The following is a 72,089-nucleotide window of genomic DNA, read 5'->3' as shown; positions in this document are numbered from 1 at the left end:
GCACTAATGTGCATTTCGTGCAACTGTTTCAGCGTCATGATCGGCCACACCTGCTGTTAGGGGCGTTAATGTGGGGCTGTGGAGGGCACTGATGGTGGAGGGCATGGGTCACATCTCACTGGTGCCAGTTGGGTCTATCAGTAGATGGGGTTTCACCAGGCATGGCCTGCATCTCAATAGGTATTGGAAGGGGAGGCTGGCTAAGCTTATAGGTGACAGTGTAGTGGGTGGTGGTGGTGGTAGTGGTGTCACTCATGTAAAATTTGCTGTAGTAGTTGGTGTTAGAGCTGCACCTTTTTTGGACTGAAGTCAGCTGATAGGTATACATGCTTAAAGGAAGTGCCTCTAACTAAGGGCTCACCTCCAGAGGATGTAATGTTTCCAATTAGAGAAGGAATTAGCATATTCCATCAAAATATAAGAGGTATTACAGATAAAGTTACTGAACTGCTAATAGACGTTAACTCTGAAATTATTGATATATCAGAGCACCACTTAAATAATTTGATAATTCAGAGGCTTCCTTTACCAAGCTACAGATTAGCTGGCTGTTTCTCAAGGAGTTCCTTGCGGGGTGGGGATGGGGGGTGGATCTGTACGTAAAAAACAGTATTTCATTTGAGTCCATAGACGTATCACTACACTGCACTGAACAGATATTTGAAAGTTGTGCAGCATGACTGTCAAGTGGGGGGTGCCCCAGGGATCAGTGTTGGGGCTGCTCCTCTTCCATATTTAGATAATGATAGGCCCTCTAGTATTATGGATATCTCTAAAATATTTCTGTCTGCTGATGACACTAGCTTGGTAGTAAAGGATGTTATGTGCAACATTGACTCGGTTTCAAGTAGTGCAGTAGATGACCTCAGTTCATGGCTTGTAGAAAATAAACTAACGTTAAATCACAGTAAGACTCAGTTTTACAGTTTCTAACACACAATTCAACAAAACCTGACATTTTAATCTCACAGAACGGGCATATGATTAGTGAAACTGAACATTTCAAATTTCTAGGTGTTCAGATAGATAGTAAGCTGTCGTGGATAGCCCACGTTCAGGATCTTGTTCAAAGACTTAATACTGCCATTTTCACTATTCGAACGGTATCAAAAGTGAGTGATACTTCGACACGTAAATTAGTCTACTTTGCTTATTTTCATTTACTTATGTCGTATGGTATTGTGTTTTGGGGTAACTCTCCCAATTCTAGAAGGATAGTTTTGGCTCAGAAACGGGCGGTTCGGCCAATAAGTGGTGTGAGTTCACGAACCTCTTGTCGACCTCTGTTCACGAGTCTGGGTATTTTGACATTGGCCTCTCAATATGTATATTATTTATTGTCGTTTCTTGTTGCCAATATTAGTTTATTTCCAAGAATAAGCAGCTTTCACTCGGTTAATACTCGGCAGAAATCAAACCTCTATTTGCATCGGACTTCCTTAACTCTTGTGCAAAAAGGTGTGCAGTATACTGCTGCATCCATTTTCAATAAGCTGCCACTCGAATTCAAAAATCTTGGCAGTAGTCCACGCGCATTCAAATCGAAACTGAAGAGTTTCCTCATGGGTCACTCCCTCTATTCTGTCGAGGAGTTCCTTGAAAAATTAAGCTGATTCTTATTGTATTGCTGATAGCGTTTACTTAAACTTATGGAATGACTTTTTTTCAGGTTCATGAACATTTATATTTATTCGTTGTTAGTTTTATGTTGTAAGTTCATGTACTGACACGTTCCATGACCTTGGAGATTTGCTCCTCAATTGGGTCCTACGGAACGTGACGTGTAAATAAATAAATAAATAAAATACTGCACTGTAACGGAAAACATACGGTATGGTACGGCACAGTTGTTGCTGCTGCAACCGTATTGGCCTGAGAGAAACGGTGAGCATCCAACATCGCCACTATCGGTGTGTAACTGTTACATACTTTGTTATTCTGCGCCATTAGCCCTATCCTGTATAGTCCATACCGTTCAGGTCTGAAGGTTAGCCTCTGTTGTGACGTCATTTACCGTTTGGTAGCCGAGGTTACTATTCTATACGCTACTGGGGCCTGTTAACAGTCGGTCCGTCTGCTGACTGTTCGTCTGCTGTATCGAGAATTGGTCAGGTGTCGGTAAGACCGTGCGTTTGGTTCGGTGTGCTTTGATTGCCGAGGTAATTTGTCATTCCATAAATATTAAGTGATTTTTAGATGTAGATTTAATGATTAGGTTTTATTTAAGAATCACCAGGACGCATCTGAGCGGAAATCTTCATGAATGTTATTATGCATGCATGAAATACCAAGAAAACGTTAACAGCTTCTCTTGTATGATTTGAAACATATCATGCATTCCTTTACAGCATTAATAAATACACTACTGGCCATTAAAATTGCTACACCAAGAAGAAATGCATATGATAAACGGGTATCCATTGGACAAATATATTATACTAGAACTGACAGGTGATTACATTTTCACGCAATTTGGGTGCATAGATTCTGAGAAATCAGTACCCAGAACACCACCTCTGCCCGTAATAACGGCCTTGATACGCCTGGGCATTGAGTCAAACAGAGCTTGGATGGCGTGTGCAGATACAGCTGCCCATGTAGCTTCAACACGATACCTCCATCAAGAGTAGTGACTGGCGTATTGTGAAGAGCCTGTTGCTCGGCCACCATTGACCAGACGTTTTCATTTAGTGAGAGATCTGGAGAATGTGCTGGCCAGGGCAGCAGTCGAACATTTTCTGTATCCAGAAAGGCCTGTATAGGACCTGCAACATGCGGTCGTGCATTATCCTGCTGAAATGTAGGGTATCACAGGGATCGAATGAAGGATAGAGCCACGGGTCGTAACACATCTGAAATGTAATGTCCACTGTTCAAAGATCCGTAACCAATAGCACCCCATACCATCGCGCCGGGTGATACACCACCAGTATGGCGATGACGAATACACGCTTCCAATGTCCGTTCACCGCGATGTCGCCAAACACGGATGCGACCAATATAATGCTGTAAACAGAACCTGGATTCATCAGAAAAAATGACGTTTTGCCATTCGTGCACCCAGTTTCGTCGTTGAGTGCAACATCGCAGGCGCTCCTGTCTGTGATGCAGCGTCAAGGGTAATCGGAGCCATGGTCTCCGAGCTGATAGTCCATGCTGCTGCAAACGTCGTCGGCCGGCCGAAGTGGCCGTGCGGTTAAAGGCGCTGCAGTCTGGAACCGCAAGACCGCTACGGTCGCAGGTTCGAATCCTGCCTCGGGCATGGATATTTGTGATGTCCTTAGGTTAGTTAGGTTTAACTAGTTCTAAGTTCTAGGGGACTAATGACCCCAGCAGTTGAGTCCCATAGTGCTCAGAGCCATTTGAACCATTTTTGCAAACGTCGTCGAACTGTTCGTGCAGATGGTTGTTGTCTTGCAAAGGTCCCCATCTGTTGACTCAGGGATCGAGACGTGGCTGCACGATCCGTTACAGCCATTCGGATAAGATGCCTGCCATCTCGACTGCTAGTGATACGAGACCGTTGGGATCCAGCACGGCGTTCCGAATTACCGTCCTGAACCCACCGATTCCATATTCTGCTAACAGTTATTGGATCTCGACCAACGCGAGCAGCAATGTCGCGATGCGATAAACTGCAATCGTGATAGGCTACAATCCGACCTTTATCAACGTCGGAAACGTGATGCTACGCATTTCTCCTCCTTACATGAGGCATCACAACAACGTTTAACCAGGCAACGCCGGTCAACTGCTGTTTGTGTATGAGAAATCGGTTGGAAACTTTCCTCATGTTAGCGAGTTGTAGGTGTCGCCACCGGCGCCAATCTTGTGTGAATGCTCTGAAAAGTTAATCATATGCATACCACAGCATCTTCGTCCTGTCGGTTAAATTTCGCGTCTGTAACATGTCATCTTCGTAATGTAGCAATTTTAATGGCCAGTAGTGTAACTTGTTACAGTGCTTGATATACGACTTGGTTCAGAGGACTAATGTGTATTTATTTAGTAGCAGTAACAATATTTTGTGCGGAAGGGTTAGCCGCGGTGGTCGAGTGGTTCTAGGCGTTTCAGTTCGGCTCCTCGCGGCTGCTACGGTCGCGGGTTCGAATCCTCCTTCGGGAATAGATATGTGTGATGTCCTTAGGTTAGTTAGGTTTAGGTAGTTCTAAGTGTAGGGGACTACTGACCTCAGATATTCAGTCCCATAGTGCTTAGAGCCATTTGAACCATTTTTGTGCGGAAGGCGTTGTTACGAAATTTTACGTAACGTATCTGATACAGCTATGCAAAAGTATGGTCAGAAACCTATAGCATCATGTGCACATATGGCTTAAATCATAAATATAAAAGGTTAAAACACTGCTATAACTGTCTAAAAAGTTTAGAAATAGCAGGAAACAGGTTTAGTATGGCCTACTCAGGTACTAGTTACTTACACCACCATTTAGTAGATTTTAGAATCAAGTGAACGAAAGCGCTAGGCGTCACATGCTGTTTACAAATGACGGCTCTCAGATGTGGCCTAATGGCTACAATTTTTGACATAGGGTATTATTCTGAGGAAGGCCATACCTACTGGTCGAAAAAGTCTATAATAAAGTGTCTTACTGCATCTTGGTTGTAGGTTTTGATTCACATATAGCACCTATAAACAACAGACACACAAATGAAATACGCAAAGCTGTGTGCTTCTCATGACACCCAGACAAATTGGCTACACAGTTACGGAAGCGGGCTACTCATAAACATAGTTTTCTTTAAATACGATCAGTTGGCAGAAGCTACTTCATCGTACTCAATAACTGATTTGGTCCTGTTTCACCTAACATACGTTCTTCCTCTGAGGCGTGCAGTAAAGTACCTAGATGGTCACGAGATCCAAATCTTGGTCGTTGCCTCACCACTCGATCGCCTGTACCATTGTTTTCAGTATCTGGTCATAAACCCGTGAAATCCCAGGCCGTCTAGATCTTTTCTGACTTCATCCTATGACCTCAGATTGTGCTTACCAAGGGATCCCATTTCTTGTGGTTCTTCTACCACTCTTTTTACCATCCATGCTTCCGTTATCGGAACATGCCCCGGCCATTCAGTATCGTGTTTCTTATATCTGTTGTGCACTATTTTTGTGTTTTTCCTTCCTATAAAAGTTACATGCTCAAACACTGGGCCACAAATACGAGTTTCCTAATACGTTCTTAACTGTAATGATCATCCTTCTTTATTATCCATCTGAAAGGTGCCAACCACTTTTCTCTGTAATTCGTTACAATTACATGAACTACAAGTGTACTGAATAGTCTTGTGATATCTTCGTTTCCCTGACGATCGAGTCTGGGTACATCTTTAGTTCTTCCTAGAAATCTCATTTCAGTTATTTGTATGTCTTATTTCTTATCTTCTTCTTTGGGGTTTTCCTTGTTTCATTAAACGCATTATGTTGGACGTTAGCAGAAATTAATAACTGTATCAGTAATTCGGTATTTACCTTTTTTCAAAATTTCTGATGATTGTTCAACATGCTTGAAATATCTTTCAATTATTTTACTTACATCTTACTTTGGAAACTGATATTTTAATTCTGGTAGATAGAAGGAGAGAGTTGTTTCAAGGTGTCTTTCGGAAGTATGAGTGAATGTCATTATTTTTAGTTTTGCAGCAGAAATCTTGCAGATATATTCTTTTGCAATATCAGAGAATATGTTTTGCAACGATTAGAGCTCATCCGTGTTTTCATCTAGAAAGGATAAGTCGTCTATAAACAGGGGAGCGTTAACTAATCAATTGCTATTCTTCTTCATCGTCTGCTTCTCCATCTTTCCACATGTATCAGGCATTTGCGTGTTAGACCAACTTGATAGAATTTGTTGATCTTTCTGCGTTTCCCTAGGTCTTCTTAACGACCTTCTGCCCACTGAGTAAAAATTCATCATTAATTTTGGTATTCTGTCTCTACCATTCCCGTATTCGTTAATCTGTTCGTTTAAGCTTTGCAACCCGGGTTTTTCTCTGATCTCAGCAATACTCCTTCTGCCAGAAAAGTGGGTATCCAGTTACTCTTCTTAGAACGCAACTTCGATGCTTTTACTTTTCGCTTTCCTTTTGTTAGGTTCCAAACTCACTTACATATGTAATGATAGATACTGACATCGTTTGTAGCAATTAAGTAGAGATTCATTTCTTAATTTAGTTCTGGGGCTCTATAGGATTGTTCCGTTAGCGTAATTCGATTTCTCTGCTTTCCTGTGTATGTCCATTTCTACCATGAATGTGACATGATTTCCTAAGGAAATGAACGAGTTAACTCCGTATATTTCCTGATCATTTATTATCGTTTTGATGCGAACTCCTGGTCTATAAAAGCCACAAATTTTGTTTTCGCTTGATACTAGTGATTACACACTGGTAGGAGGCTCAGACGGTTCTGCGACCGTTTAGGTTGCAGATTCCTCGACTTGCGCCATGCGGTGGTGGGTTTCCGGTTTCCGCTAAATAGGTAAGGGTCCACTACATGCAGAAAGCAGATACAAGGATATCGGTGCCATTTGGAAGGCAGTGGGCGGTTTTTTTAGGCTAGGCGGTCTCGGAAACATGCAGAAAGGGCATCAAGTTCAATGTGTGCAGGACGAACACAGGAAGAGGGTAGACATAGGAACTAACAGTGTTGTAAATTGTCATAGCTGTGTTGGAAATGAACCAGAGATCCAAGTCCTAATAGAAATAACTGAATCGCAAATCGTTATATGTACGGAAAGCTGGCTAAAGCTGGAAGTAATTTCAGCTGAAATTTTTCAAATCACTTAACTGTGTTCAGAAAGGGTAGATTAACTACAGTTAGTGCTGGAGTGTTTACGTTGTACTGAAATTGAAGTAGACAGTTCTTGTGAGTTAGTATAAGTAGAGGTTGTACTTGACAACCGGAATAAGTTAATAATTGGTCCCTTTTACCGATCCCCGACTCATATGATACAGTTTCTGAACAGTTCAAAGAAAACTTGAGTCTAATTTCAAATAGGTACCCTACTCATACAATTGTAGCTGGAAATGACTTCAGTCTAACCTCGATATGTTGGCAAAAATATATGTTTAATGTCGATGGTAGGCATAAAACGTCGTCCGACACCGTACTGAATGCCTTCGCAGAAAACGTCGTCCGACACCGTACTGAATGCCTTCGCAGAAAATTATTTTGAGCAACTAGTTCAGGAAGCCACTCGAGGCGTAAATGGCTGCGAAAACATACTTGACTCTTAGCAACACATAACACAGACCAGATGAGGAGCAAAATTACAGATAAAAGGATTAATTACCAGAAGGTTGTTGTACCTAGACCGAATGACACAACATAGAAACTCTTCAAAAGTAAACCCAAAATACATCTCTTTAAAAAGCAAATAAAAATTCACTCGGTACCTTACTAGGAGACAATCTACACTCCTTCGAATATGAATATGTAAACGTAGACCAGAAATGTGGTTTACATTCAAAGAGGTAGTATCCATTGCAAAGATATATAACAAAAAAAAAATTAATAAGACATGGTACTGATCCACCGTGATACACAATATAGGTCAGAACGCTATTGGAGAAGCAACGAAAAAGGCATCGAAATTTACCTAAAAGAACTCAAAATCCTCAAGATTGGGGAAGTTCAAAAGAAGCTCGAAATTAAACACGATCGTCAATGAAACATGCTTTTAGGAGTTTCCACAATGAAACTCTGTCTCGAAATATGGCAAAAAACCCAAAGAGATTTTGGTCATATGTAAAGTGTACCAGTGACAAGACGCAACCAATACCTTCACTGGTCGATAACAATAGTTATGTTATTGATGACAGCACCACTGAAGCAGAGTTACTAAACATGGTTTTCCGAAATTCCTTAACAAAGGAAGGCGAAGTTAATGTTCCAGAAATCGAATCCAAAACAGCTGCCAAAGTGAGTTACTTAAAAGTGATATCCTTGGTGTAGCGAAGCAGCTTAAAACACTTGAGAAAGGTAAGGCTTCTAATCCAGATTGTATACCAGTCAGGTTCCTTTCAGAGTATGCTCATACGATTGCTCCAAACTTGGGAATCATATACAACTGCTTACTTGTCGAAATATCCGCACATAAAGACTGGAAAATTGTACAAGTCACACCATTACCCAAGAAGGAAAACACAGTAATCAACTGAATTACCGACCCATACCACTAACATCGATTTGCAGTAGTATTTTGGAACCTATGTTATGCTCGAACATTATGAATCACCTCGAAGAAGACGATTTGTTGACGAATAACCAACAAGGCTTTAGAAAATGTCGTTCTTCTGAAACACAACTAGCTCTTAATTCTCACGAGGTAATGAAAGCTATCGACAGGGAACGTCTAATTGACTCTATATTTTTAGATTTACGGAAGGCTTGTGTGATAGGTTTGTGATTTACTGTCACAAAGATAGCATTTCGTAATAACTGACAGAAAATGATGGAGTAAAACAGAAGTAATATACGACATTTTCCATGTAAGTGTTATAGGCCGTCTGTTGTTCCCGATCTACATAAACGATTTAGGAGACAATCTGAGCAGTCCTCTTCGATTGTTTGCAGATTATGATGCCACTTTCCGTCGTATAATGACATCAGACGGTCAAAACTAACTACAAAATGATTTGCACAAGGTATATGTATGGTGCAGAATGTGAATAATTGATTCTAAATCATGAAAAGTGTGACTTCATCCACATGAGCACTAAAAAGAATCCGCTTAATTTCAGTTACACGCCAAATCACAGAATAAAGACGTTGTAAATTCAACTAAATATTTATGGATTACAATTATGAATAACGTAAATCGGAACGGGGAAAGGGGGAGGGGCAAGAAAAACAATGAACACATAGAAAATACAATAGGTTTTCTAAAGAAACTGCTTACACTACCCTTGTCTACTCTCTTCTTAAGTATTGCTTTGCGGTGTGGGATACGCATCAGACGGAGGACATCGATAAAGTGCAAAAAAGGACATCTCGTTTTGTATTATCGCGAAATAAGGGAGAAAGTCTCACGGATATGATAGACGAATTGGGATGGCAGTAATTAAAACAAAGGCATTTGTCGCTGCGTCAGGACGTTGTGATGAAATTTCAATCACCAACCTCCTCCTCAGTATGTGAAAATATTTTGTCGGTGTTTCCCTAGATGTGGAGAAATGATCACCATAATAAAAAAAGCCAAATCAGAGCTTGCACGGAAAGATTTGGGAGTTCGTTTTCCCCTCGCACTGTTTAAGAGCATGACAGTAGAGAAGTAGCTTAAAAGGGGTTCGGTGAACCCTCATTCAGGCAGCTAAATGCTAATTTCAGAGTTATCATGTAGGTGGAATTGTAGATAGAGGTGACAAAAATCATGGGATAGCGATGTGCACATATAGAGATGGCGGTAGTATCGCTTACACAAGGCATAAAACGGCTGACCATTGGCGGTGCTGTCATTTGCACTTCGGTGAGTCATATGAAAATGGTTCCGACGTGATTATGGCCGCAAGACGAGAATTACCAGACTGAACGCGGAATGGTGAGCTAGACGCATGGGACATTCCATTTCAGATCGTTAGGGAATTCAATATTCCGAGATCCACAGTGTCGAGAGTGTGCCGAGAATACCACATTTCAGACATTACCTCACACCAAGGACAAGTCAGTGGCTGACCGCCACTACTTAGCGACAGGGAGCAGCGATGTATGCGTAAAGTTGTCAGTGCTAACAGACAAGCAACACTGCATGAAATAATCACAGAAATCAATATGGTATGTAGGACGAACGCGTTCATTAGGCGACTGCGACGAAACTTGGCGTTAATGGACTACGGCAGCAGAGGACCGACATGAGTGCCGCTGGTAACAGTACGACATCGTCTACAACACCGCTCCTGGGATCGTGATCATATCGGTTGTAGCCTAAACGACTGGAAAACCGTGACCTGGTCAGATGGGTTCCCATTCCATTTGGTAAGCGATGATGGTAGCGTTCGTGTGTTGCGCGGGCCCCATGAAGCCATGGATCCGACTATGATACTGAAGTCCCTATGGTATTCGGAGTTACGATGTTAAGTTCCGCCGGACACGCATACATGGAATATTCGTAATTCGGAATAACAAAGGTACTGCAATATCGTATTCATCTGCCGACACCGGGGAAGTGATTTTCAATTGTCTGCCCTGTACAGGAATATACGTAATGGATGTACCGAGCGAGGTGGCGCAGTGGCTAGCACACTGGACTCGCATTCGGGAGGACGACGGTTCAATCCCGCGTCCGTTCATCCTGATTTAGGTTTTCCTTTGTTTCCCTAAATCACTCCAGGCAAATACCGGGATGGTTCCTTTGAAAGGGCACGGCCGACTTCCTTCCCCGTCCATCCCTAATCCGATGAGACCGATGACCTCGCTGTCTGGTCTCCTCCCCACAAAAACAACAACAACGTAATAGATGCATGAATACAGGTTGTAGAAAAATAGTTGACGATATATGGAAGTTTAGGTCTGGCCGTGAGTCGTGCTCGGATAGCCAAATGGTAAGGCGACCACTCGCAGTAAGTGGGAAATCCGGGATCGAGTCCCGGTCGGGCACAAATTTTCATTGTCCTACCGTTATTAAGCTGATGGTTACCCATATTCACAACTGCGGATACATTTCATGTATCGTTCCAAGTTGTCAACAAGACACTGTGCAAGCTGGTGGTGGCTCCATAATGGTGTGGTCTGTGTTTCAAGGAATGGATGGGTTCTCTGGCTGTTCGGCTAGCCGGCCGCTGTGGCCCAGCGATTCTAGCCGCTTCAGTCCGGAACCGCGCTGCTGCTACAGTCTCGTGTTCGAATCTTGCATCGGGCTTGGATGTGTGTGATGTCCTTAGGTTAGTTAGGTTTAAGTAGTTCCAAGTACAAGAGACTGATGACCTCAAATGTTAAGTCCCATAGTGCTTAGAGCCATATGAACCATTTTTTTCTGTTCGGCTACTTGGAGACCATTTGTGGCCACTCGTGTACGTCATGTTCCATAGAGCGGTAGAATTTTTATGGAAGACGATGCGTCATGTCACCGGGTCATAATTGTTCGCAATTGGTTTGAAAAACATATTGGATAATTCGAGCGAATGATTTGGCCACCCGGATCGCCCGACATGAATCCCGTCGAAACTTTATGGGACGTAATCGAGAGGTCAGTTCGTGCACAAACTCCTGCACCAGCAGAACTTTCGCAGTTATGAACGGCTATAGAGGCAGCATGGCTCAGTCTTTCTGCAGGGGACTTCCAACGACTTGCGGAGTCAACGCTACGTCGAGCTGCTGCACTACGCCGGTCAAAAGGAGCTCCGACACGATATTAGGAGGTATGCCATGAATTTATCACCTCATTGTATGACTTAGCTATTGTGGATAAAATATGAGTAACTGCCTGGAGTGTTTTTTCGTTATTAGTCGTCACGCCCAAAAGTGCTTGCCTTTTCCATTCTGTCGGCCGTTGTGGCCGAGAGGTTCTAGGCGCTTCAGTCTGGAATCGCGCTGCTGCTACGGTCGCAGGTTAGAATCCTGTCTCGGGCGTGGATGTGTGTGATGTCCTCAGGTTAGTTAGGTTTAAGCAGTTTTAAGTCTAGGGGACTGATGACCTCTGATGTTAACTCCCATAGTGCTTAGAGCCATTTGAACCACTTTTTTCCATTCTGTAATTGTTGCATTAAAAAGTATCGGAGACAAACTGCTGCTTTGCCTATCTTCGTGATTTATTTGAATATAATTTTTTTCATCTTGCATTTTCGTTTTGGTCAAATTATCTGAAATTTTAATAATCAAGAAAACATGATTGAGTACCACTCATTCTTCAAATATTCCCATTTTGTGGCTCTCTTCATACAACCGAAGCGCTTGAAAGACTTTAAATGTATTGCGTTACTCTTTTCTCTTTTTAGTAGGTTTTATATACAGAACAGAGACGTAAAATGCTCGTAAATCAGATGAAGTCAACATATAATTAGTATCATCTCACACGCAATGCGACTATGTTGAAAAATAATGAACAGCTCTGGAGTAGACGATGTCATTAATGAACACGCACCTCAGCTAGTTAAACAGTGAATGAGAAAAAAGCGAATCAGAGGAAAATAGCTTACTTTGAGTACGTTTTCAGAATGTAAAATGTAATATCATCAGGCGTATTACAGCAGGAACATAAACTGATGAAAAATTGGTCAGAGAAAAGTTTATGGATACAGAATCTGAGGTGACGCTTCGACACTAGAGACGAGACGGTAGCCATACAGTGTGCACGAGAGGGAGAAATCCATTGGTACTGGCCAAGGTTAACTGAGGAGACGACACCTGAGTACGAAGAAGTGCTGTTGGTAGAAAGGTAAACGGTGATGTGAAGATGTTCGAATTAAGCCGCTAGTGAAACTGAAGGACCATAGTGTAGACAGATTTTTAACCGAATGGATTAGAAGTGACTTAGTGAACTGTTACAACGTAGTAGTGTCGTTCGTTTAACATGACTTACTGAAGAATCATATCTTGCTGGTATCACGCAATAAGCGCTCTACACAAGTAGCTGGTCTCTGTTTCACAAGACAGAGTGCAGTTAAGTATTTATGCGGAGAGACAGTCGAATACCAGGAAGTATCTTCACTGAGGCTTGCCAAATTCTTTCAATCAAATGTTTTAACCCAATGACAAATGCTTGTTTTGCATGGGGACAGCGTTATTTGTTTATAAGAAAATACTGAAGATAGGCGCTTTGAAGTAGTATGGCCATAGAGAAGTCTACATTCCTGAACGTTACGCAAATTATGTGCGCACGTGAATGGCACATACAAGACTTTTTTTTTTGAGTGACACTGAGTTTTGTACAATTTAAACATTCGATACAGAACATATTATAGTACAGGATCTTCAACAAAACTATGTTAGTAACATTGAGTTAAAATATAGCCTGTAGTGTGTGTTAGTGATCTACGAGTAAACCTCTGATTCTTTAAAGAATCAAACTACCACCTGTAAACAACTTCAAACGTGTAATTACACTACGAATGAGTTAACGTGTTAGACTACTGGCCATTAAAATTGCTACACCAAGAAGAAATGCAGATGATAAACGGGTACTCATTCTACAAATATATTATACTAGAAATCAGTACCCAGAACAACCACCTCTGGCCGTAATAACGTCCTTGATACGCCTGGGCATTGAGTCAAACAGAGCTTGGATGGCGTGTACAGGTACAGCTGCCTATGCAGCTTCAACACGATACCACAGTTCATCACGAGTAGTGACTGACGTATTGTGACGAGCCAGTTGCTCGGCCACCATTGACCAGACGTTTTCAATTGGTAAGAGATCTGGAAAATGTGCTGGCCAGGGCAGCAATCGAACATTTTCTGTATCCAGAAAGACCCATACAGGACCTGCAACATGCAGTCGCGCATTATCCTGCTGAAATGTAGGGTTTCGCTGGGATCGAATGAAGGGTAGAGCCACGGGTCGTAACACATCTGAAATTTAATGTCCACTGTTCAAAGTGACGTCATTGTGAACAAGAGGTGGCCGAGACGTGTAACCAATGGCACCCCATACCATCACGCCGGGTGATACGCCAGTATGGCGATGACGAATACACGCTTCCAATGTGCGTTCACTGCGATGTCGATCAACCACGGATGCGACCATTATGATGCTGTAAATAGAACCTGGATTCATACGAAAAAATGACGTTTTGCCATTCGTGCACCCAGGTTCGTCGTTGAGTACACCATCGCAGGCGCTCCTGTCTGTGATGCAGAGTGAAGGGTAACCGCAGCCATCGTCTCCGAGCAGATAGTCCATGCTGCTGTAAACGTCGTCGAACTGTTCTTGCTGATGGTTGTTGTCTTGCAAACGTCCCCATCTGTTGACTCAGGGATCGAGACGTGACCGCACGATCCGTTACAGCCATGGGGATAAGATGCCTATCATCTCGATTCCTAGTGATACGAGGCCGTTGGGACCCAGCGTGACGTTCCGTATTGCCCACCTGAGCCCACCGATTCCATATTGTGCTAACAGTCATTGGATCTCGACCAAAGCGAGCAGCAATGTCGCGATACGATAAACTGCAATCGCGATAGGCTACAATCCGACCTTTATCAAAGTCGGAAACGTGACGGTACGCATTTCTCCTCCTTATACGAGGCATCACAACAACGTTTCACCAGGCAACGCCGGTCAACTAGTGTTTGTGTATGAGAAATCGGTTGGAAACTTTCCTCATGTCAGCACGTTGTAGGTGTTGCCACCGGCGCCAACCTTGTGTCAATGCTCTGAAAAGCTAATCACTTGCATATCACAGCATCTTCTTCCTGTCGGTTAAATTTCGCGTCTGCAGCACGTCACCTTCGTGGTGTAGCAATTTTAATGGCCAGTAGTGTAAATATTTCCCGTTAAGCATGCAAGCACGAAAGAATTTCTAAAAGGATAGATATTATGTATAAAGTTTGTTGGAAGTCACTAAGTGCTTTCATTCTGAAATTCTGGATGAATATAGTCCGCAAACTGGCGCACTGTGAGTTACGCTGCTTCATGACGTACACTGAGGTGACAAAAACACATGCAGATGGTGGTAGTATCGCGTACACAAGGTATAAAAGGGCAGTGCACTGGCGGAGCTGGCATTTGTACTAAGGAGATTCATATGAAAAGGTGGCCGCCATGATTACGGCCGCACGCCGGAATTAACAGACTTTGAACGCGGACTGGTAGGTGGGCCTATACGCATAGGACACTCGATTTCGGAAATCCTTTTACAGAATTGAATATTTCGAGATCCACAGAGTCAAGAGCGTGCCGATAATACCAGATTCCAGGCATTGCCTCTCAGCACAGACAACACAGTGGATTACAGCCTTCACTTAACGACCTAATGCAGCGACGTTTGCGCAGAGCTGTCCGTGCCAACAGACAAGCAACACTTCGCGAAATAGCCGCAGAAAGCAATGCGAGACATACGACGAACAAATCCGTTAGGACAATGCGGCAAAATTGTTCCTTAATGGACTATGGCAGCAGACGACCGGAGGGAGTGCCTTTGCTAACAGCACGACATCACCTGCGGCGACTCTCCTGCGCTCGTCACCAGACCGGTCGTAGCCCAGACGACTGGAAAACCATGGTCTCGTCAGATAAGCCCCGATTTGAGTTGGTAAGAGCTGATGGTAGGGTTAGAGTGTGGGACCGACGGACCCAGGCTGTCAATAATGCACTGTGGAAGATTGTGGTGGCCTCATAATGGTGAGGGCTGTGTTTACATGGAATGGGCTGGGTCCTCTGGTCCAAACGAACCGATCACCGATTGGAAATGGTTTTGTTCGGCTACTTAGAGACCATTTGCAGCCATTCATCCACTTCATGTTCCCAAACAACGACGGAAATTTTGCAGATGACAGTGTTCCATCTCACTGGGCCACAATTTTTCGAGTTTGGTTTGAAGACCATCCTGGGCAATTCGAGCGAATGATTTGGTCTCCCATTTCATCCGACATGAGTCCCATCGAACATTTATGGGACATAATGGAGAGATCAGTTCATGCAGAAAATCCTGCTCCGGTAACACGTCGGCAATTATGGTTCAAGTGGTTCAAATGGCTGAGTACTGTGGGACTTAACTGCCGATGTCATCAGTTCCCTAGAACTTATAACTATTTAAACCTAACTAACCTAAGGACATCACACTCATCCATGCCCGAGGCAGGATTCGAACCGCAATTATGGACGGCTATAGAGGCAGTATGGCCCAATATTGCTGCAGAGTACTTCCATCGACCTTTCGACTCCATGCCACGTCGAAAGGTTGCAGTAGACAGGGCCAAAGGAAGTCCGCCACTATATTAGGAGGTATCCCATGACTTTTGTCAACTCAGTGCATACACACTTTCTAGCAGTAATACTTGATTTACTGTATTACTCTTCTCAATGTGTAGATTATGGCAGTATTTTAAAAATTTTAATTCGGTCAGTAATCATATGAAATGCTGAAGCTTTTGTGGCTCCTGGAAGCGGTTAGATAGGCACTCTGTAACTTTGCCCGTGAACCAAGAACCATCAACCATCAACACCGTTAGCAGTTTAGCAATACAGTAATGTGACAGATTTTTGTCTTTAGTGTTTTACGCTGTTTTATAACTTATTGGCCGTTTACTTCTAAGCCCTTGAGAGCGTTAGTTTCACACCAGATTCACCCATTGCCGGAACTGTAACTTTTTCGTACTGATTGCTCTAATATACTGAACTTTCATAAAAATAATTGCCCTTCAAGTAGTCCCACCATGTAACAACAAATTTAAATCAATTATTACGATTAGATTATTTTAGTTGTGTACTAATTTCTATATTTCTCAGCTTGTCTGCTCCATTTCAAAATTTCCGATACTTTGGCAGTGCGAGTAGTCTCGTCTAAGTAAACAGTGATTCCCATTAAAGTTCCAATAGATATTTTCCGTCTCAACCATTTTAATGATACCTACGGACTGGTTTCGGTATTTTCTGACTATTACAGACGCTATGAGAAAGCATGAAATTCAGCGCTAGAGACTCTGAAGTAGAACTCAAACCAGACGAAGAGTTATAATTTAAGTTTACCTCCGTAATTTTTAGTTGTGAAGTAAGTAAAGGCACAATTTAAAGTTTATATTCTATATGGCTGATTCCTCCTGAATAGTCTCAAATGTGCTGAGACCAAAGCGGTAAAATACTGAAACATAAATTATATAGATTCAATACTTACATCTTTCAAATATATGGATGGATAGCCCATTAGCTCATATACATTCTGTAATTACGTGAAAATCATACTACAGGATACGCATAGACATAGAGAACGCAGACGTTATTTTGTATTTAATTAGGCCATTAGACCCAGATTTTATGTAAGTTATGAACAAAACATAAAAGAGAGCACAACATTAGCAAAGGATTTTTTTAGGAGCAGTAGGAAAGTAAAGTACACATAAAAACCTGCTGAGTTTTTACTGATCTAACAGGCTACTGTGACTACTGTTTCTGTCAGAAAAAAAACAACTCCGACTGTCGATCCAAATGTACAAGCGGTATAAGTAAACAGTCGTGAGCGAAGGTTTGAAAATGTGGCACTTGTTACTTGCAGAGGAGCTAGCATAAAAGTTAAAGCTACTTTCAGCTTTCTGTTAGACATCTATAAGGGCACGACGACATGGTGCTTTTTGACAGAAAGATCTTAACATTACGATAACGAACATACGCTACTTAACTAAGAAACGATACTATCGCTTCAGATGAAAGTAAATGATTAACGGCCGCTGTCATCCTATTGTGTTACTTTTTCCCTCTCAGATAAATGTTCCGGCGTAAAGTACTTCTGCACTCGAACTAAGACTTGATAAAATAATGCGGTACAGCAGAAGGATGATAAGCAGAGGAGTAAAGTAATTATAAAGAGATTTTCAGTAGATGACATGAGAATTTTCTGATCACATAGAATTTTTTATTTTATTTTTTTTTTATTTACACGTCAAGCTCCGTAGGACCAAATTAAGGAGCAAAGCTCCAAGGTCATGCAACGTGTCAGGACATGAAATTACAACGTAAAAGTAATAACAGACAAAAAAATGCTTATGAACCCAAAAAGTCAAGCCATAAGTAAATGCAATCAAAAATACAACAAGAATCAGCTTAATTTTTCAAGGAACTCCTCGACAGAATAGGAGGAGGGGCCAATGAGGAAACTCTTGGGTTTTGATTTGAAAGCGCGTGGATTGTTGCTAACATTTTTGAATTCTTATGGTACCTTATTGAAAATGGATGCAGCAGTACACTGCACACATTTATGCGCAATAGTTAAGGAAGTCCGATCTAAATGCAGGTTTGATTTCTGACGAGTATTAACTGAGTGAAAGCTGCTTATTCTTGGGAATAAGCTGATATTGTTAACAAGAAATAACAGCAAGGAATATTTATATATTAATGTATATATATATTAAGAGGCCAATATCAAAATACACAGACGCGTGAACAGTAGTCGATTAAAGGATCGCGAATTTACCCCACTTATTGCTCGACCCGCCCGTTTCTGAGCCAAAAATATGCTTTTTGAATGGGAAGAGTTACCCCAAAATATAATACCACACGACATAAGCGAATGAAAATAAGTAAAGTAGGCTAATTTTCGTATCAATCGATCACTTACTACAGAAACCGTTCGAATAGTAAAAATGGCAGAATTAAGTCCTTGAACAAGAGACTGAATGTGGGCTTTCCACACCAGTTTACTATCTATCTCAACACCTAGAAATCTGAACTATTCGATTTCACTAATCATACACCCATTCTGTGAAATTTAAACGTCGGGTTTTGTTGAATTGTGTATTAGAAACTGTAAAATGTGAGTCTTACTGTGATTTAGCATTATTTTATTTTCTACAAGCTATTAACTTATATCATGAATGGCACTATTTTAAACAGAACCAATGTTGCGCACAACATCCTTTAATACTAAGATAGTGTCATCAGCAAACAGAAACATTTTAGAATTGCCCTTAATACTAGTGGGCATATCATTTACATAAATAAGGAACAGGAGTGGCCCCAACACTGATCCCTGGGGCACCCTCCATTTTACTGAAGCCCACTCAGAGCCCACATCACAGCCATTCTCAACACTGTGAATAATGAATTTTTACTGTCTGTTTCTAAAGTAAGAGGTGAACCAATTGTGAGCTACTCCCCGTATTCCATAATGGTCCCGCTTTTGGAACAATATTTTGTGATCAACACAATCAAACGCCTTAGTTAAATGAAAAGATAAGCCTAGCGTTCGAAACCTATTTTTAATCCATCCAGTACCTCACAGAGAAAAGATGATACAGCATTTTCAGTTGTTAAACGACTTCTAAAGCCGAACTGTACATTTGATAGCAAATCGTATGATACAAAATGATCAGTTATCCTTAAATACAGAGTCTTTTCATTTACTTTAGCAAACACTGATGGCATAGAAATAGGTCTAAAATTGTCTACTTTATCCCTTTCTCCCTTTTTATAGAGCGGCTTTACTACTGAGTACTTTAATCGTTCAGGAAACTGATCATTTCTAAAGGAAAAATTACAAATATGGCTAAACACAGAGATAACTTATGCAACACGGTACTTTAATATTCTGCTAGGCACTCCATCATATCGATGAGATTGCTTAGTCTTCAGTAGAAAGTGATGATACTTCCGTCTAGAATAAGTCTGGATACACTCTGAGCTGATTAACAGGGGTATGGAGAGGGAACAACAAAAAGCGCCGAAGTTACAAGAAGAGGTGTATTTAGGGATGTTACCGAACAGGAAATCGAAAATAGTGTTAGCGGGCAAAGATGGACCTAGCAGTAGGTCAAAAGTCACCGCGACAAAGTGCAGTTGGTAAAAGGTCAACATGAAAGCCGTGGGGGAGAAAGATTTCGCTTTCGATATTAATGGAAGACTTACTGATAAACAATATGATGGATATGAGATTGTGGAAATAACGTAATCTGTTAAGGCACAGCGATCTTCGTTAGAAGCCGATTGTTTCGAGTACAATAACAAGATGGACACATATGTGCGTTTCCTTTCTTTAACTTTTGACCACTATTTCACCTTTGGATCGTTAATACGTCGTTGATTGCTATATGAAGAATTATTAATAAGATCTGAAGTGAAACGATGAGGTTTCATATCCCAGTATTATTCATTGCCAACATCACCGCCATGTAACATCCAACGTTGGGGAAAAGCCTCCGTATTTTCCATGTACTACCGCCTTCGCCGATACGCATCCGTTCAGCTCCTGAGTGTTTTCTAATGGCATTTTCTCACCTTCCATTATGTCGTCAACTAGGTCTTTTGTTACTTCGTCTAGTCCATCGACCACCAATTCCTCTTGTTACTTGTTACGCTCACCTTCATTTCATTATCATTAGAGGTGTATTTCCCAGTTTATTCTGTTTCCCAACGATTGGTTTATTTTCCAGTTTATCATAGAAATTTCGAACAAACTTGTATTCGTAGCGCTGATTAATCTTCAGTTTTTGAAGAATTTCGCATTTAAAGTACAAATCTCTCTATGAATCAAGACAGCCAATATTGACACTCACTGTAAACTTTCGGTTTTAGATAGATTGGAATCTATATTTCGACCACTATTTAGTGCCACCAGATGCGATTCAGGTGATTTTTACTCTCCTTTTCCTTTGTATATAGAGTTGGTAAATTCGACTAGCTTAAAAACAAAACTAATTCTACAGGATGGTGCGAGAAATGTCATACATTGAAAACTGTTTATAGACTAAGACGACTAAATTCACGGGAGAGCGATATACACATATATACATGGCGGTAGTAGCGTGTACTCAAGGTATAAAAGGCAGTTTAATGACAGAGCTGTGTTTGTACTCAGGTGAATCATACGAAAAGGTTTCCGTCGTAATTATGGCCGCATGACGCGAATTACTAGGCTTTGAAAGCGGAATGGTAATTCGAGCTAGTCGCATGGGACATTCCATTTCGAAAATCGTTAGGGAATTCAATTTTGCGATATCCACAGTGTCAAGAGTTGCCGGAAATACCACGTCTTAGGCATTACCTCACACTATATACAATGCTGCGGCCGACCGCCGCGCCGTCACTTAACGACCTAGAGCAGCGGCGTTTGCGTACTGATGTCAGTACTAAGAGTCAAGCAATATTACGCGAAATATCCGCAGGACTGAATGTGGGAACTATGACGAACGTATCAGTGAGGACAATTCGGCGAAGTTTGGCGTTAATGAACTACTGTAGCACCGACGCCAACAGAGCGACATCGCCTACAGCGGCTCTCCTGGGCTTGTGGCCTTATCGGTTGGACTCTAGACGACTGGAAAACCTTGGCCTGGTCAGATGAGTCTGGTTTGATTGTGGCCCTGAATCCGCGAGGTCATGGATCGAAGTAGTCAATGAGACACTGTGCAAATTAGTAATGGCTCCATAGTGGTGTTAGCCGCGTTTACGTGGAATGGCCCATCATTGACTGTAAACGATTCAAACGGTTCAAATGGCTCTAAGCACTATGGGACTTAACATCTGAGGTCATCAGTTCCCTAGACTTAGAACTACTTAAACCTAACCAACCTAAGGACATTACACACATCCATGCCCCAGGCAGGATTCGAACCTGCAACCGTAGCAGCAGCGCGGTTCCGGACTGAAGCACCTAGAACCGCACGGCCACAGCGGCCAGCCTGGAAACTGTTATGTTCGGCTACTTACAGACGATTTTCAATCATTCATGTATTTTTTGCTCCAAGACAACGATGGAATTTTTATGGATGACAATGCACTGTGCCACTGGGCCACAAATGTTCTGGATTGGTTTGAACAACATTCTGGACTATTCGACGGAAAAATTTAGCCACCCAGATATACATAACGGAGAATTTAGTTGCCGGCCGCTGTGACCGGGCGGTTGTAGGCTCTTCAGTCTGGAACCACGCTGCTGCTACGGTCGCAGGTTCGAATCCTGCCTTGGGCATGGATGCGTGTGATGTCCGTAGGTTAGTTAGGTTTCAGTAGTTCTAAGTCTAGTGGACTGATGACCTTAGATGTTAAGTCTCATAGTGCTTAGTGCCATTTGAACCATTCATTTGAGAATTCAGTTAGTGCACAAAATCATGCACCGGCACTTCAGTGTATGTCTTAATAAACTCAATCCGTCAGATTCTTTTTCTTTTGTGCATTATTCATCGGAATCTGCAAGCCAGTGACTGTGCAGCGCATGTTCAGTACATCCACCTTGTCGACATACGATCTCTTCAAGATGAACCGTGATGTTTTCGACCACTCTGCGACACAAATCTTTTTTGATTCGTTGGAAAACTGTTGTGACAGCCGCTATTAGTTGCATTGGACCACGTGATTTGTTGCGGTGGACTTTCTCCTTCGGATGTCCCCATTAGTGATAATGACACGGATTAATATCAGGGCTGTGTGGCGTCTATATTTAACCTCTGTGAAAGCGTTATGAACATCGATGACACAACACACGGTGCCCAAAAGTTTTGTGGAGGAAATCTAGAATATCGATTGGCACGAAGTCGCTTTCGCTCTAAAATACTGCCGTCAGTTTCGAATTTTGTGGGTAGTGTGCACATTGCCTGTCTGCAGAGGGACCACCTCGTGCGAAAATGAACTCGAAAACGGCACCGAGTCTCTGCTAGACTCTTCGTTTTCGCGTAAAACAACACAGTCTTCCGTTTCTGTTCCAGCGTCAACCGCCCTTTGTCCGACATTTTACTAAACTGAAGTTGCGGCTACACGTGCATCTGATACTGAAAGGCGCTGCCTTCTGGCGAACCATGGACGAACTCCGGGTACTTGTCACATCATTTCAACATTGCCAACACGCAAATAAAATATTTATTAGACAACGTCGATGTATGAAACTTTGTGCGCCACCCTGTATGAGTCTGCTGTACTACAATACTGGACATTAAAATTGCTACACCACGAAGATGACGTGTTACAGACGCGAAATTTCACCGACAGGAAGAAGATGCTGTGATATGCAATTGAGTAGCTTTTCAGAGCATACACATAACGTTGGTGCCGGTGGCGACACCTACAACGTGCTGACATGAGGAAAGTTTCCAATCGATGCCTCGTGTAAGGAGGAGAAATGTGTGCCATCACGTTTCCGACTTTAATAAAGGTCGGATTGTAGCCTATCGCGATTGCGGTTTATCGTTTCGCGACATTGCTGCTCGCGTTGGTCGAGATCCAATGACTGTTAGCAGAATATGCAATCGGTGGCTTCAGGAGGGTAATACGGAACGCCGTGCTGGATCCAAACGGTCTCGTATCACTAGCAGTCGAGATGACAGGCATCTTATCCGCATATCTGTAACGGATCGTGTAGTCACGTCTCGATCCCTGAGTCAACAGATGGGGACGTTTGCAAGACAAGAATCATCTGCACGAACAGTTCGACGATGTTTGCAGCAGCATGGACTATCAGCTCGGAGACCATGGCTGCGGTTACCCTTGATGCTGCATCACAGACAGGAGCGCCTGCGATGGTGTACTCAACGACGAACCTGGGTGCACGAATGGCAAAACGTCATTTTTTCGGATGAATCCAGGTTCTGTTTACAGCATCATGATGGTCGCATCCGTGTTTGGCGACATCGCAGTGAACGCACATTGGAAGCGTGTATTCGTCATCGGCATACTGGCGTATCACCCGGCGTGATGGTATGGGATGCCATTGGTTACAGGACTCGGTCACCTGTTGTTGGCATTGACGGCACTTTCAACAGTGGACGTTACATCTCAGATGTGTTACGACCCGTGGCTCTACCCTTCATTTGATCCCTGCGAAACCCTAATTTCAGCAGGATAATGCACGACCCCATGGTTGCAGGTCCTGTACGGGCCTTTCTGGATACAGAAAATGTTCGACTGCTGCCCTGGCCAGCACATTTTCCAGATCTCTCACCAATTGAAAACGTCTGGTCAATGGTGGTCGAGCAACTGGCTTGTCACAATACGCCAGTCAATAATCTTGATGAACTGTAGTATCGTGTTTATCATCTGCATTTCTTCTTGGTGCAGCAATTTTAATGGCCAGTAGTGTATATTTTTTTGATGTGTCATTATACAATATTTTAGACCTATTAAAAAGTATATCACAGAAAATTTCAAATTTGCTGTCGTAAGTTATACCATTCATTGAACTTTATCTGCACTAACGGCGAAGGTGGATTGCGGAATACAGATGTTGAAGTAGCTGTACAAAAAATGAAGTTGGTTCTGGCACACTTTATCAACGCTTATTTGTTTTTCGTTTTCACAGTTTAGTATCTGAGAACTTCCTTTGGGGATGGCGAGAATAGTTTTGGTGAGGGGGACTCTCCTGGTCTTAATCCTTTTGCGATTCTGCATTTCCCACCAGACTGATCGGATTAAAGGAACCTGTGGCACTGATGTATATATTGTTCAATGTGCTAATGTACGTTATCTCTCAAGGGCTGTTAATACAGATTTCGTTGGCATCGGATCAAAAGTATTCTATAGATCTATTAACCTCAGTAAAGTCGTAATTAATAATTTCATTCACGACTTCACTCTGAGAAACTGTGGTGCATCTTCAAAGAAAACCATAATCTAGAGGCTTGTACGAGCTCGCACTTTATGGTCGGTTTCCTAACTAGTAATTGTCGACGTGTTACGATCCTCACGTGTATGAGATCTTGATTAAAACTGTTCAGTAGTTTCATTATTGATGACTATTGTATAGGACGCGAATTACATATACTGAAATCAGCTGTAACTTATGAGCTGCTCCTTTCCCATCTTTATACGAAACGTGCGATATTCCTAATAGTCTTGTCAAAATGCAATAATAATCATCTGTTTTGCCTGAAATCGTGAGTTATTATTTACAAATATTTCGACTCTTCCATTTTCAGTAAGAGGACTGGTACTACTTTTATTCCTTTACTTATAGTTTCTGTGAAAAGAATGACGTTTTGCATCTCAAGCTGAAGAGACAACGGAAGAACGAAAATAGAACCCCGTAATATACCGTATTGGAATCCTTCGAATTCTGAGTGTTCATTGCTATGTTATCAGTGTAGAAATGACACAGTTTCGTTCCTGTCGTGTGGATATGTTAAAACCACTAATCTACTATGTCTTTTATCTCACATAATTTGAACTCTTGCAAGAGAATATCACACATTCAAAAGTCTTAGTGAGGTCTCAAAATTTCCCATTGATATTAATTTCTGACATTAATTATATTTTATCATCAGTGAAGGCAACTTTAGCTTATTCAACTGAGAGGCACGTTTAAAAATCACGCTGTTTGGTCCTGAATTTTGCTGCACTAAGCTTTTATATTTTCAATCGTACACGGTCTTCTCAAAAGTTTCTGGAAATATACTTAATAATGAGAGAACTCGGTAATTCCATACTGTTATTTTATTTCTGTCCTTATAAAGTGGCATAATAACAGTATATTCAAGTTTGTCCGAGAAAACGATGAAATGATTCATTCCATAACTAACTTGATGTAGTAAATATTTCAGCATATGTGTGGTTTATTTCTGGTCTCGTGGTAACCACTTGAATATTGAACATTTATTTTTAAGAGAAGTTAAACATTAGAAATTTCATTTTGCTACAGAATGTAGTCAAATTTTATCAAACTCATTATGGTACTCGATTGTTAGAGACTATTGGCAATCTAACATGGAAATGTATCTTCTACTGACAGACAAGAGATATAAATAAAATGTAGTGTGGCTTGGGCATCCGATCGGGTAGACCGTTGGCCAGGTGCGATTTGACACCACTTCGACGACTTGTGCGACGATGGGGAGGAAATGATGATGATTAGGACAACACATCACCCAGTCCCTGAGAGGAGAAAATCTCCGACCCAGCCGGGAATCGAACCTGGGCCCTTAGGACTGACATCCTGTCAAGCTGACCACTTTTTCTTTTTATCTCATTTTTGTTCGCTTTCGTTCGTTGCATCTGCTCGGGGTTGACGTCGTAAGACACCCGTTTAAGTTCGTTGTTGAACAATTAAATCAGTTTTTTTATTACAGAGGGCAGCTAATCCTCTGACCGACACACTGAGCTACCGCGCCGGCTTCCACTCAGCTACCGGGGGCGGACAAGAGATCGTAAAAGTGTCATCAGTACGGCGGATGCCTTTGATCGATTCATTATATTTACCACTAAAACAGTTTTCTCATTTTCCTCTCTCATTTTATACCATATTCCAAATAATTCTTCTCTTGAAGACCAGGTCTTTCGATCGGTCCTTCTTTCACAGTAGCAGTAGAGGAAAGTGTTGGACCCTGGGGACACTTTTTATACTTTCGCTCCTAGCCAGCTCTCAAACAAAAGTGGCCGGCCGGAGTGGCCGTGCGGTTCTAGGCGCTTCAGTCTGGAATCGCGCGACCCCTACAGTCGCAGGTTCGAATCCTGCCTCGGGCATGGATGTGTGTGATGTCCTTAGGTTAGTTAGGTTAAAATTAGTTCTAAGTTATAGGCGACTGATGACCTCAGAAGTTAAGTCGCATTGTGCTCAGAGCCATTTCAACCATTTTTTTCAAACAAAAGTGTAATATATCTTCTTGTTCCATTTATATATGACAGCATTCACTTTTTTCGTGCTGCTGTCTGTTCCTGAAATCACATAAAATTACATAAATTACTCCATGAAAGTAATGTTTTCCCAAAAGTGAAAAAAAATGCGGTCACATACATATCAATAATTTTTTTATTGAAATTTAAAAGTGTTGCAGTCGAGAAAATATTATCAATACTACATTTAATAATATTTTTCCATTTTCAAGATATTACAAGTTGTTAAGACATTAAAAACACTCAGATCATTTTCAAATATCACATTCCGTGCTAGAAGACTGTCTCCTTCTTGAGGAGGAAGATGGTGCACGACCCCCAAAGAATGACTTAAAGGCGTAAGCGCTTTATAATCAGTTTTAAAAATGTATGGAATTTAGCTCGTTATAAAATTCTGCAACTGAAGAACCAACCATATCTTCTAATTAGCCTTAATATGTTTCACAACACTAAAACCGAGTGAAGTGGCGCAGTGGTTAGCACACTGGACTCGCATTCAGAAGGACGACTATTCAATCCCGCGTCCGCCCATCCTGATTTAGGTTTTCCTAAATCGCTCCAGGCAAATGGCGGGATGGTTCCTTTGAAAGGGCGCGGCCGACTTCCTTCTCCGTCCTCCCCTAATCTGATGAGACCGATGACCTCGCTGTTTGGTCTCTTCCCCTAAACAATCCAACCCAACAGCACTGAACGTGTAGAACTAAAAACAATTACAAGTGGCGCAAAAATCGCAACCTCAGATCCCAAAACAATAAAAACGGTAGAAAATGCCAGGATTATGGCGGTCTCTGGTGTGCTTTCCTTCATCTAATTCTAAAGTCGGTCACTAGATTGAAACACCATCCGGTTGGGGGTGGGGGCATCATTTTTTCCCAGGTACAGTACACTTTTCTCAAGGTACACCAATATCTCTGTTATTTCCAGCGAGAGATAGCCTATCGTGTAATCGAACAATAATGAGTCTCCGCAACTACCAGGTGGTTATAATTAAATTCCAGCTATCGGACAATAATAAATCTCCGTAGCTACCAGTTATTTATAATTAAAGTGCGGCTGCTTATGGAGGTCCATTGTGGACAGTAGTTATCCGTAGGGCTACGAAACTTCGTAAATATGCTAATTCGTTATTGCGAATCGCTTTACGCTGGATGAGGATTAGTTCCAGTTTTGGCCGCCAAGTGCAAATCTGGCACTGTACAGAATATCGTCGACGTCTCCTGTACACATACTGAATAAACTGCGTACGCAGAGGTTAATGATTAAATCAACTTTATGCCCTCCTCACTTGTTTGGTCTTTTCTAAAAAATGGTTCAAATGGCTCGGAGCACTATGGGACTTAACATCTATGGTCGTCAGTCCCCTAGAACTTAGAATTACTTAAACCTAACTAACCTAAGGACATCATACAACACCCAGCCATCACGAGGAAGAGAATATCCCTGACCCCGCCGGGAATCGAACCCGGAAACCCGGGCGTGGGAAGCGAGAACGCTACCGCACGACCACGAGATGCGGGCTTGGTCTTTTCTGCTCACTCCCCGTTCCTAGCTAGCTGCATATGGAAACAATTCTGCACGTCTTTCTTGGATTCACAACGCCGAATTTCTCCTGACGGTCATAATTGGAATTATTTTTTTAATTTTTTTTTTCCTGTGCAAGTCGGTTTCACTGCCATATGATAATTACACTTCACATTGCAGTTGTGTGAATAGCTGCACTTTCGTTATAACCAACTAGTATTGATGCGCTATTCGTCAATACTTTTGAAGTCGTCGTTTATTTTCCTATAGTTTTCCGGCGTTGCGTTTTTTTCTGTTTACTCCGATCACCCGCTAACAGTTTCTTGCAGTTACTGAGGTAAGAATGCTACCAACACAGCTGCAGTTCCATTCATTTTATCCTTACAATGTCTGATTACATCAAGATTAGCTCGACAGTTATCTTACTACATTATTCAGAGTACTGGTATCCATTTTCTAGAAAATACACAGTAAGTGAATTTCCGCTCACCTCAAAACGGACTTAATCTGCATAGACAGTAGTTCAACTGTAACTCGTACCAATCTGCGAAAGAAAATACACATATAATCATACATCAATTACAACTTACACATGTTCCTGTTTGTTAACTATCTAATGAAAAATCAGCTGAATTATTCCATAATGGGAATACTAATGGTGCATAGATCTTAAAAAAATGTCATGTATTTTAGGAACTGTAATTTCAGCTGCAAATCTTACCATTCTCAGAGTTAACCCTTAGGAACATTTACTGCTTTATTCCATTACGTTTCGGGCTTGTATCCTGGATATAATTAATTCTTGTTACGATATTTAGGGTCTCAGTCTTATAGCCGTTCTCAAGGGTCTCAAGGGGAGTCATTTGTGACATTTTTAAATTACTTTACAACACTGTGGAATAAATGCGCTTACGTCATGGACAACATTGCTGTTAACATGAGGTGTCAGTCATAGATAAAACTTTATGCATCTAAGAGTAAAACAAAACAAGCGCAGAGTCAACAAATCCGCACTGTGTATGCGAAGTAGGTGGTTGATTATTATAGAAGGCATGTGTTTGAATGGCAACCAGTGAAGACATACAACAACATTTACTTTGAGAGCCAGACGTGAAATGAAGAGTACCCATTACTTGACGAGCTGAAAACCCTCATCTCGCTTGAGCAGGTTGTCTGATAATTATATTTCCGCAGCTTCCTTGACCACTGCGTTCCAGTGGGATGAGGCTGTGGCTAGTATCTTAGCTTCCCGTAATCCATGGAGTGGCAGATGGGAATACCATGTTCAGCCACTGCAGGTTTATTGGGATGTGGAAAAAGTTGTATCAATTGTGTTCAGTGCAACGTTCTTGAATAGTAAGTATTGTCTGAACTATGTATCTCTTACCACATTCACAAGGAATTTCATACATACCCGCCTTTCGTAAAAGCAGATCATGTTTCACAGCTCCCAGGAGAGCTTGCACCTTGGCCGGTAAAAGGAAGACCACGTGCTCTTTTTGCTTCTTCGTTATTCTGGCAAATAATAATGGAGCATAAACAAAGAATATGCTCCTTCATTATTCTTCTTATTTGTTACCAGCTCAACAAATCTTGGGATCCCCTCATTTCACGTTGGAGTTCTCAAATATTGTTCAACGTCTGCACTGTTTAACATTCCAACATATGTAATCCATAATAATCAATCACGGACTGTTGATTCGCTGAATCTGTGATTGCTTTGTTTTATCCTCAGACGCGTAAAGCTTTCCTATGGCTGACGCTTTTGTTTACCGATCGTGTTGTTTCTAACAGGCGCTCGTTTTCTCCACAGTATTGTGTAAAGTGATTTCAAATTTACTAGCTACCCACCTTGAGAATAATGTAAGATTGTCAGCCGATACATGGGAACAAGAATTAATAATATACCGGATGCACTGTTGGAAGATGGAGTATTTGATCTACTGCTTTATTAGAAGCCTTCGTACTTGACATGTGTCACTGGTATGTGTATGAATTTCATTTCCTTCAGCGCTTACATAATTTCGTTGTTATATTTGTTGTGAGGTAAACGTATCATCGTAGACACAGTGGATTTTCTCATGAATACGTAATCAGAGTCGAACTCCTTAAATCCCGCTACATTCTTCCCTCTTCTACTCGGTCCATGGCAGTGAAGGGAATCAAAGAGACCTGATTGGCTGCAGCTTCGCGTCTGCGAGACATATTGGATTCTCCGAAAAGGCAGGCGATACGTCCCCTCGCCTTTTCTTTTCCTTTTTTTCTCGAAACGCGAGAATCGTAATTACTCGTACGTTGCGAAGCAACCGAACTGCCTATCTATGCTGCAGGATCAAATTCTGTCTTGAAGATACAAAAATTTTATCTATGCGATTCCTTTTCATTTTTCAGTCGCGTTTCTATTTGTAATTTGTGTAGGTACACGATATAGTGTACTGTAATGTGTTTTGCTGACACTTCATGATACTGTTCTCTAGTGTATTATTCTCCTCTTTTCTCGAGCATTATGATGAGCAACTAGTCCTCATCACTTTTCCTTGAATCTACAACTTTCCCAGCATACGAGTGTTTCCCTTCTTGGTTTAGTAATGTGATGTTTTTGTTCTATAATTTCAGAACTTCAACTTGTAATTCTTATATTGTATTTTCTTTCTTATAGTTTATATTTTCTAAAGCCTGACGTTCTTCCCATTAAAAAAAAATGGCTCTGAGCACTATGGGACTCAACTGCTGAGGTCACTAGTCCCCTAGAACTTAGAACGAGTTAAACCTAACTAACATAAGGACATCACAAACATCCATGCCCGAGGCAGGATTCGAACCTGCGACCGTAGCGGTCTTGCGGTTCCAGACTGCAGCGCCTTTAACCGCTCGGCCACTTCGGCCGGCGTTCTTCCCATAATCTGTATTTCTGTCGCCTGTAATTTTTCTGTTTATTGTATTACACTCATACACAGTATGTCCCAGTTCCGTTAGGGCTGTGGCTATGAAAAAGTAAGTCATGCATTATATTCACAAAATCATTGTATTTATTCAAAACAGTCTCCGCCTGAATCAAAACATAGCTGAAATAGTTTTGAAAGTGTTTTGAAACAGTCACTGTAGTCCTTTTTTGGAGTTGAATTAAGTTCTGCAGCACAATTTACTTGGATGTTCCCAACCGCATGGTAACAGTGTACATTCAGTACCACCTTCAGTTTAGATGCAGCACATACAGTGGGTGATCCAGGACTACGATCCATTTGGTGGCCAAAAACTAGTGTGTAGTCTTCGCTTTGTGGGCTGTGTATCGTCGTGGATAAGCAACCAGAAACCTGTCTGTCGGTATTCGGTTCAAATTCGACGAATTTCCGCCCACAAACGCTGGAGGACTGAAATAACTTGATGGTGTCTCACTTCTCCACTGCAATTTTCCGACGAGTGTCGGACACGTTCTGTTACATTCGCAACCAGGATGTTTGCTTTGATTCAAATTTCAGGAATCATAACACTGCAATTATTCACGAGATAGCATTGCAACTTGGAATGTCCCGCAAGCAGTCCTAACGAAACTGGTACGCACTGTGTACATCTCAGTATATCAAACACTGTATCATAAGCTCCCTTCTTACTCATTAGGGTTCATTTTCAGTATAACTTTTTTATCTAAAAAGTGTGCAGCTTGACAATGTGGCTCAATTAATCAACTTCTTTACATTCGGTGCCACAGTTGCTAGTGCATATTACAAATGAAAACCACAACTCCACAGAAGGTTTCAGCTATTCACAAAAAGAAAGATTTATTGGCATATCTCGACTTGTCAGTTCTGATATCTGAGGTGATTCTCGGATGATACCAAGAAACTGCCGGAAACTTGAATTGGTTAGTCGCGACGTCCAAATAAATTTTAATTTTTGACAGTATCGACAGTATGAATCTCTTCCCTTCCCCTACCTCCTCATCAACAGCACAGCCCCGACTTCCTTTCCAATCTTTCCCCGATCCGATGGGACCGATGAGTTCGTTGTTTGGTTCCCTACCCCCCCCCCCCCCCCCCGCCCCACAACAGCCAATCAGCTCAGTCGGTGAAGCACGTGCCAACGAAAGGCAAAGGTCTCGAGTTTGAGTCTGGGTCCAGCACACAGTTTTAATCTGCCAGGAAGTTTCATATCAGCGCACGCTCCGCTGCAGAGTGAAAATTTCATTCTGGTTCAAATGGTTCAAATGGCTCTGAGCACTATGGGACTCAACTGCTGTGGTTATTAGTCCCCTAGAACTTAGAACTACTTAAACCTAACTAACCTAAGGACAGCACACAACACCCAGCCATCATGAGGCAGAGAAAATCCCTGACCCCGCCGGGAATCGAACCCGGGAACCCGGACGTGGGAAGCGAGAACGCTACCGCACGACCACGAGATGCGGGCTTTCATTCTGGAACCAAGTGTTTGTTTCATTTTGAAAAACTTCTCTCGCATGTTGCAACTGAGATAAAAAGGGTCGTCTTGTATTGCAGTATAAGTAATGTGCAGGATAATGATTCACTGAAGTCCCGTTTAATTATAAATTGAAGGAATTCTTGGCCCGTCCATCATGCTCGTATCGGTTGCACGTAGACACGTATGATATCTTCATTTCTTGCAGTACCATTCCCTTATCAAACTCATCGTAAATTTCTACCAGATTTCCCAGTGCGGCAGGCAGAGTTTCATTCATAAATATGTTTCCTTAATTTGAAAAAATTTGGTTATATCGTTGTGGCTGTGTGTCATTGTGACAATTCTTGCATAAAATGGTTTATGCACCTACTCAGGAAGCAGTCACCCTTTCACTGGCTTGCCGTTTGGGCTTAACGTTAGCTCGTAAGTCTTTATTTCTGCACTAGACACTGCCTTGGGTCCTCAGTTACGTGATTTAATAGATGATATGTTAATTGCAACACAAAAGTCAGAGCAACAAATGAATATTTTGCAGTTTATGCTAAGACATTTCCACCACTCTGGTAAAATCACATGTACCTGGTACCTGGAAGAAGCAAGTTTCCTTCAGGTCTAGTATCAAGGTTTGTCTTGTATGGATATTGCATATCTTCCACGTCTCCATTTACGACTTTAACTGAATCTTAATGAGTACTTCAGCGAATGCCAGACCACCATTTCAAACTTTTTCCCGTTTTTCCTACAATGAGTTACGATCTACATGTAAAGGACGAAAAGAATGAATGTAACGTCTCTACAGTTCCAAAACAGGTGACGCTAGAAGGAACACATCAGAATGCATTTCTGAACATGAGTGTACTTTTACGCTCTGACATGACATAGGTGGAGCCAAAGTATTTATTTAGCCTGTATAAAACACGTCTATCATGAATGCGTTTACCTGTTAATGTGACGCAACGCTATTCTGTTTCTTTCATGTTTGTTCGTTCTCAATACACGTTGGTTATTACGCCAAGATTAAGGATTCCTGTTATAAACAGAATACCACTTCAAAAATGATGGGTATCAATTTTCCGCCATATGTACTTTATTTCCTCGGTGTAATCATGTCCTCACATCTCTTCATATTCATGGTATGTCCCAATTCAGGTTTTTACATTTCTGTTTCAGGTAGGAATTGAAATGTTTTTATGAGTCATAATAGGTGAGTCCTTACCAAGAACATATAGTTTTCAGATGTAATAGAGACAAAAATTACTTCGAAAAACTTAAAATTTTGTTTAAATATGTGTTTTGTAGAAAACAGGTCAAATAGTAGCAATATGAAAACGATTTGATTGTATAAACTAAATTTCCAGTAGCTTAAGAATAATGGATTGTTTGTAAGAAATATGTGAAAACAATTAGCTCTAAAAACTGAAGACTATATCTGTCCAACATTTCATCATTTTGATGATGTTGTGTGATTGTTTGTAACGTCGTATCGAGGATCTGGTACAAAAGTTCAATAGTTTGTACCAACGTTTTATGTCAGGGTAGGAAAAAAGATTTGGATTTGACGTCCCGTCGATGACACGGTCATTAGAGACGGAGCACAAGCTTGGTTTCCGGTACGACGCAAGGAAATCAGCTGTGTCTTCTCAAAGGAATCGTTCTCGCAATCGACTCTAGCGACTTAGGGAAATAACGAAAAACTTAAATGAGGAAGAATGGTCGAGGCTTTGAATCACCACCCTCTCAAACGCCAGTTACATTTAAACTGAAAACACTTTTTCGTTATTGCAGATTGATTTAATATGTGGACAGTAGAAATGAATAAGTTTAATTTCAGATCATTGGATGAAATGATGGAAGCTGTTCGTTGCAATAAATCCAGAACCTTTGCTGTTAAGACATTACGCATAGACACACAGAAAATTTATGTTCCCGACCCATAATCTTTGCTATGAACTGAAGTTCTGCTGTGGGCCGAGTCTATATTAAACCGTCAACATCCGAGTTATTTAAGGGCCTGTAACATGCAGGGTAAAACGAATAAACATCATAGCAAGCAATGTGTTGGTGCTTTAATACCCTTCCATCCTGCACATTTTTGGAAGACGTGTCATGGAAATAACACTGCACATGTGGGAGGCACATGCCGAGGTCACCACTGCGTGCCGGAGGCATCTGTCCCCCGTGAGCTTTGAGTTATGGGACACACTGCCGGAAGGCAGTCGTAATATACTACTGCTGCTTGAGGAGCTGTCCAGGTCTTCACCGGTCCCTACACTCACCCGAAATAGCCAGCCATAGTAAAAGCGCCGATCGAAACGGTATAAATCAAGGCACTACCTCCGGGCGGCGGTCGCGACGGTCCCCTAGGTCAATACATTATCTCCGGCGCGGTTCGTAAGCTGTAGCCGCCAGCAGAGGGGTCGGTCCGGGAGGGGAAACCAGAGGCGCAGGAGAAACGGAAAAACGCAGAGTAGAGGAGTCTCGGTTGGCGCAGGTCGGCGGAGCGGAACACAGCAGGGTGGTTACTGTGTGGTCGCCCCTGTTGCAGCTGCAACCCGCGCGGCGCTGGGGCGTCTCGGCGGCTGACGGGAGCCGGGCAGCCGCCGCGCATGACGGACCGCCAGTATATGCAGAGGCTGCAGAGGCGAATCCTCGAGGACCACCTGGAGACACAGCGGCGGCGCATCCAGCAGAGAGAGGCAAGTGACCAGCAGCTAGTAGCCAGTAGGCAGCTGACAACAAGGCGTAGCGCCGCTTACCTGAATAATATTGCCTAGAGCCCTGCAAGCGCACGGCCCATCCACATTGTTTGCACGTGCTTCCGGTGTGCAAGACAGAAAGCGAAATCACTTTGTTAACGTCGGTGGAGGTTGTCGAAGTGTCTGGTGCTGCCTCGGCAGCCAGCACAAGCGAGTGAGTGCTTCTCAACGGCCACACGGATGTCATACACTTGTCCTCAGTCACACAGCCACCCATGAGTCTGCACTCACTGGCGCTTTGGCTCTGAATTGTAGTGTGCGCATGGACAATGAGTACAGATAAAAATTATTACTCGTTATTCGTGAATAAAAAACAAAATAAAGTTTCAAAAAATTATCCATTTACACTAATAAAAAATATATTCGTCATGTATGAATAAAAGCATCTTACAAATAATAGTTAAATTCAAAATTCATCAATACTCATCGCTCCATTTCTTTGTGATTTATTAAACGAAAGTCCATTTTGTCGCTTTTGAACTAGTTTTCAAAAGGATCTTTTTTCAAAACATCTCATAAGAAAGAACGAGTTTCGAAGAGTTCACAACGTTACACACTAAAGAAAATATGTTATATGTCCTCAAGGAGAATATTGGTGTGTTCAGGATAACGAGCTTCTTCTGAAAAAATTGAAAAATCATCAATTACATCGCAGTTGTGATTCCATGTTAGCTTCAACTCGGAAATCACGCCCAAAATAAATTTTCTTGTCATGTTTCTCCGACTTTTCTTATTATAGGTCTATAGTTTGTTGTAAACCTGCCTTGCTCTTGGACAGTAGTACAGGTGGATTATTTGTCTTCTGGTGGTTGGTAAGTCGCGAAAATAGTCTTTCAATAGTCTCTTGACATGTTCCCTATAAGAAAGTTGCAGACGTGCTGCAACATTATCAACTCTATTTTGTACTCAGTCCCAGTGTCTCTTCCGAAACTTTTTAATCTCAAAGTCCTATGTAACGGCACTGGTACACGTCTGATAGAAGAACTATTACATTTCGTAAGGAAAGATTGCTAGAATAAGTCCTAAATATTTTCGGATGAATTTGAACGCCCAGGAACATTCTAGAATCGTTTTAGGAGACTTTAGATTTAAAGTGTGATGATGTTAGTTGTAAGCAACCACTGAGCATTTACTTAATTCAGTCACTTTTTAGCCCTATAAACACGAAAGAACTGCATTAACTATACCAAAGGGACGTCCACAGCCAATAATGTTAGCAATTCTGAAGGTGTTGTACGTTAAGAGTTTCTGTTGGGTGCATTCTCATTTTTGGCTTCTTAAGTAGAGAACATCCGCATGTTATCAGCGGGACTGAGTGTACTGGCAAGTGCAGAGTCAGTTAAACTGTGCTGCGTCAGTAATGGAACTACAACCGTCCGCCGGTAGAGCATTTTGATATAGCATTTCTTACACTGTCAAGCAAGCAAAGTCGTGCTCGAGTCGCGGGTTGGTTTGAATACTGCATTGCCTTACCAGGCATGTTGGTATGCTCTTGACATCTTGCCGCCTGTCAACCTTTTTTACTGCTAGTTAGAGGAGGCTATGTACGTGGTGCAACGTTACATGGCATTTTTCTCATTGTTACGGATGAAAGAAGAGATAAGTAACAGAAAAGAACTGAAGGACCAACAGGGGATGGAATCCCTAACTTTCACCTTTGTGGACTGGAACTTAACAATTGTCTTTGTTCCTTCGATTTGTTTCTACCTTTCTTTTTCGCCAATGCTTCTGTGCAGGCCACGCACGACATATGTCAAATTTAATCGATGAGCAACTTTTTTTTTTTTTTACAGGGCTGCGCCGACAGCCGCTCAGTCACCGAGGTACTTTTCTGAACAAACCATTAACAAGCTTTTCATCAGACAGAAACTGGACGGAGCAAAAGCAATAAACGCTGGAGTAATAAATTCATTACAAGCAGTAAACAAAGAAAATACGGTTACATTCTACATTGCCATGCTCTTAAACATAAATCTTGTTCATTTGTTCTGTCCAAAACATGCCTCAGTGTCAATGCGATTTTAGCTACAGACTGATTGCGGGCACTGTTTCATCAGCTATTCATTCACGAAAATTTACAGTTCCACAGCGAAATCATTGACCTCCAGTAACATTCACTACTCCATTATCTCTTTAATTTTCGTTAAACATAATCCTACTTAGTCGCTGTGGTTATATTTGTGAAGCAAGCGATGGGAATAAGCCGACCGGGGTGGCTGAGCGGTTCTAGGCGCTACAGTCTGGAACCGCGCGACCACTACGATCGCAGGTTCGAATCCTGGCTCGGGCATGGATGTGTGTGATGTACTTAGGTTAGTTAGGTTTAAGTAGTTCTAAGTTCTATGGGACTGATGACCTCATAAATTAAGTCCCATAGTGCTCAGATCCATTTGAACCTTTTTTGATGGGAATAAGCGCTTGTCACAATGTTTCGCCACGCGGATGCAATGCTCTAATACAGACACCCTGGTACTTCCTTTTCTCAAGTAACATCCATTCTCCGGAGACTGATTTTGATTTTCTCTAACCCAGCACGTCTAAAATTGAACACGCTCTCCTCACCTTATATCCAACGTCTTGTATTTAATTCTAAACCTCTCCGCAGTGGCTCATGTAGTGAGTGCGTATGGCATTGTTGATGGTGACCCGTCCGTGGTATGGCGATGTTAATTTCGGCGACCCCTTTGTAGCTCTTCTGGAGGAGTAGGATATGTGTGTGCCGATACCGGGTTTCACCGTTTCCCTTATTTCGTCATCATCACACAAGCAAACATAACTGTATTGTACACGTATCCATACACACACCTACATTCTACGAACGTACATACGACACAACTCTCATATCTGCCGCAGGTGGATGAAACCACCCTATGGGATATCCCAGCCAACAATGCCATGCGACTATCATTTTTTTTTCTTTAGAAATCTGCATACCATTCTCTTTCCCCTAGCCCCCCTTCCTTCCTATTTCATTCGTGGACACGATATGAAATATACATAAATGACCTACCAGAGAATTTCTGGAGCTGCATGACGCTGTTCGCAGATAATGCTGTTGTAGCCTACGTACAGAAGTCGCAACGCTGGATAATTGTAGTGAAATTCAGGAAGGCGTGCAGAGGCTTGACCCCTGGTACGAGGATTGGCGCCGGCCATTGGGGCCGAGCGGGTCTAGGCGCTTCAGTCCGGAATCGCGCTGCTGCTACGGTCGCAGGTTCGAATCCTGCCTCGGACATGTGTGATGTTCTTAGGTTAGTTAGGTTTAAGTAGTTCTAAGTCTAGAGGGCTGATGACCTCAGATGTTAAGTCCTATAGCGCTCAGAGCCATTTGAACCATTTGTTCGAGGGCTGGCAGTTGGCCCCAATCATAAACAAATGTAAGCTATTGTGCTTAAATAGGCCGATAGACCCCTTATCGTATAATTACTCGATTGTAGAAAATCACTGCAAACATTCGAATCATTTAAATATCTGGGATTATGCCTACAGAACCATTTGAAGAGAATCGATCATATCTACATCTACTACATCTACATCTATACTCCGCGAGCCACCTTACGGTGTGTGGCGGAGTGTACTTATTTTACCACTATCTGATCCCCCCTTCACTGTTCCATTCACGAATTGTGCGTGGGAAGAACGACTGCTTGTAAGTCTCCGTATTTGCTCTAATTTCTCGGATCTTTTCGTTGTGATCATTACGCGAGATATATGTGGGCGGTAGTAATATGTTGCCCATCTCTTCCCGGAATGTGCTCTCTCGTAATTTCGATAATAAACCTCTCCGTATTGCGTAACGCCTTTCTTGAAGTGTCCGCCACTGGAGCTTGTTCAGCATCTCCGTAACGCTCTCGCGCTGACTAAATGTCCCCATGACGAATCGCGCTGCTTTTCGCTGGATCATGTCTATCTCTTCTATTAATCCAACCTGGTAAGGGTCCCATACTGATGAGCAATACTCAAGAATCGGACGAACAAGCGTTTTGTAAGCTACTTCTTTCGTCGATGAGTCACATTTTCTTAGAATTCTTCCTATGAATCTCAACCTGGGGCCTGCTTTTCCCACTATTTGTTTTATGTGATCATTCCACTTCAGATCGCTCCGGATAGTAACTCCTAAGTATTTTACGGTCGTTACCGCTTCCAATGATTTACCACCTATGGCATAATCGTACTGGAATGGATTTCTGCCCCTATGTATGCGCATTATATTACATTTATCTACGTTTAGGGAAAGCTGCCAGCTGTCGCACCATGCATTAATCCTCTGCAGGTCCTCCTGGAGTACGTACGAGTCTTCTGATGTTGCTACTTTCTTGTAGACAACCGTGTCATCTGCAAATAGCCTCACGGAGCTACCGATGTTGTCAACTAAGTCATTTATGTATATTGTAAACAATAAAGGTCCTATCACGCTTCCCTGCGGTACTCCCGAAATTACCTCTACATCTGCAGATTTTGAACCGTTAAGAATGACATGTTGTGTTCTTTCTTCTAGGAAATCCTGAATCCAATCACAAACCTGGTCCGATATTCCGTAAGCTCGTATTTTTTTCACTAAACGTAAGTGCGGAACCGTATCAAATGCCTTCCTGAAGTCCAGGAATACGGCATCAATCTGCTCGCCAGTGTCTACGGCACTGTGAATTTCTTGGGCAAATAGGGCGAGCTGAGTTTCACATGATCTCTGTTTGCGGAATCCATGTTGGTTATGATGAAGGAGATTTGTATTATCTAAGAACGTCATAATACGAGAACACAAAACATGTTCCATTATTCTACAACAGACTGACGTAAGCGAAATAGGCCTATAATTATTCGCATCTGATTTATGACCCTTCTTGAAAATGGGAACGACCTGCGCTTTCTTCCAGTCGCTAGGTACTTTACGTTCTTCCAGCGATCTACGATAAATTGCTGATAGAAAGGGGGCAAGTTCTTTAGCATAATCACTGTAGAATCTTAAGGGTATCTCGTCTGGTCCGGATGCTTTTCCGCTACTAAGTGATAGCAGTTGTTTTTCAATTCCGATATCGTTTATTTCAATATTTTCCATTTTGGCGTCCGTGCGACGGCTGAAGTCAGGGACCGTGTTACGATTTTCCGCAGTGAAACAGTTTCGGAACACTGAATTCAGTATTTCTGCCTTTCTTCGGTCGTCCTCTGTTTCGGTGCCATCGTGGTCAACGAGTGACTGAATAGGGGATTTAGATCCGCTTACCGATTTTACATATGACCAAAACTTTTTAGGATTCTTGTTTAGATTGTTTGCCAATGTTTTATGTTCGAATTCGTTGAATGCTTCTCTCATTGCTCTCTTTACGCTCTTTTTCGCTTCGTTCAGCTTTTCCTTATCAGCTATGATTCGACTACTCTTAAACCTATGATGAAGCTTTCTTTGTTTCCGTAGTACCTTTCGTACATGGTTGTTATACCACGGTGGATCTTTCCCCTCGCTTTGGACCTTAGTCGGTACGAACTTATCTAAGGCGTACTGGACGATGTTTCTGAATTTTTTCCATTTTTGTTCCACATCCTCTTCCTCAGAAATGAACGTTTGATGGTGGTCACTCAGATATTCTGCGATTTGTGCCCTATCACTCTTGTTAAGCAAATATATTTTCCTTCCTTTCTTGGCATTTCTTATTACACTTGTAGTCATTGATGCAACCACTGACTTATGATCACTGATACCCTCTTCTACATTCACGGAGTCGAAAAGTTCCGGTCTATTTGTTGCTATGAGGTCTAAAACGTTAGCTTCACGAGTTGGTTCTCTAACTATCTGCTCGAAGTAATTCTCGGACAAGGCAGTCAGGATAATGTCACAAGAGTCTCTGTCCCTGGCTCCAGTTCTGATTGTGTGACTATCCCATTCTATACCTGGTAGATTGAAGTCTCCCCCTATTACAATAGTATGATCACGAAACTTCTTCACGACGTTCTGCAGGTTCTCTCTGAGGCGCTCAACTACTACGGTTGCTGATGCAGGTGGTCTATAGAAGCATCCGACTATCATATCTGACCCACCTTTGATACTTAACTTAACCCAGATTATTTCACATTCGCATTCGCTAATAACTTCACTGGATATTATTGAATTCTTTACTGCTATAAATACTCCTCCACCATTGGCGTTTATCCTATCCTTGCGGTATATATTCCATTCTGTGTCTAGGATTTCGTTACTGTTCACTTCCAGTTTTAACCAACTTTCCGTTCCTAATACTATATGCGCACTATTTCCTTCAATAAGAGATACTAATTCAGGAACATTGCCCTGGATACTCCTGCAGTTTACCAATATTACGTTAACTTTTCCTGTTTTTGGTCTCTGAGGACGGACGTTCTTTATCAACGATGATAATGTCCTCTCTGGTAGGCCGTCAGGTATTTTATCGTTTCGCCCAAGGGGGGGTCCCTCTAACCTAAAAAACCCCCGTGTGCACGCCACACGTACTCTGCTGCCCTAGTAGCTGCTTCCGGTGTGTAGTGCACGCCTGACCTGTCTAGGGGGGCCCTACACCCAATAACGGAGGTCGATGAATTTGCAACCATTATAGTCGCAGAGTCGTCTGAGCCTCTGGTTTAGACCCTCCACACGGCTCCAAACCAGAGGACCGCGATCGACTCTGGGCACTATGCTGCAGATATTAAGCTCAGCTTGCACTCCGCGTGCGATGCTGGTTGTCTTCACCAAATCAGCCAGCCGCCGGAAGGAACCAAGGATGGCCTCAGAACCCAAGCGGCAGGCGTCATTCGTTCCGACATGTGCTACTATCTGCAGCCGGTCACACCCAGTGCGTTCAATAGCTGCCGGAAGGGCCTCCTCCACATTACGGACGAGACCCCCCGGCAAGCACACCGAGTGCACACTGGCATTCTTCCCCGACCTACCCGCTATTTTCCTAAGGGGCTCCATAACCCGCCTAACGTTGGAGCTCCCTATAACTAATAGGCCCGCCCTCTGTGACTGTCGGGACCTTGCCGGAGAATCGGCCACTGGCCCAACAGGCGAGGCATCCTGTGGTGGCTCGGAAACGATGTCATCACCACTAGGAAGCACCCCGTACCTGTTGGAAAGGGTTAAGGCAGCTGCCACGCGGCCAGATCCCACCTTCGCCTTTCGGCCAGGCACGCGCGAGCCCACCACTGTCCGCCATTCACCCTGGAGTGATGGCTGACCGGTAAGATGCTCACTGCCGGAAGACGCAGCGACATCAGGGGTTCCATGTGATTCCAAGGCCACCGAAGTAGGCATAGGTCTCACCACAGTTGCCCCAACGCCACTACGAGCCGACGCCTGCGCCTCGAGCTCGATGAGCCTAACAGACAAAGCCTCCACCTGCCCCCGAAGAGTGGCCAATTCTCCTTGCGTCCGCTCACAACAACCACAGTCCCTACACATGACTATGTTTACCCTACTCTATACGGTGACAAATTCCCAAGATAATCTTCTGATGAGCTACTCTGATAATCAAGAAACACTCACTGAAATACGAGACGCGAAAACTACGCTAGGTTTTCCCAGAAAAACTATTTAAAAGCTAAGCGCAGCAAATAAGTACAAAAACGCTTTATACAAACAGTACTCGCTGCTGCTGGTGCTCTCGCTCTGGCTGTCACAAGACAACTGCTGATTCAAGTGACTAGTGGCTAACGGCCGCGAAACAAACAAAAGACGGTTTTAGGGCGCTTTCTGTTCTAAACGATCAAGAAAACACTATGAAATCTAACACGAAAACTACGTAAAGTTTTATCAAGAACTGTTAGTTACTATGCAGAGCAGATAAACACAAATGGAATCCCTTCCTTAGCGGAAGGTCGTAAACAAAATGAAAATAAACGCTTTATACAAACAGTACTCGCTGCTGCTGGTGCTCTCGCTCTGGCTGTCACAAGACAACTGCTGATTCAAGTGACTAGTGGCTAACGGCCGCGAAACAAACAAAAGACGGTTTTAGGGCGCTTTCTGTTCTAAACGATCAAGAAAACACTAAGAAATCTAACACGAAAACTACGTAAAGTTTTATCAAGAACTGTTAGTTACTATGCAGAGCAGATAAACACAAATAGAATCCCTTCCTTAGTGGAAGGTCGTAAACAAAATGCAAAATAAACGCTTTATACAAACAGTACTCGCTGCTGCTGGTGCTATGAAGCACATCGTAGGGAAGACGTATGCCAGACTGAGACTGATTGGAAGAATCCTGTAGCAATATGTTGCACCGGAAAAGGAGATAGCATACAGAATCTTCGTTCTACCGATACTTGAATATTGATCGTCGGTGTGGGACATGTACAAGATAGGTTCGATAAAGGAAACAGAGAACATGTAAAGATAAGCAGTGCGTTTCGTCACAGGATCGTTTAATAAACGTGAAAGCGACACTGATATGCTCATACCAATTCTACTGGCAGGCGCTACAAGAGAGGCGCAGTGTGTGAAGGTGTAGTTTACAGTTAAAATACCGGGAGCATACTTTCCTAGTAAAATCAGCAAATGTGTTGTTCCCTCCTACGCATATCTTGCAATAACACCATGAAGGTAAGATTAGATATTCGAGCACACACTGGGGAGTGCCATCAATCGGTCTTCAGGCACACAACTTGCGACTGGGTCAGGCACACACCATAAAGAGTATAGGTGTAGATGTAGCAGAGAGCGAGATAACAAGCTTGATCCTCCTCGAATCTATCGTAGTGCGAGGAAAGTGGAAGGGTACATCAGATTATTATATCTGCCAATGTGAATGTTGGGGTACGGGTATTCAAAACTTCGTGTCCAAATCAGCAATGGGCCATACTGTTCGCACCTAATAAGTTATTTCCTTCCACAAAATTGACAGTAGTTACTGATACACTAAAACGAAGGGGAGAAACCAGACATCGAGAGTGAAATAGCTACACACGCCTGGTTCAAATGGCTCTGAGCACTATGGGACTTAACAGCTGAGGTCATCAGTCCCCTAAAACTTGGAACTACTTAAACCTAACTATCCTAAGGACAGCACACACATCCATGCCCGAGGCAGGATTCGAACCTGCGACCGTAGCAGTCACGTGGCTCCGGACTCCACGCCTAGAACCGCTCGGTCACCGCGGCCGGCTACACACGCCTGTTTGATTATTGGTTATCATGTCTCATTACTACATAGGCTGCAAGGCACAAGTCAGCTACTACTTCTAATTTGGTAACCATAGACTATTTAGGAAATAATAATAATCTTTAATACTTATACCTATTACAACAGACATAATTACCTAAATGGGTTTGAATTTCTCAGGATAAGTACGAGGGTCGTTTCGAATGTAATGTTTCCTATTTTTATTTATGGTAACTACAGGAGATACGTAAATCACAACATCACAGCTAAACAGAGCAGTATTTCAGCTACAGACTGTCATTTTTCCACAGTCACCACCATTCGTTATGCACTTTTGCCAACGATGAACCAGAGCCTGCATGCCGCACTTGTTAATATCGAAACCAGACGAGGCCAAAATATAAAAAAAAAATAAAAATAAAAATAAAAAATGAAAAAAATTAAAAAACTTTGCGTACGGCATTGTGGGCCTGGAATCCCCCATTCCGGGAAGCTGAGGCCAATCACTTCGTTACAGCTCTGACAACATGATCCGAGTCTCGAAAATGTTCGACACGTTGTCCATCTTTCAGAGGCCCAAAGAAATGAAAGTCTGAAGGCGCTAAATGGAGATTGTACAGTGGATGTGGTAAGGTAGTCCTGCCGAATTTTGCAATGAGTTGTGTGCTCGCAAAACTGGTGTGGGTACTGGCATTCTCATGTTGCAGGAGAAATTTCGTTTTCTTCTCTAGCCTTACCGTAGAAATTCGGAGTTTCAGCTTAGTCAGTGTCGTCTTGTAGTGTGCTGAATTGAGAGTTTCTCCAGGCTCCAGGACATCCAAAAGAACCGCACCCTGGCTATCCCATAAGACTCTGTACATCGCTTTGCCTGTAGACGGCTGTGCCTTGAATTTCTTCTTTTGCAGAGAATTCGCACGTCGCCATTTCATGGACTGTCTTTTGGATTCATATAGGTCCAGCAGGTCCCGAAAAAATTTCCTTTCGATGAGTTCATTGTTTTGTCGCAGGACCCATCTCGCACAGACTTTGCGAGAGCCAAGATGTTTCAACATTGTTTCCAAGGCATTACAGCCGACATTCAGCTTTGCACACAATTCTCTGGTCGTTATCCGCCGATCAGAACGGATGTGTCGATCGAGACGTTCTTCATTGCTAGGGATGAGAGCTGTGCAAGGTCAGCCGGCCGTGGCTTCTCATGCACAGCATTTCACCAACTTGAAAATGCCATACCCATCGTCTCACATCGCTTACTTCTATTGTATCATCTCCATACACCTTTAGCAAGTATCGATACATTTCAGTCGGCTTCACTTCTTCAGCAGTGAGGAATTCAGTCACACGTTGCTGTTTTATAAGCGCGTCCATATCAGACTCCATTTTGGAACACTCCTCTGCTGGCACCAACTAATACAGAACCCACAAAATGGCTCGGAGCACTGTGCGACTTAACTTCTGAGGTCATCAGTCGCCTAGAACTTAGAACTAATTAAACCTAACTAACCTAAGGATATCACACACACCCATGCCCAAGGCAGGATTCGAACCTGCGACCGTAGCGGTCGCTCGGCTCCAGACTGTAGCGCCTAGAATTGCACGGCCACTCCGGCCGGCTACAGAACAACAAAACCACCTGAAAATGAAGGAGGAAGGTTCAAGCATTAACACTACACCAACGACATCTGGCGCGGATGTCCAAAGTCATCACAAAAAAATAGAAGACCTTACTTTCGGAACGACCCTCGTAGTTAAACAACTGAAATAAGGGTCGGAAACTCAAAAGAGTAGCCACAATGGAAAGGGAATCCTCGCTACCTACAGACTGCACGGGCAGAACTACTAAGGAAAGAAATGCAAGAAAGCTCTTAAATTGGCGGCAGTATTACCTCATGAAGATTCTGTCTGTAGGGTGGCTAAAGCATGGAGACCGCTCTGGAGAAGCGCCCAGCCCTGGCGATCGTTTCTGCCTGCTCCTAGTATTTCGGAACATCGACATCTGGTGTCCAGTATTGTGTCACCATGTGATCACGTGCGCAGACTAACGATAAAATATGCAAAATGCGAGAAACGGGAGATAATCAGCTCATATTCGCCTTTTATTTCCTCGGACCCGGAGTTATTACGTAAGAAGTTATGTCCACCAACGACTCCCTATAAAAACAGAATTGCCGTGTTGTTAAGTGACGACACATTTGATTCTTTGTATAGGGACAGCTGCGGTCGGTCCGCATTCTGATGTTAGTAGACATGCATAAAATATATCGGGCGTCCATAGCGACGTATTTACAAGGGAGCTTCACGCAATTTTTTTGAACGAAAACCGCCAGGAATTTCCTCCATACAACAGTCGTTTCGTCTGAACTCATGTGCCCAAGGAGGGCAAACCATTCCAAATTAGTTCTCCGCCAGCTCACTTAATTTCTAAAATAATTGAATTTCGGATGATAAACAAGGAAGGTAGCTACACTGATAAGCCAGAACATTATGATAACCGACCTACTATCGATATAAAACCATCAAGGAGACAGCAGCGTCACTGGCAAATAATGACTGCTGGTCAGACACACGTACGGTGCACACAGTATCGGTGAGCGTACTGTCCGTGTGCAGAATGGGGAAGCCGAGTTATCTGAGTTTGACCAAGGCCACAACGTGATGCTCCAGAGGCTGGGCACAAGCATTTCGAAAACTGCACGACTTGTAGGGTCTTGCGAGAATTGCCGTGGTGAGTGTCTTCAACACTTGATGAAACCAAGGTGAGACCACGTCCAAACGTCGTGGGGTTGGCCGGCCACCCCTCAGTACAGATGCCGGACGTCGTAGGCTAGGCGGACTGGTGATACAGGACAGGCGGCGAACTGTGGTGGAATCAACATCAGTCTTTAATGTTGGGAAAGGTGCAAGTGTCTGAACAAACAGTGCACCGATCACTCCTAACGATGGCCCTCCGCAGCCGACGCCCCGCGCATGTTCCAATGTTAACATCTCGACATCGGCAACTACGACTGAAATGGGCACGTGACCATAGACACTGGACGCTGGTGCAGTGGCAGAACATTGCATGGTCTGATAATTCCCGGCATCTTCTTCGTCATGCCGATGGGAGGGCACGAATCCGTCGTCTTACGCGGGAATAGTTCCTAGACACTTGTACTGCGTGACGGAGACAAGCTGGAGGAGGTTCCATTCTGCTCTGGGAATCATTCACACGGACGTCCATGGGTCCAGTGGAGCTCGTGAAAGGTACCATGACGGCCCAGGAGTATCGTAAACTTGTTGCACACCATGTACACCCTTCATGACCATCATTTTCCTGACGGTAGTGGTATTTTTCATCAAGATAATGCGCAATGTCACAAGGCCAGGAGTGTAATGGAGTGGTTCGTGGAACACAGTGGCGCGTTCCAATTGATGTGCTGCCCCACAACTCGCCACATCTGAAAGTGTTGTCAGAGGCCATCCCCCTATCTACGGAATTTACGGGAATTAGGTGACCTGTGTGTAGAAAGGTGTCGCCAGCTCCCTCCAGCGACCTACTAAGGCTTCATTGCTTCCGTGCTACGATGCGTCACCGCTGTTATCCGCGCCATAGGTGGAAACACCGGCTATTACGTAGGTGGTCATAATGTTCTAGCTGATCAGTGTACATTATGCGATCAAAAGTATCCGGACACCTGACTGAAGATGACTTACAAGTTCGTGACGCCCTCCATCGGTAATGCTGCAATTCAATAGGGTGTTGGTCCATGCTTAGCCTTGATGACAGCTTCCCTCTAGTAGGCATACGTTCAATCAGGTGCTGGAAAGTTTCTTGGGGAATGGAAACCCATTCTTCACGGAGTGCTGCACTGAGGAGAGGTATCGATAACGGTCGGTGAGGCCTACCACGAAGTCGGCGTTGCAAAACGTCCCAAAGGTGTCCTATAGGATTCAGGTCAGGACTCTGTGCAGGCCAGTCCATTATAGGGATGTTATTGTCGCGTAACCACTCCTCCACCACAGGCCGTGCATTATGGACAGGTGATCGATCATGTTTAAAGATGCAATCGCCATCCCGGAATTGCTCTTTAACAGTGGGAAGCAAGAAAGTGCTTAAAATATCAATGTAGGCCTGTTCTGTGCAAGCCACATCATAACACCACCGACTCCAAAGTTTGTTTTCTATTGGCACTACACACACTGACAGATGACGTTCACAGGTCATTCGCCATACCAACACCCGGTCATCGGATCGCCACATTGTGTACCGTGATTAGTCACTCAACACAACGTTTTTACACTGTTCAATCGTCCAATGTTTACGCTCCTTACACCAAGCGAGGCGTCGTTTGGCATTTGCCGGCGGTGATGTGTGGCTTATTAGCAGCCGCTCGACCATGAAATCCAAGTTTTCTCACCTCCCGTCTAACTGTCATAGTAACTGCAGTGGATCCTGATTCCGTTTGGATTTCCTGTGTGATGGTCTGGATAGATGCCTGCCTATTACACATTACAACCCTCTACAACTGTCGGCGGTCTGTCAGTCAACAGACGAAGTCGGCCTGTACGCTTTTGTGCTGTACGTGCTCCTTCACGTCTCCATTTCACTATCACATCGGAAACAGTGGACCTAGAGATGTTTAGGAGTGTGTAAATTTTGCGTACAGACATATGACACGAGTCACACCCAATCACCTGACCACGTTCGAAGTCCGTGAGTTCCCCGGAGCGCCCAATTCTGCTCTCTCACGATGTCTAATGAGTACTGAGGACGCTGATATGGAGTACCTGGCAGTAGGTGGCAGCACAATGCACTTAATATGAAAAATGTATGTTTCTGGGGGTGGCCGGATACTTTTGATCATGTAGTGTATATAGTTCCTTCAAATCATAATGGTATTTATCATAAAATTAGCTTATTTATTTAAATGAGTTGTTAATTAAACAGTTTATCAAAATGTTAGTGGTAGTGATCTGTTCTAAATCCGTTCCTCAATTACTCCTTAGTATTATTGTTTGCCATTTCTATATCGCTCTCCACGTTTCGCACGGAATTGAGGCTTCGTAGAGTGTTTTTTGTCACCTCGAAGAAATTGAGGTACGACTATGGAACGGGGTGATTGTGTTGGTCCTAGTTTCTACGTTCATCCTACAATGCGCCACGTTTTTATCAACTATGGGCAACTAGCTGCTGCAGTATTACCTTATCCGAAAATTGCCTTGAGCAGTTAATCACAGAACCGATTCGTTACCTGTTGGTGACAGAGCCGAAGTTTTGTACTCAGCTAGCGTATAGCAGAGAATCAGTGATTATAACGCTATTACAGCATCACCGAATACGGCTGTAAATAGAAATACAAAGAAGAGTAGGAAGATTTTTGTGTTCAGCAATAGCGACTAAAAACAGATATCAGATTACGTGACAAATCAACATGAACATTTCACCTCCAGCAATGACAATGTTGAGCGTCAATGGACAAAATTCAAGAGCATCTTACAGTACACTTTAGACAACTGTGGGCCGATCGATGTTGTGAAGGATGAGAATGACCTGCCATAATTCGATAACATTGTTAAAAAGCTGTTACGAAATCAAAGACAGCTTCACTTCTAACTTAAACGTTGCTGTAACCTTAGACTTAAAAAAAAAAAAAACTGAACGAAGCCAGAAGTAGTGTAATGGGAGCTCTATGCGTGAAGTGTTCAACTAATTTGAAATTAAAATTCTACCTACCGACCTGCAAAAAAGTTTCCAAGTCGTTTTGGTCTTACGTTAAAGCAGTAAATGGGTCGAAGCCATCTGTCCATAAATTCCGTGACCATAATGGCGTCGAAAAGTTGGCTGAAACAGGGGAGGCCGAGATAACGCCTTTTCCAGAACTGTTTCCCATGGGACGGTTGCACTATATTTCCTCCTTTAAACCGTCGCACGAACGATAAAGTGACATATATCGAAATTAGTGACCACGAGACAGAAAAGCAACTGAAATCGCTCAAGAGAGGTGTCGCTGGACCTGACAGGATACGAACAAGACTGTGCATAGAGAATGCGGCAGAATTTGTCCTGCTTCTAGCATCAGTGTAATGTAGGTCTTTGGAGGAGCGAAGTGCTACTGAATATTGGAAAAAAAGCACATGTCACTCGCATTCTCAAGAATGATCGTCGAACAAACACACAAAACTGGACGTCTATACCTCTGACATCAGTCTGTTTTAGAGTTACGGAACACGTCTTACGCTCGTGTAATATGACATTTATGGATTCCGAAAATCTCCTCTGTAGGAATCAACAAAGGTTCCCAAAACGATGATCGTGTGAAACCCAGCCCGCTCTATTCGACGCTTGGTGCAGGAAGAGGCAATTTACCCTCAACATAAAAAAACGTGCTATAGCTAGAAAGACGTATTATTGTATGATTACACGACTGCAGTAAAATCCACTTAACATCTAGGAGTATGCGTACAGGGGGATTTAAAGTGGAGCGAGGACATAAAATTAATCGCTTCTAATGCAGACAGGAACCGTAAACTATCAGCAAAAGAGATAGCTTACAAAACCCGAGTTTCATCAATGCTTGGATATTGCTCCGTACCAGATAGAATTGATACAGGAAATAGAGAAGATCTAAAGCAGAGCAACGCTTTTCTTTACAGGTCTATTTAGAAAACGCAAAAGCATCACGGAAATGCTCAGCCATCTCCAGTGGCAGAGAGGCGTTCTGCGTCACGGTGGACTTTATTGTTAATGTTCCGAGATCGTATCTTCTACAATAGTCAACCATACACTGTCCCCACTAACGTAAATCTCGCGCAAAGACGACGAAGATAAAATTAAACAGTAAAATTGTTGTGTCGGGTACTGTGGGAGTCAGCGCCAACACAAACAAGGGAGGAGACAAAGTTCGATGGCTGGTGGCAGGAATCCATATTTCCCTGTGGTACAACACTTTTTAATTAACAGAACAATTTATTTCTAAAACGAAAAGAAACATAGGAGGGTGAGTCAAATGAAAACGTTAAATGTTTTTAAAAATATTATTTATTGTGCAGAAGTGGTACAAAGCTGTATCACTTTTCAACATAATCTCTCCCACGCTCAATTCAAGTCCTCCAGCGCTTACAAAGTGCATAGATTCTTTTAGAAAAAAATTCTCTTGGTAGCCCGCGTAACCACTCATGTACCGCGTGGCGTACGTCGTCCCCAGTAACGATTCTTGCAAGGAAGCCATCATCTTCTCGTTCAAAGCGCCGAAGAAGTTCTTCACAAGCATCAACACGTCGTTCTCTCATTTCAGAAGTCAGCTGCCGTGGCACCCATTTTGCAGACACTTTGTGAAACTGGAGCACATCACGCACAATGTGGTATGCTGACCCATGACTAATCTGTAAACATGCTGCAATGTCATTCAGTGTCACTCAGCGGTTTTCCTTCACTGTGGCTTCAACTGCTGCAGTGTTCTATGGAGTCACAACTCGTTGTGCCTGACCTGGACGAGGAGCATCTTCCACTGAAGTCACACCATTTGCGAACTTCCTACTCCATTCGTAGACTTACTGCTGTGACGAACATGCATCACCGTACTGAACCTTCATTCGTCGATGAATTTCAATAGGTTTCACAGCTTCACTACGCAAAAACCGAATAACAGAACGCTGTTCTTCCCTGGTGCAAGTCGCAAGTGGGGCGGCCATCTTTATACTGATACTGCGACGGTATATGTGCATCTGCACTATGCTGCCACCTAGAGGCCATTCTACACGCTTTTTGTAGCATGCTTACCAACTTACAGGATAACGACACGAAATTTCGATTTGTTATTACAAATTTAAGGTTTTCATTTGACTCAACCTCGTAACTTCGTTACGAAGTGGCCTACTGTGCTTCCTGTGCCTCCTTCATGCAATTGCTTTACTCGCTGTTACTACTTGCAGATGCAGGCTAAGTCTCATCTTCCTATTACTCAGTACTGATGCCATGGAAGTCTGTGCCCGAACTGGTCCGACCAGCGATGGGCGTCTAGTTAAATCAGCGTTGACGGGTATTGCTGAACTCTGTCTTCCTTGAAGTGTGGCGCTGCCCGCTCTTTCCATTGAAGCGCGGGTCAGCGCCTTCTTGATGCCGTTTCGCGGGGCTGCGCTGATCGGTGTGCAGTCGATGCTTTAGGAGACTGAGATTCATTGGAAGAATCCTAAGGAAATGGAGTCCGAAAACAAAGAAAGTATGTTACAGTACACTTGTTCGCCCACTGCTTGAATACTGTTCACCGGTGTGGGATCCGTACCAGATAGGGTTGATAGAAGACAAAGAGAAGAACCAACGGAGAGCAGCGCGCTTCGTTGCAGGATCATTTAGTAATCGCGAAAGCGTTACGGAGATGATAGATAAACTCCAGTGGAAGACTCTGCAAGAGAGACGCTCAGTAGCTCGGTACGGGCTTTTGTTGAAGTTTCGAGATCATACCTTCACCGAGGAGTTAAGCAGTATATTGCTCCCTCCTACTTATATCTCGTAATACGAGACTGGAATAGAAGGGTACCCTCCGCCACACACCGTCAGGTGGCTTGCGGAGTATGGATGTAGATGTAGATCCTCCCTCCCCTCCACCCACCTCAGGAAGCTGGTTGGCGTGAGGAACCGGGAGCCCCATCTGGGACGAACACTGGGCCCCCTGCCCCACCGCGGCATCCAGCCTGCGCTCCGAGGGGAACGTCGGTCGGAAAACCCCAAATGGGCGTCCACTCCCTTCTGGAGACGGTCCGACGAAAAACGGTGAGGGCGGCGTTGACGACAGACGCAATGATGACGACGACGACGACGTTACCGGGCCCACGGCGGTCTCTGGGACCACCGCCGCAAAGCTGAGCTGCTGCAGAGGCGAAGTCTATGGGTCCAGCTCCAGCGGTCCTGCAGACAGTGCCGAAGGACACCCGGGCAGCCAAGCCGGCTGGTAGATCCCTGTAGGATGCGTATCTTGGGACCGAAAAATCTGTGGAAGAATCTCGCAATCGGTAAGCATGAATCTGGTTCTGATGGTGATGCAGCAATCCAGTAGGACCTTTAATGAAATACAAGCAAGCGCCCAAATTTTCAAGAATCGTTCTTCTCTCCCAGAGCCTGATGCAACCAAACACTCGGAAAAGAATACAACTATTAGGCGCAAGCTACACTTGAGGAGCGTGGGAGATGCCATGCGCTGCAGTCGGTGCAGCAACTGGAGCAGCGTGCGGTGGCGCCGACCATGCAGAAGCTCCGCCGGCCGGTCGCGGGGCGGGTATGTTGCGACGGAGAGCAGTAGCGCTTGCTCCCGTATGTGGGAGGCACGTAGTTCGTTCGTCTGTTGCTTGAACCACTACGCACAAAGCGTTCAGCTTCTCTGTTCGACTGAGGATGAAACGGATCATTGGTAAGACGAATGATGCCACTGACTGTAAAAAAACTGTTCGAACTCCTAAGCCGTAAACTGTGGTCCTTTGCCTGTAACCAAACCTTCTCGCAAACCTTCCAAGCAAAAACTAGATGACAAAGCCTGAACAGTAGTACGCGACGTAGTCGAGTTCGTGGGCACTGCAAACGGGTATTCGCGAAGAGGGTCCACAACAATAAGAAAACGAGTGTTGCAAAGCGGACCAGAAAAATTAATTGAAATACGGGCCAAGCTGACAAAGTTTGCGGCGGGGCCGATAGATTTTCAGCACAAGGTTCAAGTCAGGGTTTGCTTATGTTGCCTATGCAATTTTCCTATAGCCCACCGGTAAAGTCTGTAAAAGTTCAGTGTCCTACGCATCGATCTAAAAACAAGATGCGGCTGTAGCATCGAATTCAGAATTAGGGCCAACAGGAAGGTGAGAAAGCGTGTCAGGATTTTCATGCTTCGGCGTGGGCCGGTGCAATATTTCGTACTGACACTGTGACATCTAACAAAGCCCAACGTTGAAGTTTCTGAGCCGTGCGTGGAGGAACAGGTCTGGACGGTATAGCATAGCCTCCGGAAAAAGGAGTACCAAATTAACTTATCGATATTCAACAATAAAGAAGAGCTATATGTGCTTTTAGAATCATATTAATTGTAATCCTTGTGTCGTGGTATAAAAGAAAAGCACGTTTATTGTTTCATTGTCTTCTGTGTCTTCTTAGTTCTGATGTCCTAGCTGACGGACGCATGTAAACCACGGCCTGTAACCAATACAATTATCTCCAGCGATATTAGAATTTTTGTTAAATATATATGCAAATAATTACTGTAGCGTGTGTTTTTGTCAGTAGCAAGAAAGTACCTTCCCTATCCATAATCTAGTTACGTAATAATTAAATGTTGCTCTGGCCATTTTGTGTAAGTGCATTGTTGAAGCGATACCATTAATGATAAAATGATAAAAACTTTTTTAAATTGTCATTTAACTCTAAAAGTATTGAAGTGATTAATCTCAATAAATACAAAACGGCGTCTTGTAATATTTTCCAGTTCAATTTTTAGGTCAGAGGTAAAGTTTTATTAAAAAATATTTTCTATAAATGTATATACTGCCATTGCACATAGGCAGCTATACTGGAGCATCAAGCCCCACAGAAAAGTAATTAATTAGCATTGTGTTTAATTGGCTTATCATGTAACATTAAAGAAACACTTTTTTTTGTTTTAGTCCATCGTGAGTAAGACGGATGTCTTCACGTTGGAATACGTATAATATTTCTGGCGATAGTGCCCTGAGTAAAACTAGTTGTGGCTTTTAACAAACATAAAAGTTGAATTTTTAACAAAACTTTTCATTCGAAATTTAACAGAATAATATATTTCATTCACTTCTCAAAAAGTTACGCGATAACGGATATAGATAATGATGAAAACTTGTCACGCCATAGATAATAGAGAGTGCTTCCTTCCCGGTGTGGGAATGGTTACATTGAGTCTTGGTAATAACTTGGAAGCAAAAGCAATCGGCCCGTCCTGTGAACCAAATCTGTGCGACAGCACAGCTTCGATTCTGTATGAAGAAGCATCCATTGCCAAAACGACAAACTTAGCGCGACCGAAATGAACAAGGCATCTGTCAGTCAGTAGGGCATTTTTAAGTTTCTGATGCACTTTGGTCCAAACAAAAGGCACATTCTGCCGGTACAAAGATGCAACGGAGCCGCGGTCTGGGCTGCGTTGGCTATAAACCGCATATAGTATATCAACTTTCCGAGAACTGACTGGAATTCCGGCACATTTCCAGGGCCATGGAGGTGTCGGATGACTGGCAAATTTGAATGAAGTGGATGAACTCCCTGCCTATTAAGAAGATGATCTAAGTACTGAATTTCAGACTGAAAAAGGCACATTTGCCTAGGCGACACTTCAAAACAACAGCTGAAAGTATTTGAAAAAGCATTCGAAGATTACTGATATGTTCCTTCGGTGTACCTCCTGACACCACTAAATCGTCCAAGAATTTGAACAGAATGGCACTTTTACAGTCAGGTGTTCTAAGTAGCGTTTGAATATGGCAGGGCTGGCCGTAGTGGCCGAGCGGTTCTAGGCGCTTCAGTCTGGAACCACGCGACTGCTACGGTCGCAGATTCGAATCCTGCCTCGGGCATGGATGTGTGTAATGTCCTCAGGTTAGTTAGGTTTAAGTAGTTCTAAGTTATAGGGCACTGATGACCTCCGCTGTTAAGTCTCATAGTGCTCAGGGCGATTTGAACAATTTTGAACCAAAATGGCAGGCGCTGAAGCGCTGCCAATGGGTGAGCGCAAAAATTTGAACAACCTTAAATGTGTGTTGACCATAAATACTTTCTGAGACTCCTCATCTAGCGGAATTTACAAATACGCATCGCGTAAGTCAATTCTGAAAAGTAGCGGCCTGCACCAATCCTGTCTATTAATTTCTCAGGGACAGGCAACGGATAAGTAGCAATTATTGTTTGTGGATTCACAGTGGATTTAAAGTCAACACAAAGACGAAGTCCTCCAGAAGGCTTTGGCAGAGATTACTAACGGCGAACCCCATTGACTAGCCTGGATAGGAGCAATAACACCATCGTTTTTCCATTCTTTAAGTTCAGTTGTAACTTTGTCTCTAACTGCATGAAGGACTAGACGCGCCCGAAAAGCCTTAGGATGCGCATTATCCTTCATTCTCATGTGCGCAACGAAATTATTTGCTGTTCCAAGTCCTTCAGAAAAGAAATCAAGAAACTCCTCAATCAATTGACTGACACTGTCTTTAGGGTTGAAAGCATAAAGAGAAAGTATCATGTCATGAATACGATGACCAACCAAATCAAATGAATCCAATCCAAAAATATTTTAACAGTCTCGCGAGTACAAAATTGTAAATGGTTCAAATGGCTCTAAGCACTATCGCACTTAACATCTGAGGTCTTCAGTCCCCTAGACTTAGAACTACTTAAACCTAACTAACCTAAGAACATCACACACATCCATGCCCGAGGCAGGATTCGAGCCTGCGACAGTAGCAGCAGCGCGGTTCCGGACTAAAGTGCCTAGAACCGCTCACCCACAGCGGCCGGCCAGAATTGTAAATGTCGTGGTTCTGGTGTGAGACTTGAATGTAGCAGGCAGACTACATGTACCAAGCACTGGAATGTCTTAACCATTACACGCAGTAAGCTGAGTGGAAGGTTTTGTCAACTGTGGCGAACGCAACTGTTCATAAATGCCACGATTAAGAAACGTAACGGATGCGCCAGTGTCTAACTGAAGTCACTCACAGCGTCCAATAATGACCAAGTTCACAAACAGGATCACTGTCGTTGCACAGCACTTGGGTGGGGTGAAGGCACTTCCTCAATTTGGTCATTACTAGTATTGGCAGCCAGTTTAGAAAAAACTTCATTCACTGAGTGAGAAGCTGCTCTGCACTTACGAGAGCGAAGATGGGTGTAGGTCTTTGTCTGTTGCAAGCACATAGAATGTACGTGACCTGGCTTTCCACGAGCAAAGCAAGTGACATTCTTCGAAGGGCAATTCTGTCTTTTGTGCTCGGAAAAGCAGTGGGGACATGATTCCACAGCAGACATATGCGTTGATACTTGTTTACTCTGTCCATGGCGGTGCGGCCTATTTGCGCATGGTGGGCGGTCGCAGGATCGTACCTGTGCGTTACACTGTAGAGGGGAGCTACCTCTAAATTTTCCACGGTGCTTTCCTACGAATCTTGATGTTCAATAATTAGTAACACTTGTAAAGTGGGCTCAGAATGTTTGAGAATTTGTTCGCGAATCCTACTGTCTGACACACTGTACGTAATTGCATCATGAATCACTGCCTATTGTAGTACTGTCCACAGCTACATCGAAAACGACAATGTTGTGTCAAACCCTGAAGCTCATTGACCCATTGACGGTATGTCTGTTCGGGCTTTCTCCACAGTCGAAAGCACTTGCAACGAGCTGCAGCAAAATGAGTAGCTTTTCAGAGCATTCACACAAGGTTGGCGCCGGTGGCGAGACCTACAACGTGCTGACATGAGGAAAGTTTACAACCGATTTCTCATACACAAACCGCAGTTGACCGGCGTTGCCTGGTGAAACATTGTTGTGATGCCTCGTGTGAGGAGGAGAAATTCGTGGTCGACTTTGATAAAGGTCGGATTGTAGCCTATCGCGATTGCGGTTAATCGTATCGCGACATTGCTGCTCGCGTTGGTCGAGATCTAATGACTGTTAGCAGAATATGGAATCGGTGGGTTCAGGAGGGTAATATGGAACGCCGTGCTGGATCCAAACGGCCTCGTGTCACTAGCAGTCAAGATGACAGGCATCTTATCCGCATGTCTGTAACGGATCGTGCAGCCACGTCTCGATCCCTGAGTCAACGGATGGGGACGTTTGCAAGACAACAACCATCTGCACGAACAGTTGGACGACGTTTGCAGCAGCATGGACTATCAGCTCGGAGACCATGGCTGCGGTTACCCTTGACGCTGTATCACAGACAGGAGCGCCTGCGATGGTGTACACAACGACGAACCTGGGTGCACGAATAGCAAAAAAAAAAAAAAAAAAAAAAAATTGGAAGCGTGTATTCGTCATTGCCATACTGGCGTATCACCCGGCGTGATCGTATGGGGTGCCATTGGTTACACGTCTCGGTCACCTCTTGTTCGCACTGACGGCACTTTGAACAGTGGATGTTACATTTTAGATGTGTTACGACCCTTGGCTCTACGCTTCATTCGATCCCTGCGAAACCCTGCATTTCAGTAGGATAATGCACGACTGCATGCTGCAGGTCCAGTACGGGCCTTTCTGGATACAGAAAATGTTCGACTGCTGCCCTGGCCAGCATTCTCCAGATCTCTCACCAATTGAAAACGTCTGGTCAATGGTGGCCGAGCAACTGGCTCGTCACAATACGCCAGTCACTACTCTTGATAAACTGTGGTATCGTGTTGAAGCTGCATGGGCAGCTGTACCTGTTTGACTCAATGCCCAGGCGTATCAAGGCCGTTATTACGCCCAGAGGTGGTTGTTCTGGGTACTGATTTCTCAGGATCTATGCACCCAAATTGGGTGAAAGTGTAATCACATGTCAGTTCTAGTATAATATATTTGTCCAATGACTACCCGTTCATCATCTGCATTTCTTCTTGGTGTAGTAATTTTAATGGCCAGTAATGTAATTAGTAAGTGGATAAGTGGGAATAAGTTCTGAGCGAGGCGGTAAACTCCTGTACCAGCCGTGACGTTTTCCTGTACCTTGCAGTTTATGTGTTGCACAATGAGTGTTGAGCTGAGCATAGTACTCGTTCCATTCGTCTTCTTGTTCATTGAAATGTCAGAATGGTGGAATGCACGGAGGCGATGCCGAGGATGTGGCTGGCTGTTGTGGCGGAATTCACGCAGGAGCGGCTTGTGATTAATGAGCTGCTGGACTGCCGTCATAAACTGAGACATTTTGTGGTTCTGAAACTGAATGAACTGCATTAGATCAAAGCCAGCGGCAACCAGAGGCGTAGGCGCAAGTAGTGTAGAAGGCGGGCGAGAGGCCATATTAATGAGAACAGCGCCGCAACTAATTATAAGGAATGCAAAGACAAAGCTAGCGGAAGCGTTGCGGCTAGCCTGCAAGAAAGAACATAATTCGTAGCAATGCACTTCTCAAAGAAAAGAAAGAAATATTACTGTCGCACTGTGATGGAGCGGTGAAGAGCGAAGGCAGCGTTGGTTCTGTGATCTTCGCCGCCAGATGTGTCGGCTACTGTGGGAGTCAGCACTGACACAAACAAGGAAGGAGACGATTACGAAGGCTTTCCCGAAGAAATAATTGATAATATTCGTCTCGGGTGTGCAGCCGGATCATAAAGTCTTCTTGACACAATATTTCAGCGGCCCAATTGTCTGGTACACGATCTCGCCGGAACTGACTTCTCAGCGCAAGCGGCGGCCTCTATATACGTCGCAGAAGGCCCACAGCACGTGCGCGAGAAGGTGCCGTAACTGCCCTCCAGCACGAGTAAACATGTCGCGCCGCCAGTGGTGGAAACAGGCAAAATAGAAATATCGCTATCAAAAATTAAAAATTATTCCGACGATCGAAACACAGACCGTTGTTTCTTAATGCCTGATAACACCGGGTTCCAAGTCTTACTTATAAGGTAACCCTAGTCTCTATGAATAGAGTTATCAGATAAACGAATCTGTATGGATTCTTTTAAAACACAGTCCCAATAGCGAGATGCAGGGGCAACCATCTGTGTCAAGTCATACCGCATTCTATGTCCCTCGGTGAGACAGTGCTGCGCCACTGCAGATCTCTCAGGGTGAAGCAACCGTGTCTGCCTTTTGTGCTCAACACATCGGTCCTGAATGGTCCGGGTTGCCCCTGACCAATATAAGCCTTCCCACAGTGGCAAGGGATCCCTTACACTCCGGGCTTCCTCAAACCCAAGTCATCCTTAACAGAGCCAAGAAGCGCTCTAATCTTGGCTGGCGGACGAAAAATACTTTTGACATGATATCTTTTTAGAATTCTTCCTATCTTCGAGGAAATTCTCCCAGCAAAAGGTAGAAAAGCCACCGATTTGCAGGTATCTTCCGGTGGTTCAGGCGAAGGTCCAAACTGGAAAGCACGACGGATCTATTTATCTGTATAGCCATTCTGCTTGAACACCAACCTTAAGGTGGTCCAATTCTTGTAGCTTTCTCCGTCTGAAATGGCATAAGCTCTTCTCGCCAACCTATTTCTGGAGGTACGTCGGCGATACGCTTATTGTGTAGCCTCATGGGAGAGAAGCTCTTGACCGCCATCTAGATCATTTTAATTCCCTGCATCCTAGCATCAAGTTTACCATGTAGGTGGAAAGTGATGGAAAGCTTCCGTTTTTGGATGTTATGGTGTACAGAAAGGATGGTGGGACACTGGGACACAGTGTTTATTCGAAAGCCTACACACACGGACCGTTACCTGCATACTTCTAGTTGTTATCCATCGTTCCAGTGTACGGGGGTTCTGCGGACGTTGGCGAGAAAAGTTTATGCCATTTCAGACGGAGAAAGCTTAACACAAGGATTGGACCATTTCAAGGTTGTGTTCAAGCAGAATGGCTATACAGATAAACAGATCCGTCGTGCTTCCCAGTTTGGACCTTCACCTGAACCACCAGAAAATATCTGCAAATTGGTGGCTTTTCTACCTTTTGCTGGGAGCATTTCCTCGAAGATAGGAAGAATTCTAAAAAGATATCGCATCAAAAGTATTTTTCGTCCGCCAGCCAAGATTAGAGAGCTTCTTGGCTCTGTTAAGGATGACTTGGGTTTGAGGAAGCCCGGTGTGTACAAGATCCCTTGCCACTGGTCAGATAATCCGGACCATTCAGGACCGATGTGCCAGCGGCACACACGGTTGTTTCAGCCTGAGAAATCTGCAGTGGCGGAGCACTGTCTCACCGAGGGACATAGAATGCTGTATGACTTGACACAGATGGTTGCCCCTGCATCTCACTATTGGGACTGTGTTTTAAAAGAATCCACAGAGATTCGTTTATCTGACAATCTTATTCATAGAGACTAGGGTTACCTTTTAAATAAGACTTGGAATCCAGTGTTATCAGACATTAAAAAACAACGGTCTGTGTTTCGATCGTCGGAATAATTTTTAATTTTTGATAACGATATCTCGATTTCGCCTGTTTCCACCACTGGCGGCGCGGTATGTTTACTTGTGCTAGAGGGCAGTTACGGCACCTTCTCGCGCACGCGCTGTAGGCCTTTTGCGGCGTAAATAGAGGCCGCCGCTTGCACTGACAAGGGAACCTCCCCATCACACCCCCCTCAGATTTAGTTATAAGTTGGCACAGTGGATAGGCCTTGAATAACTGAACAGAGCTCCATCGAGAAAACAGGAAGACGTTGTGTGGAACTATGAAAAAAAAAAGCAAAATATACCAACTGAGTAGTCCATACGCAACATAGGCAACATCAAGAACACTGTGAGCTCAGGAACGCCGTGGTCCCGTGGTTAGCGTGAGCAGCTGCCGAACGAGAGTTCATTGTTTCAAGTCTTTCCTCGAGTGAAAAGTTTACTTTCTTTATTTTCGCAAAGTTATGATCTGTCCGTTCGTTCATTGACGTCTTTGTTCATTGTAATAAGTTTAATGTGTGTGTTTTGCGACCGCACCGCAAAACCGTGCGATTAGTAGACGAAAGGACGTGCCTCTCCAATGGGAACCGAAAACATTTGATCGCAAGGTCATAGGTCAACCGATTCCTCCACAGGAAAACACGTCTGGTATATTCTATACGACACTGGTGACGGCATGTGCAGCACATGACAGGAATATGTTTCCATGTTTGTTTAGGTGTAGCGTCCTCATACTACGGCGCAGTTATCTCGCATCGGACGGACGGACGGACAGATGATAATTATCTGAAAATAAAAAATTAAACTTTTCACTCGAGGGAAGACTTGAACCAAGGACCTCTCATCCCGCAGCTGCTCACGCTAACCACGGGACCAAGGCGCTCCTGGGCTCACAGTGTCCTTGATGTTGCCTAACTTGCTTATGGACTACTCACTTTGTATATTTTTCTTATTTTTTTCATAGTTCCACACAACTCCTTCCTGTTTTCTCGATTGATCTGTGTTCAGTTTTTCAAGGCCTATCCACTGTGCCAACTTATAACTAAATCTGAGGGGGGTGCGATGGGGAGGTTCCCTTGTGAGAAGTCAGTTCCGGCTATGTCGTGTACCAGCACTTTCGCCTGAAGGTGACAGATAGTTGGACCGCTGAAATATTGTGTCAAGATGACGTTATGATCGGGTTGCACCGCCGAAAAGAATATTATCAAGGAAGGAGAGTGTTGTGTTGGCAGAAGAGCCAACACCGTGTTACTAGAGGAGGCCGAAATGCACACGTTTTAGCTCACGCAGGCTGGCGTGAGGAGGGAAGGACTATACCGACGTGAGGTCTGGAACATGACAAGGAATTATAATTCAGATAGCGGTCGTAGCTAGTTTGATACTTAACTTTAATCCATTAATGATGAACGTCGCTCTTGACGGTACATGATTCACAATATTACCTCTTCAGAAGACATAGTAACTGAATATGGCGCCTTGCTAGGTCGTAGCAAATGACGTAGCTGAAGGCTATGCTAAACTGTCGTCTCGGCAATTGAGAGCGGATGCAGGCAGTGAACCATCGCTAGCAAAGTCGACTGTAGAACTGGGCGAGTGCTTGGGAGTCTCTTTAGACTAGACCTGCCGTGTGGCGGCGCTCGGTCTGCAATCGCTGTTAGTGGTGACACGCGGGTCCGACGTACACTAACGGACCGCGGCCTATTTAAAGGTTACCACCTAGCAAGTGTGGTGTCTGGCGGTGACACCACAGAGAGGAGTTGCGATTACCGGTGACTTAACTTGCTTCCTGCGCCTCCTACCTGACAGCACTTTTCACTGTTACTGCTCACAGAACGCAGTCTAAGTATCGTGTTACCATCACTCAGTACTGATGCTCTCGAAGTCTGCGACCGGACTGTGCCGACCAGCGTTTTTTTTTTTTACTTTATTCTTATTTTGACACCTGAACAATCAGGTAGGCTGGCAGCAGCACAATACGCCGCTCTTCAGCCGAAGAGAGTACAAGGAGATAAACAGAGAAGAGACATCACTTAGAAAAACGGCGGGAAAAAACAGGAGACACATGAACATAAAAACACAAGGAGCCGTTCACACTCGATGATAATCCACACGACGAACTGTTGACACGACGCACAAACACTGAAGAAGACGATGGCACTGGTGAACAATGTAGTGTGACGGCGAAACTGAACACTAAACATGACGGCACACACGATACACTGACGGCGGTGATCTCTGGCGCGCGTATGTCCACATAGCATGTGCGTGTCCGGGGACCTGCCAAGAGGGGAACAGGGATGAGGTGGGGGAGAGGGTAGGAAAAAAGGATGCCAATGGCTTAGGAGACGGGGGCAGGAGGAGAGGGACAGGGGAGGGGTGGCCCGGGGGACGAGGGGGGAGAAAAGGAGGAGGGAGGGAAAAAGGGAGAGAAGGGAGGGTGGGTGCCCAGAGGAGCAAGCACAGGAGGAGGGCGGGAGGATCAAAGTTGGTAGGAGGGGTAGATGGAGGGGAGGAGGGCATCATCAGGGAGAGGGAGCTGGCGGAAGCCACCTTGGGAGCGGGTAAGGAGGGTGGAGAGATGGAGACCGGGCGGGATGCCGACCAACAATGGGCGGCTCGTTAAATCAGCGTTAAGAGGGGTCGCTAAACTTCGTCTTCCTGGAGGTGTGGCGCTGTCCGCTCTTTCCATTGGCGTGCTGGTCAGTGCCTTCTTGATGCTGCTTCACAGCACTGCGCTTTCCGGTGCGCATTCGGCGCTTTAGGACCGCACAATAATAAAGAACAAGCGCCTTCAGTCACAACCGTCATTTTATTTCAATGCACGATGCATTTAGAGCCCTGGGGGTTCACCTTCAGGTGCTTTGACAGTTTACATCTATTACTTTTCCAGACTTAGGTTAATTCTGCTCCTAGTAGGATTACAATGGTACACTACAAAGTGGCCAGATTGAAATGTAAGTTTACAGAACTAATAAGAAACGAAAAATAGCTTATTTTTTCCAGTGGTGGATACATGGTTTTTGAATCACAGTATGAGTAAATATGTTTATGTATACATATACACACACTTTTTGTTCTACATCAAATTTTGTAAAATCAAGCTAAAAGAAGCAAGGAACTTCAAATGTAAAGATGCAGCATTTGTAGAAACACAGAAGTGTTATTATTTCAAAGGTGATACAAAGCCATTTTATTATTAGTTACACAGGATATCATTTACAAAACAAGTATTTGTGGATATGTCAAACATGGACTGTGTTGTCAAATGGTTGCCCTATTAAATATTTATTTCTTTAAGAAAAAATCAACGTTTAAAATTGTTGAAAAAATTGTAGTTGCTAAAGTCTCTTTGTTCATTCAACGTGTTTTCAGAAGATTTTTCTTTGTTTAACTTTCTTTCTAATTGTACTTGTAGATCAAGTTTATTACCATGATTTTCTGTGTGGAGTACAATTAGACTGTTGTGCATCTAACGTAGTCTGTGTCTGTTAAGGGTACATTTGGTTGGTTATTGTGGAGTTGCCAAAGAGGTTAAGTGTAAAAGTATCAGAGTGTTCTTTGTACGTGTGTGGAAAGTTCTTTCTGTTTTGCCTCAGCAAAATGAAGGGCAGTTATTACACTGTAATTTTAATATTCCACTACGTTCTGTTATTGGGGCGCTTGTGTTCACTGTGTGAGGCAAGTGGCGTCCTAGTTTCTGGTTTGTGGAGAAAGGTAGTTTAATATTGATTTTTCTAAATAAGTTAGCAATTTTTTTGTTTTTTTGTGGTGCTGTGGCTAAATTGGGAATGAAGAACTGCGTTGTGTCAGTTGTTATTCTTCTTGTGGCTCTATTACTGATGTCAACCTGTATTTTGCTGTATAGTTTGTCGATTGATTTTTTTTTTAATTTCTAATATTTATTGCAATTTCTTTGTTCGTATCAGTTTCGTTGCGTTAATTCTCTGGGATTCAGAGGTAATGTGTGGCCCTGTTAAACATGGATGTAAGTGCAGAATACCTGTGTCTGTCCCGATGATGTTGTGAGTCAGGAGTTGTGATATCAGAGTAGGATGGTGTCTTGTAAATGTAAAGAATTATGTTCTTGTTGTTCATTAACAATTGTGAGGTCTAGGAAATAAAAAAATTATTTGAGTGAACTAGATGCGCTTCTACCATTATTCAATTCACTCCACCACAAAGTAAAGTTCACAATTGAACATTGGCGCAATTGTTATTTGTATTCAGATTATTCATGTGAAACGATTACTGACGTGATTCTGGCCGCACGACGGGAGTTAACAGACTTTGAACGCGGAATGATAGTTGGAGCTAGAGGCAAGTCACATTTTGGAGAACTGTGGCCTGGTCAGGTGGACCCAAATTTCTGTGGGTAAGAGTTGACGGGCACGGGCCCCACGAAGCCATGGACCCAAGTTATAAACAAGGCATTGTACAAGCTGGTAGTGGCTCAATAATGGTGTGGGCTGTATATACATGGAATGGAATGGGTCCTCTGGTACAACTAAACCGATCTTAGACTGGAAACTATTATGATCGGTTACCTTGAGATCATTTACAGCTATTTAAGGACTTCATGTTCTCAGCTAGCAACGGATTTTTTTTTGCACGGTCGTGCACCATGTCACTGGGCCACAGCTGTTCTGGACAGTTTGAGCGAATGATTTGGCCACCCAAATCGCCCGACATCAATCGCATCAAACATTTCTCGTACATAATCGAGAGGTCCCCCCCCTCCCCCCCCCCCCCCCCCACCGCCCAATGAACCATAGATCTTGGTGTTGGTGGGGAGGCTTGCGTGCCTCAGCGATACAGATAGCCGTACCGTAGGTGCAACCACAATGGAGGGGTATCTGTTGAGAGGCCAGACAAACGTGTGGTTCCTGAAGAGGGGCAACAGCCTTTTCAGTAGTTGCAGGGGCAACAGTCTGGATGATTGACTGATCTGGCCTTGTAACACTAACCAAAACGGCCGTGCTGTGCTGGTACTGTGAACGGCTGAAAGCAAGGGGAAACTACAGCCGTAATTTTTCCCGAGGGCATGCAGCTTTACTGTATGCATAAATGATGATGGCGTCCTCTTGGGTAAAATGTTCCGGAGGTAAAATAGTCCCCCATTCGGATCTCCGGGCGGGGACTACTCAGGAGGACGTCGTTATCAGGAGAAAGAAAACTGGCGTTCTACAGATCAGAAAGTGGAATGTCAGATCCCTTAATCTGGCAGGTAGGTTAGAAAATTTAAAAAGGGAAATGGATAGGTTACAGTTGGATATAGTGGGAATTAGTGAAGTTCGGTGGCAGGAGGAACAAGACTTTTGGTCAGGTGAATACAGGGTTATAAATACAAAATCAAATAGGGGAAAATGCAGGAGTAGGTTTAATAATGAATAAAACAATAGGAATGCGGGTAAGCTACTACAAACAGCACAGCGATCGCATTGTTGTGGCCAAGATAGACACGAAGCCCACGCCTACGACAGTAGTACAAGTCTATATGCCAACTAGCTCTGCAGACGACGAAGAAATTGAAGAATGTATGATGAAATAAAAGAAATTATTCAGATAGTGAAGGGAGACGATAATTTAATAGCCATGGGTGACTGGAATTCGTCAGTAGGAAAAGGGAGAGAAGGAAACGTAGTAGGTGAATATGGATTGGGGGTAAGGAATGAAAGAGGAAGCCGCCTGGTAGAATTTTGCACAGAGCATAACTTAATCATAGCTAACACTTGGTTCAAGAATCATCAAAGAAGGTTGTGTACATGGAAGAACCCTGGAGATACTAAAAGGTATCAGATAGATTATATAATGTTAAGACAGAGATTTAGGGACCAGATTTTAAATTGTAAGACATTTCCAGGGGCAGATGTGGACTTTGACCACAATCTATTGGTTATGAACTGTAGATTAAAACTGAAGAAACTGCAAAAAGGTGGTAATTTAAGGAGACGTGACCTGGATAAACTGACTAAACCAGAGGTTGTACAGAGTTTCAGGGAGAGCATGAGGGAACAATTGACAGGAATGGGAGAAAGAAATACACTAGAAGAAGAAGGACTCTAGCTCCAACTATCATTCCGCGTTCAAAGTCTGTTACCTCCCGTCGTGCGGCCAGAATCACGTCAGTAATCGTTTCACATGAATAATCTGAATACAAATAACAATTGCGCCAATGTTCAATTGTGAACTTTACTTTGTGGTGGAGTGAATTGAATAATGGTAGAAGCGCATCTAGTTCACTCAAATAATTTTTTTATTTCCTACACCTCACAATTGTTAATGAACAACAAGAACATAATTTTTTACATTTACAAGACACCATCCTACTCTGATATCACAATTCCTGACTCACAACATCATCGGGACAGACACAGGTATTCTGCACTTACATCCATGTTTAACAGGGCCACACATTACCTCTGAATCCCAGAGAATTAACGCAACGAAACTGATACGAACAAAGAAATTGCAATAAATATTAGAAATTAAAAAAAAAATCAATCGACAAACTATACAGCAAAATACAGGTCGACATCAGTAATAGAGCCACAAGAAGAATAACAACTGACACAACGCAGTTCTTCATTCCCAATTTAGGCACAGCAGAGGATCGAATAGGTAAAAAGACGAGGGCTAATAGAAATCCTTCAGACACAGGTATTCTGCACTTACATCCATGTTTAACAGGGCCACACATTACCTCTGAATCCCAGAGAATTAACGCAACGAAACTGATACGAACAATGAAATTGCAATAAATATTAGAAATTAAAAAAAAAATCAATCGACAAACTATACAGCAAAATACAGGTCGACATCAGTAATAGAGCCACAAGAAGAATAACAACTGACACAACGCAGTTCTTCATTCCCAATTTAGGCACAGCAGAGGATCGAATAGGTAAAAAGACGAGGGCTAATAGAAATCCTTGGGTGACAGAAGAAATATTGAATTTCAAAAAATGGCTCTGAGCACTATGAGACTTAACTTCTGAGGTCACCAGTCCCCTAGAACTTAGAACTACTTAAACCTAACTAACCTGAGGACATCACACACATCCATGCTCAAGGCAGGATTCGAACCTGCGACCGTAGCGGTCGTGCGGTTCCAGACTGAAGCGCCTAGAACCGCTCGGCCACACCGGCCGACAAATATTGAATTTAATTGACGAAAGGAGAAAATATAAAAATGCAGTAAATGAAGCAGGCAAAAAGGAATACAAACGTCTCAAAAATGAGATCAACAGAGAGTGCAAATTGGCTAAGCAGGCATGGCTAGAGGACAAATGTAAGGATGTAGAGGGTTATCTCACTAGGGGTAAGATAGATACTGCCTACAGGAAAATTAAAGAGACCTTTGGAGAAAAGAGAACGACTTGTATGAATATCAAGAGCTCAGATGGAAACCCAGTTCTAAGCAAAGAAGAGAAAGGAGAAAGGTGGAAAGAGTATATAGAGGGTCTATACAAGGGCGATGTACTTGAGGACAATGTTATGGAAGTGGAAGAGAATGTAGATGATGATGAAATGGGAGATATGATACTGCGTGAAGATTTTGACAGAACACTGAAAGACCTGAGTCGAAACAAGGCCCCAGGAGTGGACAACATTCCATTAGAGCTACTGACGGGCTTGGGAGAGCCAGTCCTGACAAAACTCTACCATCTGGTGAGCAAAATGTATGAGACAGGCGAAATACCCTCAGACTTCAAGAAGAATATAATAATTGCAATCCCAAAGAAAGCAGGCGTTGACAGATGTGAAAATTACCGAAGTATCAGTTTAATAAGTCACGGCTGCAAAATACTAACGCGAATTCTTTACAGACGAATGGAAAAACTGGTAGAAGCCGACCTCGGGGAAGATCAGTTTGGATTCCGTAGAAATATGGGGACACATGAGGCAATACTGACCCTACGACTTATTTTAGAAGCTAGATTAAGAAAAGGCAAATCTACGTTTCTAGCATTTGTAGCTTTTGACAATGTTCACTGGAAAACTCTCTTTCATATTCTGAAGGTGGCAGGAGTAAAATACAGGGAGCGAAAGGCTATTTACAATTTGTACAGAAACCAGATGGCAGTTATAAAAGTCGAGGGACATGAAAGGGAAGCAGTGGTTGGGAAGGGAGTGAGACAGTGTTGCAGCCTCTCCCCGATGTTATTCAATCTGTATATTGAGCAAGCAGTAAAGGAAACAAAAGAAAAATTCGGAGTAGTTATTAAAATCCATGGAGAAGCAATAAAAACTTTAAGGTTCGCCGATGACATTGTAATTCTATCAGAGACAGCAAAGGACTTAGAAGAGCAGTTGAGCGGAATGGACAGTGTCTTAAAAGGAGGATATAAGATGAACATCAACAAAAGCAAAACGAGGATAATGGAATGTGGTCAAATTAAGTCAGGTGATACTGAGGGAATGAGATCAGGAAATGAGACACTTAAAGTAGTAAAGGAGTTTTGCTATTTGGGGAGCAAAATAACTGATGATAGTCGAAGTAGAGAGGATATAAAATGTAGACTGGCAATGGCAAGGAAAGCGTTTCTGAAGAAGAGAAATTTGTTACCATCAGGTATAGATTTAAGTGTCAAGAAGTCGTTTCTGAAAGTATATGTATGGAGTGTAGCCATGTATGGAAGTGAAACTTGGACGATAAATAGTTTGGACAAGAAGAGAATAGAAGCTTTAGAAATGTGGTGCTACAGAAGAATGCTGAAGATTAGATGGTTAGATCACATAAGGAATGAGGAGGTACTGAATAGGATTGGGGAGATGAGGAGTTTGTGGCACAACTTGACTAGAAGAAGGGATCGGTTGGTAGGACATGTTCTGAGGCATCAAGGGGTCACAAATTTAGTATTGGAGGGCAGCGTGGAGGGTAAAAAACGTAGAGGGAGACCAAGAGATGAATACACTAAGCAGATTCAGAAGGATGTAGGCTGCAGTAGGTACTGGGAGATGAAGAAGCTTGCACAGGATAGAGCAGCGTGGAGAGCTGCATCAAACCAGTCTCAAGACTGAAGACCACAACAACAACAACAATAGAGAGGTCAGTTTGTGCACAAATTCCTGCACTGACAAGACTTTCGCTATAGGAACAGGATATGGACGACGCAGGAAATAACTGTCTGCAACTTATATCTCCCTCCAGATGGTGCAGTACCCCTGAAAGTATTGGCTGCATTGGTTGATCAACTCACTAAACCTTGCCTACCATTGGGAGATTTTATGGCCCATAACCCTTGGGGGTAGCACCATGCTTACGGGTCATGGCAGAGATGTCGGAAGTTTACTGTCCCAACTCAACCTCTGCCTCTTATATACTGGGGCCTCCACACGTTTCATTGTGGCTCATGGTGGTAAATCGGCCATTGATTTATTATCAATTTGGAGTCCAGGACTTCTCCCATCTATCCACTAGAGAGCGCTTGACGGCCTGTGTGGTAGTGACCACTTCACCATCTTCCTGTCACACCCCCTGACTCATGCCCAACTACGTCTACCCAGATGGGCTTTAAACAAGGTAGACTGGATAGCCTTCACCTCCGCTGTCACTGCTGAATCTCCATCACGTGGTAACATAGATGTTGTGCTTGAGCAGGTCACTAAAACGATAATTTCTGCGGTGGAAAACGCGATCCCTCGTTCTCTAGGGTGCACCCGGCTAAAGACAGTTGCTTAGTGGTCGCCAGAAGTCGCTGAGGCAATTAAAGAACCTCGGTGAGCTCTACAGCGACATAAGCGGACCCTTCCCTAGAGCATCTAATAGCCTTTAAGTGGTTGCATGCCCACGTTCGCCGGCTTATGGAACAATGGAAGCAGGAATGTTGGGAGAGGTACGTGTCGACCATTGTCGACGTCACCTTGCCAAGTCTGAACGAAGATCAGACATCTTTTAAGGTACCACAACCCAACTGGTGTACATGACATTAATATCAATGCCGTGTTATCTGCCGACGTAAACGTGACTGCCGAGCAATTTGCTGAGCGCTATGCTTGAGTCTGTGTGTCAGAGAACTGCCCCCCAGCCTTTCACACCCTCAAACGGCGGATGGAAAGGAAATTCCTCTCGTTCACTACACGCCACAGTGAACCCTATAACGCCGCATTTACAGAGTGGGAGCTCCTCAGTGCCCTTGCACATTTCCCCGACCCAGCTCCTGGGCAAGATTGTATCCACAGTCAGATGATTAAACATCTCTCATCTGACTACAAGCGACATCTTCAACTGCATCTGGTGTGACGGCGTGTTTCCATCGCAATGGCGGGAGAACACCATCATTCCGGTGCTCAAACCCTGTCAAAACCCGCTTTATGTGTATAGATACCAGCCCGTTAGCCTCACTAACTATCTTTGTAAGCTTCCGGAACGTATGGTGTGTCAGCGGTTGGGTTGGGTCCTGGAGTCACGTGGTCTAGTGGCTCCATGCCGTGGCGGCTTCCACCAGGGTCGCCCTACCACTAATAATATTGTGTCCCTCGAGTCTGCCATCCGAACTGCTTTTTCCAGTTGCCAACATCTGGTTGCTGTGTTTTTTGACTTACGTAAAGCATACGACGTGACCTGACAACATCATAACCTTGCCACATTGTATGAGAGGGGTCTCTGGGCCCCCCGCTCCCGACTTTTATCCAAAATTTCCTGAGGCTACGTACTTCCTCCATGTCAGTGCCTTCCATAGCTCCCCCATATTCAGGAGAATGGCGTTCGCAGGGCTCCAAATTGACTGTCTCTATTTTTAGCGGCTATGAAACGTCTAGCAGCAGCTGTAGGGCCGTCAGTCTCACCTTCTCTGCAAGCGGATGACTTCTGCATTTCGTACTGCTCTTCCAGCACTGGTGTTGCTGAGCAGTGCCCACAGGGAGCCATTAATAAGGTGCAGTCATGGGCTCTAGCCCACGTCTTCCAATTTTGCAGCCGCGAAGTCGTACGTCATGCATTTCTGTCCGCGTCGTACCGTTCATCCTGAACCAGATATTTACCTTACTGACGATCCCCTCACTGTAGTGGAGACATAT

Source organism: Schistocerca americana, chromosome 5, assembly GCF_021461395.2.
Source record: "Schistocerca americana isolate TAMUIC-IGC-003095 chromosome 5, iqSchAmer2.1, whole genome shotgun sequence".
Taxonomy (NCBI): domain Eukaryota; kingdom Metazoa; phylum Arthropoda; class Insecta; order Orthoptera; family Acrididae; genus Schistocerca; species Schistocerca americana.
The sequence above is the reverse complement of the archived record's forward strand: the minus strand, read 5'-3'. Positions refer to the sequence as shown.